The 55749-nt window shown below is 48.0% G+C and overlaps 2 protein-coding genes across 2 annotated transcripts; both read right to left on the minus strand.

Moving 5' to 3' along the window:
* Positions 1 to 15427: 15427 nt before the first annotated feature.
* Positions 15428 to 37069, minus strand: LOC144489692 (afadin- and alpha-actinin-binding protein-like). The gene is made up of 14 exons (XM_078207548.1): positions 37048 to 37069; positions 36085 to 36254; positions 32885 to 33100; positions 31691 to 31801; positions 29778 to 29913; positions 28145 to 28220; positions 25889 to 26063; positions 23474 to 23591; positions 21067 to 21188; positions 19467 to 19628; positions 18754 to 18875; positions 18116 to 18117; positions 16806 to 16983; positions 15428 to 16052 (listed from the first exon to the last, which is right to left on the minus strand). Exons 1-14 carry the CDS (start codon positions 37067 to 37069, stop codon positions 15875 to 15877), a joined length of 1788 nt encoding a protein of 595 aa, XP_078063674.1. The 3' UTR covers positions 15428 to 15874.
* A 9123-nt stretch (positions 37070 to 46192) lies between these two features.
* clpp (caseinolytic mitochondrial matrix peptidase proteolytic subunit) lies at positions 46193 to 51765 on the minus strand (the record flags this gene model as incomplete). The annotated part of the gene is made up of 6 exons (XM_078207547.1): positions 46193 to 46472; positions 47445 to 47550; positions 48789 to 48976; positions 50815 to 50911; positions 51003 to 51074; positions 51664 to 51765. Coding segments are annotated over 6 exons (726 nt in total), but the record flags the coding sequence as incomplete, so codon positions are not given.
* Between the last annotated feature and the right edge of the window lie 3984 nt (positions 51766 to 55749).

Consider the following 55749-nt stretch of genomic DNA (forward strand, 5'->3'; position numbering starts at 1 on the left):
CTCCTGCACATCCCTCATTTCCCCCAGTAGCACCGTGCTGCCCGGTGTAGGAACTCTGCGGTTCCCTCGCTAAAGCCCTCCGCCTCCCTCTCCTGCTTAAAGCCCATTGCTCTGTTCACATCCTCCGATATCTCTCTTTGGGTTCGGTGTTCAATGTGGTCTGTGAAGTGCTTTGTGAGGTTTACTTCGGTAAAAGGGAGGGAGTGGTATTGTGACTGGATGAGTAAATCCAGAGACCCATGGTTAGGGTTAGCTCTGGGGGCCCGGGGTTCAAATCCCACCACAGCAGCTGGTGAAATGTGAATTCAATAAAAAATACCTGGAATTAAGTAAAGTCTCAGGATGACCATGAAACCATGTCGATTGTTGTAAAAACCCAACTGGTTCACTAGTTTAATTTGATTTGTCACATGTATTGGTGTGCAGGTTAGTGGATTGGCCATGCTAAATTGCCCCTTAGTGTGTCCAAAGATGTGTATGTTAGAGGGATTAGCGGGGTAAAATATATGGGGTTTTGGGGATAGGGCCAGGGTGGGATTATTGTCGGTACAGAATCGATGGGCTGAATGGCCTCCTTCTGTACTGTAGGGATTCTATGCTTGGATACAGTGAAAAATATTGTTTCTTGCACGCTATACAGACAAAGCATACAATTCATAGGGTACATAGGGGAGAAGGAACGGAGAGGGTGCAGAATATAGTTTACAGTCTAAAAATCCACTTAATACAAGGTAGGTCCATTCAAAAGTCTGATGGCAGCTGGGGAGAATGTTTTTGGAGCGGTTAAAAGAGTTGGAGTACAGTTTTAAAAGCAAAAGAGAGTAAAAGATAGAATCAGAGGGTCTGTTGGGGACAGCTTGTGCCTCTAGGGGAGGAAATCTGTTGTCCTTGCCCGGTCTGGCCTACATGTGACTCCAGAGCCACAGCAATGGGGTTGACTCTCAACTGCCCTCTGAAATGGAGGGTAATTAGGCTCGTTCCATAAATGAATTTTTAAAAAAAGGCATTTTAGAAAATGCAAGCCTCTCTTTCTTCCTTTATCTCCTGGGACGAGGAGGGGAGGGAAAAAAATAAAATCGGCCAGTGATCACATTCCTGACCACCCCATCTTGCACGTCCTGTTGAAAGACGTACGCGTGGATAGGACAGAGAACATTGCGGCACAGGGACAGGCCATTCGGCCCACGATGAGGTGCTGCGGATGGCGTGAGGGCAGGAATCGAACGAACTGGGGTAGAACCAGAGTAAAACTGCTACAACCTTCCAATCAGCACTGCTCCAACTAAGGTCTAAAACTCTTCGAATACTCAAATATTTCTCAAATGGTCATATCTTTTAATGCAACACATCCAACTCACAACAAAAACAAACGTTAATCTCCTTCACTTCTTTTAATGATTTTAAATCTCGCGTTTTGTCGGCAGCAAGTTGGAAGTTTCTTGAATGTTAAACCCGAGCTCACAGATATTGCCCGAGCAGAATGTACACGGACAAATAAAACACGAGGTAGAGGGAGCAGTCAACGGCTGAAAGGAAGCGACTGGTTAGAGTCAGTGGTTAACAGATCCTGATCAAGGGTTATTTCTGATCAGAGATCTCACACACATTAATCTCCCTCGGGTGTGCACCAGCACTTTTCTGTTTTAATTTATTTTTCCTTTCCTCAGTCTGTAAACATTGAATCCGTTCAGTGCAGGAGGCCATTCGGCCCATCGAGCCTGCACCAACCACAATCCCACCCAGGCCCCATTCCCCCACATATTCACCCTGCTAATCCCCCGACACTAAAGGGGAATTTAGCATGGCCAATCCACCTAACGTATACTGAGCCGCCCCAAACTCAACTGGGAACCATAGAATACTAAAGTGCAGAAGGAGGCCATTCAGCCCATCAAATCTACACTGACTCTCCTTCAACAGAGCATCCTACCCAGGTCCATATCTCGTTAATCCCCCTAACCTGCACATCTTTGGACACTAAGGGGCAATTTAGTATGGCCAATCCACTTAATCCACACCATTTTAAAGTTTATTTATTAGTCACAAGTAGGCTTACATTAACACTGCAATGAAGTTAATGTGAAAATCCCCTTTCTTTGGACAACATCTTTGGACACTAAGGGGCAATTTAGCATGGCCAATCCACTTAATCCCACACCATTTTAAAGTTTATTTATTAGTCACAAATAGGCTTACATTAACACTGCAATGAAGTTAATGTGAAAATCCCCTTTCTTTGGACAACATCTTTGGACACCAAGGGACAATTTAGCATGGCCAATCCACCTAACTTACACATCCTGCAACACTAAGGGACAATTTAGCATGGCCAATTCACCTAATCTGCACATCCGGGACACTAAGGAGAATTTAGCATGGCCAATCCACCTAACCTGCACATCCTGGGACACTAAGGGAGAATTTAGCATGGCCAATCCACCTAACCCGCACATCTTTGGGACTGTGGGAGGAAACCGGAGCACCCGGAGGAAACCCACGCAGACACGGGGAGAACATGCAAACTCCACACAGAGAGTCACCCAATGCTGGAATTGAACCCGGGTCCCCTGGCGCTGTGAGGCAGCAGCGCTAACCACCGTGTCGTCCCTCTGTGATATAAATCTCTGTAAAAAGTTTAGCGAAGCAAAGGGGAGACTTGAATTCCTGAACTGCCCTTTCACAACTTCAGGGCAGCCACAAAACCATTTCTGAACGATAGTAACGGAGGAAAGTGTAACGGCCAGTCTGTGTCCATTCGTCACAACACTCCTGTCACTGTCAGGCATTATGTAAGCAGGGTCCGTTATTTGCAACATTTGCACTTTGGGTTCAGTAGGTAATGAACGCGAGCACTGGCCATGAACTCCGAACAATACTCGTACCAGCCCCACTCTCAGCAAATACACGGCACCTCTCTGGTCTGTACAGTGCTGGGTCACTATCCATACACTTAATCAGGGCCCTGTGTAGCGAGGACCCATGTCAGAACACGCAGGACAAAGTGTGTGGAACTGAATGTCTGGGTGTCAAGGCCATCGATCCTTCACAACATACAGAAGGCCACATGGCCTTGCTGGACACGGCTCCTCCGATCGGCAGCCCTAGAACTGCTGTGTCTCAAACAGGAACAGAGGCAAGAGGAACTATTTTAAATAGTCAGCATTACTGTTAATCCGGGTTACTTCCCCTCAGAAAAACATTTCTATTTCTTTCGCTCTGAGTGTCACAGCCTCCCCCTCCCCCCCCCCCCCCCCCCGGTAGGGTGACAGGGATACAATCCCTACAGTGCAGAAGGAGGCCATTCGGCCCATCGAGTCCACACCGGCCACAATCCCACCCAGGCCCCATCCACATAACCACACACTTTTACCCTGCTAATCCCCTGACACTGAGGGGGAATTTAGCACGGCCAATGCACCCTAACCAGCACGTCTTTCGGACTGTGGGAGGAAACCGGAGCACCCGGAGGAAACCCACGCAGACACGGGGAGAACGTGCAGGACTCCGCACAGACAGTGACCCAAGCCGGGGATCGAACCCGGGTCCCTGGCGCTGTGAGGCAGCAGCACTAACCACAGTGCCACCCAAACCACTTCACAGAATGATGTGTACATATAGAATCATAGAACCCTACAGTGCAGGAGGAGGCCATTCAGCCCATCGAGTCTGCACCGACCACAGTGAGGGGGGGGGGGGGGGGGTGGGGAGGGTGAAGTTGAAATTCACTTGTTGATTGGTCTGGGTGGGGGTTTGGGGGGGGGGGGGGGGGGGGGGGGTGTTATTAGTCCGGCAGTGCTACGGTTCTAGTGTTTCAGGGAAAATAACAATTAGTGCTTCATAATACAGCTCCAGTCTGAAATTGGGAAAACCATTTCGCTGATCCCCAGATCTCTGATCCTCGACAAGCCCCGATCACCAGATCCTGCTGTCTATTGGCCCGAAGCGTTGGCTCTGTTCTCTCTCCACAGAGGCTGCCAGACCTGCTGAGATTTTCCAGCAGTTTTCTGTTTTTATTTCAGATTCCAGCATCCGCAGTATTTTGCATTTAACTTATTGTAATGAGTTCAATTATTCTGTTTGTGGCATGTTCTACATTGATGCATCAGTCTCTGAAACTTTATTTTAAAAGAGGATTTGCAGTTCATTTCACTCCAAACATTCGAAACAGCAGCAAAATTGATCTTTGCCCATAGGGTGGCCCAGTGGGTTAGCACTGCTGCCTCACAGCACCAGGGACCCGGGTTCGATTCCCAGCTCGGGTCACTGTCTGTCAGAGTCTGCATGTTCTACCTGTGCCTGTGTGGGTTTCCTGCTACACCCCAAAAGACATGCTGGTTAGGTGGATTGGCTATGCTAAATTGCCCCTTACTATTTTAAGATGTATAGGTTAGGGGGGGGATTAGTGGGGTAAATAGATGGGGGTTACAGGGAGAGGGCCAGGGTAAGATGCTCTGTCGGAGAGTCAGTGCAGACTCGATGGACTTTTTCTTCTGCACTTTGGAGATTCTATAATTCTGGGGCTGGTCAAACTGGCAGCATGGAAGCAGCAGTGCTAAGCACTGGGCTACACAGCACCAGGGTTCAATTCCCGGCTTGGGTCGCTTTCTGTGCAGAGTCTGCACATTCTCCCCGTGTCTGCGTGGGTTTCCTCCGGGTGCTCCGGTTTCCTCCCACAGTCTGAAAGACGTGCTGGTTAGGGTGCATTGGCCGTGCTAAATTCTCCCTCAGTGTTACCCGAACAGGCGCCGGAGTGTGGCGACTGGGGGATTTTCACAGTAACTTCATTGCAGTGTTAATGTAAGTCTACTTGTGACACTAATAAACTTTAACGAATGGCCTTGGGAACAATTCATGACCACAATTCATGACCACACTCTTAGCTCACAAAATAAAAGTATAATACTTCAAATCATCCCAACAACACTGCTTTAGAACATCGGGGGGTTGGGGGGGGGGGGGGGTGTAGTGTCCCAGCAGATCCACAGAGTCTGAAAGGAGGAATTTCACCTAGTTTAGACGGCAGGTTCAGACTGCTGGAGGGTCAGGATGAGGATCTCAGTAAAGGAATTTAAATCCCGCGGGTCGGGTTACAAGCTGTGCCTCCTGAATGGGTTCTTTGTGCAAAAACATTGAGAGATTTCCGCAGTAATAACCCCCCTTCAGACACTTTCTCCCAGCAGCTCAGGTCTTGTCGCTGGGGACAGTGGGACAGTCACAGACTGACAGCCAGTGAATGGGGCAGACACACACACAGACAGAGGGTCAGTCTCTCTCACACACACACAGACAGAGGGTCAGTCTCTCACACACACACACACACACAGAGGGTCAGTCTCTCTCACACACACACAGACAGAGGGTCAGTCTCTCTCACACACACACAGACAGAGGGTCAGTCTCTCTCACACACACAGACAGAGGGTCAGTCTCTCTCACACACACACAGACAGAGGGTCAGTCTCTCTCACACACACACAGACAGAGGGTCAGTCTCTCTCACACACACACAGACAGAGGGTCAGTCTCTCACACACACACACAGACAGAGGGTCAGTCTCTCACACACACAGACAGAGGGTCAGTCTCACACACACAGACACACACACACACAGAGGGTCAGTCTCACACACACACACACACACACACACAGAGGGTCAGTCTCACACACACACAGACAGAGGGTCAGTCTCACACACACACAGACAGAGGGTCAGTCTCACACACACAGACAGAGGGTCAGTCTCACACACACAGACAGAGGGTCAGTCTCACACACACAGACAGAGGGTCAGTCTCACACACACAGACAGAGGGTCAGTCTCACACACACAGACAGAGGGTCAGTCTCACACACACACAGACAGAGGGCCAGTCTCTCACACACACACAGACAGAGGGCCAGTCTCACACACACACACAGACAGAGGGCCAGTCTCACACACACACACAGACAGAGGGTCAGTCTCACACACACACACAGACAGAGGGTCAGTCTCACACACACACACACAGACAGAGGGTCAGTCTCACACACACACACAGACAGAGGGTCAGTCTCTCTCACACACACACAGACAGAGGGTCAGTCTCTCTCACACACACACACAGACAGAGGGTCAGTCTCTCACACACACACACAGACAGAGGGTCAGTCTCTCTCTCACACACACACACACAGACAGAGGGTCAGTCTCTCTCTCACACACACACACACACACACAGACAGAGGGTCAGTCTCTCTCACACACACACACACACACACACACACACAGAGGGTCAGTCTCACACACACACAGGCAGAGAGGGTCAGTCTCTCCCACACACACAGGCCGAGGGTCAGTCAAACACACAGTGGATCAGTCACTGACAGACTCACACACTCCGAAAGCTTATGGTATTTGCTACCAAATAAACCTGTTGGACTTTAACCTGGTGTTGAGAGACTTCTTACTGTGTTTACCCCAGTCCAACGCCGGCATCTCCACATCGTGACTCACACACGGACAGTGGGACAGTCTCACACACACACACACACACACAGACAGAGGGTCAGTCTCACACACACACAGACAGACAGAGGGTCAGTCTCTCACACACACACACACACACAGACAGAGGGTCAGTCTCACACACACAGACAGACAGAGGGTCAGTCTCTCACACACACACACAGACAGACAGAGGGTCAGTCTCACACACACACACACACAGACAGACAGAGGGTCAGTCTCACACACACACAGACAGACAGAGGGTCAGTCTCACACACACACAGACAGACAGAGGGTCAGTCTCACACACACACACACACACAGACAGAGGGTCAGTCACACACACACACACAGACAGAGGGTCAGTCACACACACACACACACACACAGACAGAGGGTCAGTCTCACACACACACACACACAGACAGAGGGTCAGTCTCACACACACACACACACACAGACAGAGGGTCAGTCTCACACACACACACACACACACAGACAGAGGGTCAGTCTCACACACACACACAGAGGGTCAGTCTCACACACACACACACAGAGGGTCAGTCTCACACACACACACACAGAGGGTCAGTCTCACACACACACACACAGAGGGTCAGTCTCACACACACACACACACAGACAGAGGGTCAGTCTCACACACACACACAGACAGAGGGTCAGTCTCACACACACACACACACACACAGAGGGTCAGTCTCACACACACAGACAGAGGGTCAGTCTCACACACACACACAGCGGAGCAGTCGAACACACAGTGGATCAGTCACTGACAGACTCACTCACACACAGACAGTGGGTCAGCCTCAGAGGACGCACTCACCTGGTACCCGCAGCCCCCGGCCGCCTCTCCATCTCCCCGGGCAGTGAGAATGAAGAGACAGACCGGGAGCAGCAGCCGCACACACTCCGCAACAGCCATCAGCTCGGGTCATGTGATCCACTGCCACGTGACCCGGGATAGATACACTACGGGTCAGCTGACTGGAGGCAGCAACAACCTGGGAGGAGCTGGGAGGCAGAGTATTGGTAACTTCCTACATCACAATGCGCTGCACAGGGTCACTAAGCAGTTCCACAAAGTCAAACCTTCACTTTTCCTATTCATCCCACATGCTACAGAGAAACTACCCATTCAACCCATCTAACCAACATCATACTAGCCACCTCCATCCACACAAACTCTCACCCCAGCACTGCCTCTCTTCCCTTCTGTCTCCCCCCCCAGCCCCCACTCCCTCTATTCCTTGATCCTTCACCTATTTATCCAGCTTCATGCTATTCATCTCCAGCTGCTTCCTGGAGCAGCCTGCTCCATATTCTAACCTTGGACTGAGAGCACAGTTAACCCAAGTTAACTGTGATTGGTAATTGAAAGAAATCACTTTCTGTAATGCCTCTCACAATCTTTGCAGTCAAACTAATGATTTCAGTGGTTTGGTCACGGTTATAATGTACGAAATACAGCAGCCAATTTGCTCTCACGAACAGCAATGAGCAGATAACTTGTTTTTGTGAACATTGGGGTATGGTTAGGACACTGTAAAATGGTCCTGTCCTTCAAATAGTACCGTGGGATCATTTACACTCAAATAATGTTCAATATAAATGATCATTCAACATGATCATGAGAAGGACAGCAGCTCCAACAGTGCAACACCCCCTTAGTACTGCACTTCACTTCAGAAGCGAGGGTGTTACACACTGAGTCGTGGCTGACAGAGCGAAATAAAGAGTGACAGAGTGCATTTTGTTGGTGTAAGTGCACCCAACAAATCAAACACAACTTTCAATAGAGGCTTTCCCCAGCATTCTCCAACTACACAGTTTTAAAACTTTTACAGTGTGTCACCATGCAGCGAAGCTAACTAAATGGCTGGGGTGCAGGCTGTTAAAAGGGCTGTAGCTGTTTTGTATGTATGTGCTGAGTAGACAGTGATAAATCTACATCCATCCCATAATATGGAAGGGTAGAGTGTGGTGGAAATTTTTTTTGAGGTGTGTCTATTTCAATGCCAGGAGTATTGTGGGGAAGGCAGATGAGCTGAAGGCGTGGATAGACACATGGAAATATGACATTATAGCCATTAGTGAAACTTGGCTACAGGAGGGGCAGGACTGGCAGCTCAATGTTCCAGGGTTCCAATGTTTCAGGCGGGATAGAGGCAGAGGGATAAAAGGTGGGGGGGTGGCATTGTTGGTCAGGGAAAATGTTACAGCGGTACTCAGGCAGGATAGATTAGGGAGCTTGTCTACAGAGGCCCTATGGGTGGAGCTGAGAAACAGGAAAGGTATGACCACATTAATGGGCTTGTATTATAGACCACCCAATAGTCAGCGAGAATTGGAGGAGCAAATCAGCGGAGAGATAGCTGACAACTGCAAGAAACACAAAGTTGTGATAGTAGGGGATTTTAATTTTCCACATATAGATTGGGACTCGCATACTGTTAAAGGTTTAGACGGGGTAGAGTTTGTAAAATGTGTTCAGGAGAATTTTCTACATCAGTATATAGAGGTGCCAACTAGAGAGGATGCGATATTGGATCTCCTATTGGGAAATGAGTTAGGGCAGGTGATGGATGTGAGTGTGTGGGAACACTTTGGATCCAGTGATCATAATGCCATTAGTTTCAACCTGATCGTGGATAAGGATAGATCTGGTCCTCGGGTTGAAGTTCTGAACTGGAAAAAGGCCAAATTTGATGAAATGAGAAGGGATCTGGGAAATGTGGATTGGCACAGGCTGTTCTCTGGTAAGGATGTAAATGGAAAGTGGGAGGCCTTCAAAGGAGAAATTTTGAGAGTGCAGAGTTTGTATGTTCCTGTCAGGAGTAAAGGCAAAGTAAATAGGAATAAGGAACCTTGGTTCTCGAGGGAGATTGTAACACTGATTAAGAGGAAGAGAGAGTTGTATGAAATGTACAGGCAGCAAGGAACACATCAGATGCTCGAGGAGTATAAAAAGTGCAAGAAGCTACTTAAGAGGGAAATCAGGAGGGCTAAAAGACATGAGGTTGCTTTGGCAGACAGAGTGAAGGAAAATCCAAAGAGCTTCTATAGGTATGTTAGGAGCAAAAGGATAGTGAGGGATAAAATTGGTCCTCTTGAAGACCAGAGTGGTACACTGTGTATGGAACCAAAAGAGATGGGGGAGATACTAAATGGTTTTTTTGCATCCGTATTTACTGAGGAAACAGGCATGGAGTCTACGGAAATAGGGCAAACTGGTAGGGAGGCCATTGAACCTTTACAGATTAAAGGGGAGGAGGTGCTCACTGTCTTGAGGCAAATCAGAGTGGATAAATCCCCAGGACCGGACAGGGTATTCCCACGGACCTTGAGGGAAGCTAGTGTTGAACTTGCAGGGGCCCTGGCAGACATATTTAAAATGTCAGTATTCACGGGGGATGTGCCGGATGATTGGAGGGTGGCTCATGTTGTTCTGTTGTTTAAAAAAGGTTCCAAAAAAAATCCGGGAAATTATCGGCCAGTAAGTTTGACGTCGGTGGTGGGCAAGTTATTGGAAGGTGTGATAAGGGATAGGATCTACAAATATTTGGATAGACAGGGACTTATTAGGGAGAGTCAACATGGCTTTGTGCGTGGTAGGTCATGTTTGACCAATCTATTAGAGTTTTTCGAGGAGGTTACCAGGAAAGTGGATGAAGGGAAGGCGGTGGATGTTGTCTACCTGGATTTCAGCAAGGCCTTTGACAAGGTCCCTCATGGGAGGTTAGTTAGGAAAGTTCAGTCGCTAGGTATACATGGGGAGGTAGTAAATTGGATAAGACACTGGCTCGATGGAAGAAGCCAGAGAGTGGTTGTGGCGGATTGCTTCTCTGAGTGGAGGCCTGTGACTAGTGGTGTGCCGCAGGGATCAGTGTTGGGTCCATTGTTGTTTGTCATCTATATCAATGATCTGGATGATAATGTGGTAAATTGGATCAGCAAGTTTGCTGATGATACAAAGATTGGAGGTGTAGTGGACAGTGAGGAAGGTTTTCAAAGCTTGCAGAGGGATTTGGACCAACTAGAAAAATGGGCTGAAAAATGGCAAATGGAATTTAACGCAGACAAGTGTGAGATATTGCACTTTGGAAGGACAAACCAAAGAAGAACGTACAGGGTAAATGGTAGGACTCTGAAGAGTGCAGTTGAACAGAGGGATCTGGGAATACAGGTACAGAATTCCCTAAAAGTGACGTCACAGGTGGATAGGGTCGTAAAGAGTGCCTTTGGTACATTGGCCTTTATAAATCGGAGTATCGAGTATAAAAGTTGGAGTGTTATGGTAAGGTTATATAAGGCATTGGTGAGGCCGAATTTGGAGTATTGTGTACAGTTTTGGTCACCTAGTTACAGGAAGGATGTAAGTAAGATTGAAAGAGTGCAGAGAAGGTTCACAAGGATGTTGCCGGGACTTGAGAAGCTGAGTTACAGAGAGAGATTGAATAGGTTGGGACTTTATTCCCTGGAGCGTAGAAGATTGAGGGGAGATTTGATAGAGGTGTATAAGATTTTGATGGGTATAGATAGAGTGAATGCAAGCAGGCTTTTTCCGCTGAGGCTAGGGGAGAAAAAAACCAGAGGGCATGGGTTAAGGGTGAAAGGAGAAAGGTTTAAAAGGAATATTAGGGGGGGCTTCTTCACGCAGAGAGTGGTGGGAGTGTGGAATGAGCTGCCGGATAAAGTGGTAAATGCGGGGTCACTTTTAACATTTAAGAAAAACTTGGACGGGTTCATGGATGAGAGGGGTGTGGAGGGATATGGTCCAAGTGCAGGTCAGTGGGACTAGGCATAAAATGGTTCGGCACAGACAAGAAGGGCCAAAAGGCCTGTTTCTGAGCTGTAATTTTCTATGGTTCTAATAGATAAGGGGTGAAAGGTTGAGTGGAGATGTGTGGGGCAAGGTTTTTTTTTTACACAGAGTGGTGGGGGCCTGGAATGCACGGCCAAGTGAGGTGGTTGAGGTAGATACATTAGCCACATTTAAGACTTATCTTGATAGGCACATGAACAGACAGGGAATAGAGGGATATAAGCGGTTGAAAGGATCGGTAAACATGATCGGTGCAGGCTTGGAGGACCAAAGGGCCTGTTCCTGTGTTGTACTGTTCTTCTTATAAAAAAGGTACTTAAAATGCAAGTGTCCAGTAAGAACATGGATTCACCTCAGAGGAAATTCAGAACTTTAGACTTCAAAAAGAAAAACAGGAACTATTGAGAAAATTAAAGCTCTAGAGAAGACATTAAAAACATGAATCAGCAGCAAACTTGGAAAAAAGTTGCAGAAATTGACAAAATTAAGTTGGAAAATTATAAGGTGAACTCCATGAAGCAACTAGAAAATAACTAGTCCAGTGAAGAACTGAATATGGAGGGGGAGGAGTTTGAAGGAAGCTCGACGATGAGAAATTAACAGAAGGGGTAAAAGCAGTGAAATTGACAGCAAAAATCAGCAATTCAGATAGAGAAAGAAACTGAGATTACACTCCAGGACAAGAATACTGAATTGGCCACAACGGAAAAGCAGCAAGCCTGCATAGAAGAGCTCCATGCAAGATAACATTGGGAACTCTACATAGTTAAAACCAATAAAAAGTGTGTTTGGACTCACACACCTCAGGATCTCAATGAGCCACCACCACAGCTACATAAAGACTCGTTAAATACATAAAACAACATGGTGTCAGGAAGTGGATCAGTTAGATCTTGGGAATTAGTGTCCCTATGACCAGACCCGAAGGATGGATTGTTTGTAAGCACGTGGACCACTTGAGGAAGAGAGAGACACTCACCAGCTGTCAGTGTCGCTGTCAAGAAACATTTTTGAACCTGTAAGCACTGAAGTAGCTGATCAACGCATTGTAGACAGACCTGATAGCCCCTTGGAAGCAAGTAGTAATGAACCGTCTGTTCCAGAAGAGGTGCCCTTTATTGCAGCTCCTGTTAACGTCGATTCTGTGGAGGCATCTCAGACAACAGAATTACATCCCCCCCAACCCCCAGGAAACAGATTCAATTTGTAATTGACTCGTGTATAAAAGGTTTAGTTTGAGTTCAGGACCGAGCAAGTTATTTAGGATTATATAAAGGAGTTAAAGGGGAAGGGATCTGCTGATTGTACTTTTAAAGGGTGCAGAGGGGGGGGGGCTTCCTCTCGAGGCTATGTATAGCTATTAAAGCTAATACAAAGACTCAAAATGCAGTGTACTGATGAGGACGTGACTTTATTTAACCAAACGATCAAATGGGACAATGATACGAGGAAGCCCAGCACTCAAGATATAGAATGTGGGCAGCTGGATACCAGTCTGAAAAACAAAGCCCCAGCGAAAGCAGTTATACATTCCCAAAATCATTTTGTCCACCTTTGTAGCGGACATTATCCAGTAAACATTAATACAAATCAGTCAGTAACCTCCTGTCATTCACTCCAGCCACTAACACACATCCTGACCTAATGGGATTTCATCTGTTATTAAATTACAGACCATAAGACAGAAACAGAATGAGGCCACTCGGCCCATCGAGTCTGCTCCGCCATTCAATCATGGCTGATATTTTTCTCATCCCCATTACCCCGATCCCTTTATCAAGAACCTATCTCGGTCTTAAAGACAATGACCTCAAATGACACTCAATGAAGGGCAGGTCATGTTTGACTAATTTGGTGGAATTCTTTGAGAACATTACATGTGCAGTGGACAATGGGGAACCTGTGGATGTGGTGTATCTAGATTTCCAGAAGGCATTTGACAAGGTGCCACGCCAAAGACTGCTACATAAGATAAAGGTGCTCGGTGTTATGGGTAATGTATTAGCATGGATAGAGGATTGGTTAACTAACAGAAAGCAAAGAGTGGGGGTAAATGGGTGTTTTTCTAGTTGGCGATCAGTAACTAGTGGTGTGCCTCAGGGATCAGTGTTGGGACCGCAATTGTTTACGATTTACATAGATGATTTGGAGTCCAAGTGTAGTGTGCCAAAATTCGCAGATGACACCAAGATGGGTGGAAGAGCAAAGTGTGCAGAGGACGCTGAAAGTCTGCAAAGGGATAGAGATAGTCTGAGTGAGTGGGCGAGGGTCTGGTAGATGGGGTACAATGTTGGTAAATGTGAGGTCATCCATTTTGGTAGGAACAACAGCAAAATGGACTATTATTTAAATGGTAAAAAATTGCAGCATGCTGCTGTGCAGAGGGACCTGGGTGTCCTTGTGCAGGAATCTCAAGGAGTTGGTTTGCAGGTGCAGCAGGTAATTAAGAAGGCAAATGGAATTTTGTCCTTCATTGCTAGAGTTTAAAAACAGCGAGGTTATGTTGCAGCTGTATAAGGTGCTGGTGAGGCCACACCTGGAGTACTGTGTACAGTTTTGGTCTCCATACTTGAGAAAGAATATACTGGCACTGGAGGGGGTGCAGAGGAGATTCACTAGGAGTTGAGGGTTGGCTTATGACGAGAGACTGAGTAGACTGGGACTACACATTGGAATTCAGAAGAATGAGGAGAGATCTTATCTATTCCCTTCATAATCTTGTGTTTCTATAAGATAGCAGGGAAGTCATTTCCACTGGCGGGTGAAACTAAAACTAGGGGGCATAGCCTCAAAATAAGGGGAAGCAGATTTAGGACTGAGTTGAGGAGGAACCTCTTCACACAAAGGGTTGTGAATGTGTGGAATTCCCTGCCCAGTGAAGCAGTTGAGGCTACCTCATTGAATGTTTTTAAGGCAAGGATAGATAAATTTTTGAACAGTAAAGGAATTAAGGGTTATGGTGAGCGGGCGGGCAAGTAGAGCTGAGTCCACCAAAAGATCAGCCATGATCTTATTGAATAGTCAGGTGGCCTATTCCTGCTCCTAGTTCTTATGTTTGGCCTCCACAGCCTTCTGTGGCAAAGAGTTCCACAGATTCACCACTCCGGCTGAAGAAATTCCTCCTCATCTCCGTTTTAAAGGATCATCCCTTTAGCCTGAGGTTGTGCCCTCTGGTTCCAGTTTTTCCTACTAGTGGAAACATCCTCTCCACATCCACTCTATCCAGGCCTCGCAGTATCCTGTAAGTTTCAATAAGATCCCCCCTCATCCTTCTAAACTCCAACGAGTACAGACCCAGAGTCCTCAACAGTTCCTCGTACGACAAGCTCTTCATTCCCGGGATCATTCTTGTGAACCTCCTCTGGACCCTTTCCAAGGGCAGCACATCTCACATCTTTCTTTCTGTTGCCCAGCAATATGGGACGCTGGTCAGTGAAATGGGAGAATGATTTCCACCGAGTTGAACCCTTGCGATTCTCATCCGACCCTGGAGAAATTCTTCATGTCTGCTCGCCACCTGCATTCTCGGAGTTGTGTGACTCTATTCATAAGGCTAGCATTGGTAGCCATCTTGTCCCTGGCTACTGCTTTTAGTGAATCTATTGTTCCTTCCCTCTCCCTGTATTTTGTCACTGACCGAAGTTTCACAAAATGTAACCAAAAGCAAAACACATCCATCTTGTAAATTCAAAATACATGTTTTAAATGAGAATTATTTGTTAATTATGCAGAGCTGTCTATGGCAACAGCCCTGGCTGGCTTACCTTCCCATAGTTCAACATCATTCTAAAGTTAGTGTTCCTAAATCCATGGTTGTGTGTTTGTTAGCCTAATTAGCCACCCTACATCAGAGGGCAACACAGCAGAAGAGGATCACCTGGCTCGAGGGACCAATTGGGACTGAAAGTGGCTAATCACCCCAGGAAGTGGGAGTTCTCTTGGGCAGAAGACACCTAGAAGGCATGTAGTAGACATGTAGGGGCAGCTAGCCTCTTTGCAGCTTTTCCTCATTAGTAAATAATTTGTATTCCTTATGAAGTCTGTGACATTGTGTCATTACAATAAGCAAATAGAGAGTTTTTAAAAGAGTGTATTACAGAAAACGTTTATTATTCAGATACATTAAAATCCACAGCATCAAGACTTACAACTGTCTACAAATCTCCCTCGATACAAAAGTCCGTTACAATGGGGCAATTTGTTAGAAGGACTGGGACAAGATGTCACCGGCCTTTCAAACTCTTTCTTCTGGGACCAAAGTGGCAACATTCAGGTCTCAGGGAATCGTCTCTCTAAAATAGCAGCAATATATAATTTGTAGCACAGTGATAAAATTATATACTTCAGCGATAATACAAAATCTCAGCCAATTTCAGCACGAGGCAACAACAGGGCTTAGGAAACAAACCAGTTTTAATTCTCCTCGCGTTTAATTAATCAATCTACAGCCGTAGGAACAATTTCCTGAGTGAATGCAGAACACACACTACTCAGTTTATAAAAAGGCTCAGGACATCTGCAGCAAGTAACATGGCCGTTAGATTGGAGTGCACAAGTGTCCACAGCACAAAGACTCACTGGAGTCATTCACAAACAGGGCAGTGGGGATCCACTCCAGGCTGTTTCTGGTTTGGGTTGCTGAATCGCGCTGGTTGGATGGACTCTCTCTTGTGCTGCCAGATCTCTTGAGTCGCACAGCGGTGACAGGCCTGAAGCTGGAACAAGCATCAGATGCAGCATCAAATGCAGCTAAATATACCATTCGCCCCAAACGCCACCATCCCACACAACCGTCCCATCCTAACCATCACCCTGTCCCCACCAGCTCCATCCTGGTCACCCTCATCATCCTGCTTTCACCCCCCCCCCCCTCCAGATTAAGAAACCTCACACCACCAGGTTAAAATCCAACAGGCTTACTGAGTGCACTCACCTGATGAAGGGGCAGCGCTCCGAAAGCTCGTGCTACCAAATAATCCTGTTGGATTTTAATCTGGTGTTGAGACACTTCTTACTATGCCCACCCAAGTCCAACACCGGCATCTCCGCCTCAGGTTAAGTAAGAATTGGGCATTGGCTGGGATGGAAAATGCTCGCGCTGTTCTAGAGAATCCTGGCGTCTATAGTCAGCAGCGGCCATTTTAGCTAGCTGACTTTGCAATTAACACAATGGAGCTGTACCTGATCATAGCACCCTAACACGACCATACCCTAACTGTATGAGAGGAGGTTAACGTGGCCCACTCCCATAGAGCAGAGGATTATTTTAAATTGAAATGACTTCTGCAGAGAAAACAAAGATATTTAATGTGTTGTTGGGGTGGGAGAGAGACCCACACGAGCACACACTTCATTTTCACAGCCAGAACCCCCCCCACATCCTCTCTCAACTGACATTTGATAAAAGTCTAATTTTTAAGAAACCCTTTCTGGATCGGTTCAGACAATTAACAAACACCGGCATTTACCTCTGTTCTGGGATAATCCCCAACACCTCATACAGTTCACAGGTCGTGGGCAAAGAGTGTCTCCGGAGGTTGGTGCTTTTGGACAGTGGGCTTGGAGTGCGCTTCAGAGCGCGGTGAGAACATGTGGACAACCTACCCACATTCCGATTGGTTAGACGTGGAGGTGTGTTTTCCTGGTCTAGAGAAGTGAAGCAAAATTTAATGAGTAAATCCTTACAGGGGAACAGAGACACACCAACAGAAGGGAGCTCCCAAAAGGAGGTAGTTAACTCATGTTCCTGCACAACTTCCTCTGGCCTCAATGGAACTTAAGCTTGGAGAATGGCCCGATATACCTGGGATCTTTCTACAAATAAAAATGCTTTGAGATGTTGGAGAAGTGCCGAGACCATTAAAGTCCCTTTCCTCGGGCGACACTGTGGTTCACACTGCTGGATAACAAAACCTGAACCTCTGGACAATCTTGGTGGTGCTCATTAGCACCAGGGACCCGGGTTCGATTCCAGCCTTGGGTGACGGTCTGCATGGAGTTTGCCCATTCTCCGTGTCTGCGTGGGTTTCCTCCGGTTTCCCTCCCTCCAAAGATGTGCAGGTTAGGTGCATTGGCCATGCTAAATTGCCCCTTAGTGTCCCAAGACGTGTAGGTTAGGGGGATTCACAGGATAAATGTGGGATTAACTTTATTTATTCGTCACAAATAGGCTTACATTAACACTGCAATGAAGTTAGTGAAAATCCCCTAGTCGCCACACTCCGGCGCCTGTTCAGGTACACAGAGGGAGAATTTAGCATGGCCAATCACCTAACCAGCACGTCTTTCAGACTGTGGGAGGAAACCCATGCAGACACTCGGGAGAACGTGCAGACTCCACAGTGACCCAAACCAGGAATTGAACCTGGGTCCCCAGTACTGTGTGGGGCGGGGGGAGGGTGAAAATAGGGGCTGGGAGAGAGTCGGTACAGACCCGATGGGCCAAATGGTCTCCTCTGCCCTGTAGGGATTCTATTCCACTAATCCATGCTCAACATTTTCTACTTCACTCAAATCCCTCTCTAGCACATGCACTGTTCAATGACCAAGGAATTGGTGGTAAAGTAGCAGCCCAGTTGCCAATACTGTTAAATATGGTGGACCGAGATAGCATCTCCTGCAATGCTACTGTCCGGAAGAAACCACACACAGCCCTGCTCAGCAGCTGTGATAAAGCTAGCCACCAACGAGCTGCAATAGATACAGAGTGAAATACGAGGTGCAGCTGGACAATGAGGGTTGGAGGCTGACGAGGGGTTCAGATACAAAAAGGAATGACCCCTTTAAAAGACCGCCACCTTTAAGGTGGTGGTAACAGGAGGAAACTATCCTCAGCCAGAGCATTAAGGAGAGAGAACTGAACGATGGAGGTGTGGATTTCAACAGTTATTGAAACTTGTCTCATTTGTAACAGAAAGATTGAGAGATGATAAGACTGCGTAACAGAGGAAACATGTTTTAAATGAAGGGGGGGAGGGGGCTAACTTGTAACCCTTAACAAATAAAGGGGGGGGGTGCTAATTCTAACCCTCTACCTAAAAGGCTGCTGAGACAGGGGTCAATTAAAAATTCCAAAATAGTTTTGGTGTTTGGCAAGGTTACAGAACCGAAGCCTGCATTCAGAGTTAAGCAGCCATGGCCTAACTGAACGGTGGACCCAGAGGGGGTGAACAGCCTATTACTGCTCCTATATTTCCAAAAGCCCATTTGGTCTCGTTCTGCTCACAGTTTCTCCTAAAAGAATCCCCAGGCTGTTCTGTACAAATTGTTACACTGAACACGAGGAACATTCTGTCCAAAAGTCACCCACTTTTCAGAAAGCACATGAGGAATCAGGGAATGCTATCCCCCCCCCCCCCCAAAAAAAAAAATCACAGTTCAAAACTCCCACGGGAACCGGAACTCATTGCGAACCACTTACTGGGAGAGAAGGGAGTCTGCCGTTTCCACATGGGCTTTGTCCTCTGATCACGAAATGGAGTCAGGTTTAAGAACTGCTCCTTCAGGTGGAGCGCACGTTCTTCCTCAAATAATTTTCTCTAAACCAAAACAAGAGAGAGAAAGTAAATTTGCAGCAGGGGATCTTGAGGGGAGCCTTGGCTCCACAATCTAAATTAATTGATTTATTATTGTCACATGTATTAACAGAGTGTAAAGTATTGTTTCCTGCGCGCTATACAGACAAAGCATACCGTTCATAGAGAAGGAAAGGACAGGTTGCAGAATGTAGTGTTACAGTCATAGCTAGGGTGTAGAGAAAGATCAACTTAATGTGAGGTAGGTCCATTCAAAAGTCTGACGGCAGCAGGGAAGAAGCTGTTCTTGAGTCGGTTGGTACGGGACCCCAGACTTTTGTATCTTTCTCCCGACGGAAGAAAATGTGTCCAGGGTGCATGGGGTCCTTAATTATGCTGGCGGCGTTGCCAAGGCAGCAGGAAGTGTAGACAGAGTCAATGGATGGGAGGCTGGTTTGTGTGATTGGATTGGGCTAATTCACAACTCTTTGTAGTTCCTTGCGGTCTTGGGCAGAGCAGGAGCCCATACCGAGCTGTGGTACAACCAGAAAGGATGCTTTCTATGGTTCATCTGTAAAATTAATGTCCAGCCCAGGACACCGTTTCTGTACTCACCTCCTGACCCAGTCGAATTGCTGCCTCCGTGAACTTCTGCCTCTCTGTCGCAAAGTTCTTCCTCTGCTCCTCAAACAGCAGCCGCTCTTTGTGGAACAATTCTTCCTCCTCCAACAAATCAGAACCGCAGGCCAGATCCTCTTTCTGAATGGCCAACTGCTCCTGGAATGTAAAAGTAGAAGGCAGCAGATCTTTAAAAAAACACAAACTGTCCTATTTCATTACACACCTACAGCCTCTGGAAAGGGCCATTAGGCTGCCAAACCCCCTCTGGGGACCTCCATTAGGCTGCCAAACCCTCAGCAGCTGTGAAGTATTTCATCTCAGAATACATGTTCCAGGATGTCAGCGATCTGTCCAAAGATGTGCGGGTTAGGTGGATTGGCCATTGCTAAATTAACCCTAGTGTCAGGGGCATTAGCAGGGCAAATATGTGGGGTTACGGGAATGGGGGGGGGGGGGAATTGTGCTGAGTGCAGACTCAAAGGGCTGAATGGCCTCCTTCTGCACTGTATGGATTCTATCTGGTCAAGATCAGATCTTTTCCCCATCCCTGTAAACGCACAGGAGATCTGCCACTTCCCGCCCCTCACTGCAGTGTCTCCCTTCATTTTGCACAGGACACACGTGGCTACAGTCCATGGAAAATTGGTGCAGGAGAAGGCCGTTTGGCCCTGTCCCACCATTCAATATGATCATGCACTTCCAGTATCCCACTCCTGCTTTCTCTCCGTACCCCTTGATCCCTTTAGCCACAAGGGCCACGTCCAACTCCCTCTTGAACATATCTAACGAACTGGCCCCAACAGCTTTCTGTGGTAGAGAATTCTACAGGTTCACATCTAAGTGAAGAAATTCTTCCTCACCTCAGTCCTGAATGGTTTACCCCTTATTCTTAGACCGTGACCCCGAATTCTGGACTTCCCCAACACCGGGGACATCCTTCCTGCATCCAGCCTGTCCAGTCCCATCAGGATTTTATATGTTTCTATGAGATCCCCTCTCATTCTTCTAAATTCCAGTGAGTACAAGCCCAGTCGATCCAGTCTCTCATCATACGTCAGTCCTGCCATTCCAGGAATCAGTCTGGTGAACCTTCACTGGACTCCTTCAATAGCAAGGATGTCCTTCCTTAGACTAGGAGACCATAACTGCACACAGTACTCAGGGTGTGGCCTCACCAAGGCCTTGTATAACTGCAGCAAGACATCCCTACTCCTATACAGTCTTGCTCTTAATGTTAGAGGTTAACAGGCCTATCTAAAGACATTAAGCCCACCTTCTCCAGAGACAGGAGTGTTCAGAAGTCTGAATGACAACCAAGGCTGCCCTTTGAACTCTGCACCTGGGTGCCAAATGACCTATGGGACCTCGGACTCAAACCTGTCTTGGCCAATGGAGATGCGCCTTACTATAAACATATTGCGGTGTTAGTACATAGAATGGAGAGAGGCAGGAGGGAGGAGAGTGGCAGAGAAAGAATGGCAAGTTATACACCAGAAAAAAAAAAGTGACAAAATTACCCATGATGTTAGTCAAAGGAACAGGAGAGGAGTTTCTGTTGAAGAAATCAATCATCGCTTTGCCCAGTAGCACGTACCTCCAGAAGTTGCTGCTGTGCACTCATGATCTCCTTACTCTGTTCAAGTTCCAGCTTGAGCTTGGCCATTTCCTTATCGTGGTCAGTTACATCCTTCCCAACAACCGGAGACTTCCTCAGAGCTGCGGGGAAATTATTGCACAGGGAGACAGGGGATTTATTTGGCCTCCCAGTCAATACTCTTGATTTGATTTATTATTGTCACATTAACTAACATAGTGAAAAGTATTGTTTCTTGCGCGCTACACAGACAAAGCATACCGTTCATAGAGAAGGAAAGGAGGGAGTGCAGAATGTAGTATTATAGTCATAGCTAGGGTGTAGAGAAAGATCATCTTAGTGTGAGGTAGGTCCATTCAAAAGTCTGACGGCAGCAGGGAAGAAGCTGTTCTTGAGTCGGTTGGTACGTGACCTCAGAGTTTTGTATCTTTTTCCCGATGGAAGAGAGAATGCCCGGGGTGCGTGGGGTCCTTGATTATGCAGGCTGCTTTGCCGAGGCAGTGGGGAGTGTAGACAGAATCAATGGATGGGAGGCTGGTTTGCGTGATGGACTGGGCTACATTCACAACCTTTTGTAGTTCCTTGCGGTCTTGGGCAGAGCAGGAGCCATACCAAGCTGTGATACAACCAGAGAGAATGCTTTCTATGGTGCATCTGTAAAGGTTGGGAGAGTGTCGTAGCTGACATGCCAACAGGGTCACACAAGACAGATCACTGCCGATTGTTCTTTGCTTTTATTCATGATGGGGCCACACAGTTTAAAAATAAGGTGGTCTCCCATTTAAAGCAGAGATAAGGAGCACTTTCCTCGGAGGGTCACTAGTCTGTGGAGTTCTCTTTTGCCAGAGACCATGTCATTGTTCAGACCAGAGTCATCGACAGCTACAGGGAGTCACGGGGTATGGGGAACATGGAGTTAAGGCCAGTCAGAGCAGCCATGATCACATTGTGTGTTCAATGGGCCGAATGCTCTTAATTCTCAACATCTTATGGAATGAAGGAACAACATTCATTGCCCATCCCAGGCGGCACACAGTGGTTAGCACTGCTGTCTCAGCGCCAGGGACCCGGGTTCGATTCCCGGGCTTGGGTCACTGTGTGGAGTTTGCACGTTCTCTCCGTGTCTGCGTGGGTTTCCTCCGGGTGCTCCGGTTTCCTCCCACACTCCAAAGATGTGCAGGTTAGGTGGATTGGCCATGCTAAATTGCCCCTTAATGTCAGGGGGATTAGCAGGGTAAATGCATGGGGTTACAGGGATAGGGCCAGGGTGAGATTGCGGTTGGTGCAGACTCAATGGGCTGAATGGCCTCCTTCTGCATTGTCGGGATTCTATGCCAATCTGCCCCGCAGAAGGTGACAGTGAGCCTATTTAGAAACATAGAACATAGAAAAACTACAGCACAAACAGGCCCTTCGGCCCCCAAGTTGTGCCGAACACATCCCTACCTTCTAGACCTACCTATAACCCTCCATCCTATTACGCTCCATGTACTCATCCAGGAGTCTCTTAAAAGACCCTGTCGAGTTCGCCTCCACCACCACTGACGGCAGCCGATTCCACTCGCCCACGACCCTGTGTGAAAAACTTACCCCTAACATCTCCACTGTACCTACCTCCCAGCACCTTAAACCTGTGTCCTCTCGTAGCAGCCATTTCCACCCTGGGAAAAAGCCTCTGAGAGTCCACCCGATCTATGCCTCTCAACATTTGAAGAAGTTTGATTCAATTAAGTGGCCACTCTCGAGGGAAGAGTTAGTCATGTTGGTGTGTGGGTGGAGGGTCTGGAGTCACTCACAGCAAGTTTCCCCTCTCCGAAAAGGATACTGGTGGATCAGGTGGGTTTTAGGACAACTTCACATGGAGATCAGCTGGATTCAAATTCATGAACAGTTGAACACTGCACTTCTAGCCTAGGTTCTGGGTTACCAGTCCAGGAACATAGCCAACTATACTACAATGCCAGATAGAAAGCAGCCAGAGCCCCATCTTGCAAAGGGAGCGGCAGCTGCTGGAACCCCCTTCCCCAAAAGCTTTTGTTATCCAGCTGTAAGGAAGACTTACGCCAGGAGGTTCTTCTCACAGGCCATCATTAGGGCACTTAAACTTTCAGGACTATGGAGAGAGCAAGGGAAATGGGATCGAATCGCTGGCTGTACAGAGGGCTGGTATGGACTCAATGGGCTGAATGGTCTCCTCCTGTGTCAATGATTCTAGGTTGGTTGATACGTGTGGAAATGGTTTCGGAGTATGGTAGTGAGGGCAAAACTAGGAACCATTTTGAGGAGCCAGTGGTTGCTACGATGTGGGAGGGTGCGAAGGCATTTTAAAAAGGACTTATTACTTTTTAAAAATTCACATCAGATCATTTCCAGCTGCCAGAATGAGATAAGATGCCATTCACTTTACCCGCGGCTTCTAGTTTTGCCATGTGATCCTTCAAGGAGTTCCACTGCTTTTGAACACTGTTGGTCAGATGTCCTCTGGTGGTATCCAGGGACTCATTATTGACATCCATTTCTTCCTCCTATTTCAATAAATCAGCACTTAGATAATGTGTTAAGCCAGTCAGAACATTAGATTTCAACATGGGTGGTGAAGGGGACAACTTATGCTCAATATCATGGACATTTTTACGCGTTTATATCGAATTTATTTTGCCCAGCAATGAATGATGGGAAATGTTGTCAGCAGCTCACAGCAATGCGATGACTCATGGAGAGGTTCCTTGCACCCTCTAATCACTACAGACAGTTTTAATCACTTTAGACTCCAGGCAGGGAAACATAGACAATAGCTCAACTGATTAGATTATGCAAGGAGTTCAAATCACAAAGGGAACTCTCCAGAAAGCGATCGGCCCAGGAGAAATAGGATTACTTCACCATTAGCCACAGATCAACCCCACCCATCTATAAATGGCTTTTCAATACTTCGCTATTGGGTCACCGCTGTGTGTTATTGCTGATTGTTTTAGTAGGTACTGATCACGTAACTTGTAGTAAATGACAATAACCCACGTGGGTCCCATTCATACTATCAACAACCACTTTGAATGAGCCCATTACCATACGTTTGGCGTGAAGTTCAAAACCCTATAAATTGTAAAGCGCACAATGGCCGGGGGAAGCAGTTGGCGAGCAGCTGTCTTCCCCCAGGCCTGTGGTCTGTTATTTTGGACAGGGAATAAAGCTTGTGTTGCCTTTTTGTACTGTACTCATGTCGGCTCGTCTTTTATGCTGGTAGGAAGCAAAAACTTCCTCTTACAGGTGGCACAGTGGTCAGCACTGCTGCCTCAGCGCCAGGGTTCAATTCCCAGCTTGGGTGACTGTCTGCGTGGAGTTTGCACGTTCTCCCCGTCTCTGCGTGGGTTTCCTCCCACAGTCAAAGATGTGCAGGTTAGGTGGATAGGCCATGCTAAATTGTCCCTTAGCGTCAGGGGGACTAGCTAGGGTAAATGCATGGGGTTATGGGGATAGGGCCTGGGTAGGATTGTACAGAATTGATGGGCTGAATGGCCTCCTTCTGTCATGTTGGGATTCTATGATTTAACATACAGCTTACCAGAGGATGTTCACTGTCTAATTGGTTGGAATGTACTGTTGAAGCCAACACTTAAAAATAGCCTCCCGTGATACTGTAAATGGAAATCTAGGGCTGACACTTCAGTGCAGGACTGAGGGAGTGCTGCACTGCCCTAGGTGCCATCTTGAGCTATTAAATCGAGGCCCTGACTGCTGGCTTGCATGGATGTAACAGATTGTCAGGCACTATTTTTAAAATCTGGTTTCCTGGCCAATATCCCTTAGTAAGAAGTCTCACAACACCAGGGGAAACAGCAAAACCCAAATAGAATAACTGGTCAGTTACTGAATTTATTGTTGATGGGACCTTGCTGTGGGGAGATTGGCTGCTATGAAGCTATAGTGATTTTGGCTTCAGGTAGTTCATTGCATCAGAGGTTTACAGCATGGAAACAGGCCCTTCGGCCCAACTTGTCCATGCTGCCCAGTTTAAGCTAGTCCCAATTGCCCGCGTTTGGCCCATATCCCTCAATAGCCACCTTACTCATGTAACTATCTAAACGCTTTTTAAAAGATAAAATTGTACCCCCCTCCACTACTACCTCTGGCAGCTCGTTCCAGACACTCACCACCCTCTGAAAAAATTGCCCCTCTAGACACTTTTGTATCTCTCCCCTTAAACCTATGCCCTCTAGTTTTAGACTCTCCTGCCTTTGGGAAAAGATATTGACTATCTAACTGATCTGTGCCCCTCATTATTTTATAGACCTCTATAAGATCACCCCTCAGCCTCCGACGCTCCAGAGAAAAAAGTCCCAGTCTATCCAGCCTCTCCTTATAACTCAATCCATCAAGTCCCAATAGCATCCTAGTAAATCTTTTCTGCACTCTTCCTAGTTTAAGAATATCCTTTCTATAATAGGGTGCTCCGGTTTCCTCCCACAATCCGAAAGATGCACTGGTTAGGGTGCATTAGCTGTGCTAAATTCTCCCTCCATGCGCCCGGACAAGCACTGGAATGTGGTGACTCGGGGATTTTCACAGTAACTTCATTGTAGTGTTAATGTAAGCCTACTTGTGACACTAATAAATAAACTTAAACTTGATAACTAAACAAGACTAAAATCAAATGGATGATTAATTGAGGATTAAGCATTTCACGGTGTAATTGTTACTCAGTATAAAATAATTCCTGCATTCTGGAATGCCCAGATGGAATTGTGCTTTGTTCAGCTGGGTCGGTTAGAAGTTATTAAAGCTCTTACTGACCATCAGACCATTGTTACTGCCACATACTCACTGCCAGTGACTGAAGAGGATTGACTCTGCAGAGCTTCTGCTGCAGACTCAGAAACCCATTCATTTCATTCTTCAACTGGTTCAAAACCCTGGTCAGTTCTGCATTATCCAACACTAGCTCCTTGATTTGAGCTTCGTAGTTAATGACAAGCACTTTGCACATTTCTTCTTCCCTCCTGCAACACAGAGGGAGACATTGTGTATTTAAAAGCAAGCACTGAGCCTTAAGGCATCCTGAGAACAAACTTTCCTTGTCTATCCTGCCACCAACAACCAGGGAGAAGGGTTGGCATCAACCTGGCCAAATACATGTTTGTAGTCCCCCAACAAGCCACGTCATCACCTGGCACACACAAATACAGCTTCTCAAAAACATTAAAGCAAAGGTCCCTCATGGTCAAAGTGGGCAACACTGGTTAGTCCGAGTTAATGATTATTGGAGGGGAAATTTAGACCTCAACTAATTGCATTGGTTTCAGGAGGTGAGGAATTCATAGAAGAACAGCCAATGTGACTCTACCACACAATACAGCTTATATAAGAAGGGAATAGTGTCAGGAGGTCTTGTGGTACGGTGGGTAACATCCCCATCTCTGGACCAAAAGCTCCAGGTTCAAGTCTCACGTCAGGGTTTGATGGCCAAGGAATGAATATTCATAACACAGCAAAGCAGGTTGATTATCAGGTTGTAAATCCTTCCAATAGGCCTGATGGCAGGCGGTAAGAGTGGGACAGTTTCCTGGTCAGCCATACTGCAGATTTGTTTTTAAAAACACAGTAGTGGGTGCCTGGAACTCATTGCCCGGGAGGGTGGGGGGGGGGGGGGGGGGGGGGTAGTGAAAGCAGATACGATAGTGACTTTTAAAGGGTGTCTTGACAAATACATGAATAGGATGAGAATAGAGGAATATGGTCCCTGGAAGGGTAGGGGGTTTTTGTTCAGTCGGGCACCATGGTCAGCGCAGGCTTGGAGGGCCGAAGGGCCTGTTCCTGTGCTGTAAATATTCTTTGTTCTCTTTGAAAGGATATTAGGAATTTACCCCAGGCATAATCATGGATTAATCCAATGGGAGTCCATGGTTGCCAAGACCCTCTTGGGGCATGGTACCTGGAGGAGTGTAGCTTACAGCAGCAACACTTGGGGAGCAAGACAACAAAAGGTTTAAACCCTGTTCGGTTCAGGTTCAGAAGGGAGTTACAGCAAACAAGAAGAATGCCAAGTGTTCTGGGAGAAGATGGGGAATTGAAAAAGTGGCCAAGCTAAAACAGAATCTCAGGCCTCGGAAACTGACCATGGGGGGAGGGAGGGAGGGGGGCGTTGACACTAGTCACTCTTGTAGAATATAACAGAACATAATAGGCACAATAGACAGCACTGCGGCACAGTGGGTTAGCACTGCTGCCTCACAGCGCCAGGGACCCAGGTTCAAGACCAGGGTGCAAATCCCAGCTTGGGTCACTGTCTGTGCGGAATTTGCACATTCTCCCCGTGTCTGTGTGGGTTTCCTCCGGGTGCTACGGTTTCCTCCCACAGTCCAAAGATGTGCGGGGTTAGGAAGATTGGCCATTCTAAATTGCCCCTTAGTGTCAGGGAACTAGCTAGGGTAAATGCATGGCGTTATAGGGGTAGGGCCTGGGTGGGATTGTGGTCGGTGCAGACTCGATGGGCTGAATGGCCTCCTCCTGCACTGTAGGATTCTCTGAATAGGGACGCAAGCATTATTTATTAAATTAAAATTTTATTTAAACTGTTAGAAATAAAATGCAGTCAGATTCCCGACACATCACTTCACATGCGGCAGCTCAGAGTTGAAATCGGACTAATTTGCAAGTAACTCATGGCAGAGGTAGGGAGGCAGCAGCAAGGTTATTCTGGCCACTTTGAAAGGATGCATTTGCCTTCCTGAGTAACAGAAGAACTCCAACCATCTCCATCACTTCCCGAGCACTGCACTCTACACATCCATCAACAAGTCATAAACCTGTCCTGGCTTCAAATCCACCTCTCCCGCTGTTAAACTAACACAGCAAGCATTTGGTTTGCGGAATCTAAATAAAGTCCTTGATAATACAAACTCCCTTTTTCTTTCCCGTGGCTCCGTTCCTAAATCCCAATGGTGGGATTGTGTTCGTGTAGAAACTGCCTCACAGCACGGCATGTAAATCACTGCCAGTTATTCAAAAATATATTCAGTTCAGAACATAGGGTGGAATTCAGTTTTAGATTGGGCAGAGTACGAGAGACGGCAAATCTTACTTTAACTCAGTCTTGCCCGTTCGCCACAAGGAGCGTTTACCATCAGACCGTCCAATGTGATTCAGGATATCTATAGCTTAAAAACAGAGAGTAAGCGGGATTTAGTTTATTTTTTTATGTGCTGCCAATTGGCAGTTCTCCCAGTCCTGAACAGAGGTGCACCTCGACTTCACAGAAGCCCCCTACAATCTAGTATAGCTTAATCCCCCTCTTTTTGCTCATCCCTTCTAATGATGAGAGGTTACACGTGTCTCCTTCGCGGTCCTCAGTGTACAGGTCCTTCAGAAACGCTAAAACCCAACGCAAGAGGCAGTGATGGGGAAGAAAAGGCAACAGAAGAATTTTGCCAAACTTCTTCCCCTTAAAAAGGGGGTGAGCTTTAGAAGATTTCTTTGCCTTGCCGAGGGGGATGGTATGAGGTGCGTGTACATTATGTATCACTGTTTTGGACAGGCTTCCTTGTTCATGTGTATTTCAGTGGTGCTGTCCAGGCTGGTTCCTCCCCAGATGAGCACAGCTCCACTGTCTACAGCAGACTTGTTGGTTAATATGGTTTCCCCATAATAATTGGGGATGGCAAAAATCAAAGCAGCGACCAACATGTTTTTAAAAAACTAGGCTAACCTTATTGAGAAATTGGCTGAGGTGACGGCACAAAGAGCTGGTTGAAATGACAAAGCCTTCTCAACCTTTCTAGGGTGCAGGTCACCAACAACCTGTCCTGGTCCCCCCATGCCGACACCAGAGTCAAGAAAGCCCACCAACGCCTCTACTTTCTCAGAAGACTAAGGAAATTTGGCATGTCAGCTACGACTCTCACCAACCTTTACAGATGCACCATAGAAAGCATTCTTTCTGGTTGTATCACAGCTTGGTATGGCTCCTGCTCTGCCCAAGAAACTACAAAAGGTCGTGAACGAAGCCCAGTCCATCACTCAAATCAGCCTCCCATCCATTGACTCTGTCTACACTTCCCGCTGCCTCGGCAAAGCAGCCTGCATAATTAAGGACCCTACACACCCCGGACATTCTCTCTTCCACCTTCTTCCGTCGGGAAAAGGATACAAAAGTCTGAGGTCACGTACCGACCGACTCAAGAACAGCTTCTTCCCTGCTGCTGTCAGACTTTTGAATGGATTTACCTTGCATTAAGTTGATCTTTCTCTACACCCTAGCTATGACTGTAACACTACATTCTGCACTCTCGTTTCCTTCTCTATGAACAGTATGCTTTGTCTGTATAGCGCGCAAGAAACAATACTTTTCACTGTATGCTAATACATGTAACAATAATAAAACAAATCAAAATGGCTGAAATACAATGTTAATACTTGTCTAAAGAAATTCTGAATCAACCCGAATTCCTTCCCTCACTCCACGTTCTCTACCGCAGCTGCTGAATGTTCCCAGCCTTTACTGATCTTGCTTTTCCAGCATACACAGGTTCAGCACTTCCATGAACTGCCCATGTTAGCTGGTCAGTTTTCCAAGACCTGTCTTTAACTGGTGCTCACAGCAATGGCACATGTTGCAGGTCGTCCATGCCCACGATAAGCAGGGTCTGCGCTTGTAGGGAGTCTGTATCCACAACTGGGATTCCCCACACCCAACCCTCAAATAGTCAGATAGTTACCAATTCTTTTGTCCTTTTTGTCTGTCAGGTAGTGATGCATCTTCTCCTTTAGTTTATTCAGCTCCTGCTCCTTCCTCTTCAGATCGTGCAGATACTGAGCTGTCCGACTCGCTATAACACCCTGCAACTTCACCACCTGGATAAGAGAGAGCAGCAGTCACTAACTAACCCACATTGGTCACTTCTGGTGGTGCTAAGGCCCCTACCTCCAAATTCTCCTCCATCTCCAGAGGGGGTTCACAAGAATGATCCCAGGAATGAAGGGTTTGTCATACGAGGAGCGGTTGAGGAGTCTGGGTCTATATTCCATGGAGTTTAGAAGGATGAAGGGAAATCTCATTGAAACTTACAGAATACGGAGGGGCCTGGATAGAGTGGACGTGGAGAGGATGTTTCCACTAGTGGGAGAGACTAGAACTCGAGGGCACAACCTCAGAGTGAAGGGACGCTCCTTTAAAACTGAGATGGAGGAATTTCTTTCGCCAGAGAGTGGTGAATCTGTGGAACTCATTGTCACAGAGGGCAGTGGAGGCCAGGTCACCGAGTGGATTTAAGACAGATAGATAGGTTCTTGATTAATAAGGGGAGCAGGCAGGAGAATGGGGATGAGAATCATATCAACCACGATTGAATGGCAGAGCAGACTCGATGGGCCGAATAGCCTAATTCCGCTTCTATATCTTATGGCCCTAAGGTCTAAATTCCCTTCTTAATTTTTTTCATTCAAGTGATGTGGGTGTTGTTGGCTTGGCCATCATTTATTGCCCTTGAGAAGGTGGTGGTGAGCTGCCTTCTTGAACTGCTGCAGTCTATGTGGTGTAGGTACACCCACACTGCTGTTAGGGAGGGTGTTCCAGGATTTTGACCCAAGTGACATATTTCCAAGTCAGGATAGGAGTGGCTTAAATCCGAATTTCCAGGTGGAAATTCTAGGTGATAGTGATTGTGTGTTTGGAAGGTGCTGCCTGAGGAACCTTGGCGAGTTGTCACAGTGCGTCTTGGAGATAGTGACAGCAGTGTGCACTGGTTGTCAGTGGTGGAGGGATTCAATGGCTTGTGGATGTGGTGCCAATTGAGTGGGGCTGCTTTGTCCCGAGTGTTGCTGGAGCTGCACCCATCCAGGCAAATGGGGAGAATTCCATCACACTGCTGACTTGGGCCTTGTAGAAGGTGGACAGGCTTTGGGGAGACAGGGGACGAGTTACACAGGATTCCCAGCCTCTGACCTGCTCTTGTAGGCAGTGTTTGTGTGGCTGGTCAATGGTGACTCCCAACATGTCGATAGTGAGGCATTTAGCGATGGCAATGCCATTTAACGTCAAGAGATGAAGGGTGGATCCTCACTTATTGGAGATGGTCAGTGGCCAATCCCCTGCACTTCAGAAATCTCCATAAAACCTACCTCCTAGACCATGTTTCCTTATACAGCACTGGTTATCCCTCCCAGCCACACTTACTACATCCAGTTGTGTAGATATCCGTTACTCTGCACTCCTGCCAACAAGTCAAACATCAAAACTTCCACCTTCACTCTCACCTCTAATCAGGAGAAGGAAGACTCAGCTCCGAGTAGCAGGAGTTAAGAGACTTGAGCGAATCGCAGAGTCCCTACAGTGCAGAAGGAGGCCATTCGGCCCATCGAGTCTGCACTGACTACAATCCCACCCAGGCCCTATCCCCATAATCCCCTTAACGCTGAGGGGCAATTTAGCCTGGCCAATCAACCTAACCCACACATCTTTGGAGTGTGGGAGGAAACCCACGCAGACACGGGGGAAGAATATGCAGATTCTGCAGTGACCCAAGCCAGGAATCAAACCCGGGTCCCTGGTGCTGAGAGGCAGCAGTGCTAACCACTGTGCCACCGTGCACAGATCACAGATATAGATGAACACCCTGACAGGAGATCTTACCTCCTCCTTGTGGTTCTTTAGCTGACTATTCAAACTCCGGATACTCTTCTGCTGTTGTTCCTCTTTTGTCTGTAACACAGTAACTTCTTGCTCCAGTTCCGTTACCTCCTCCTGTTTGGAGAAGCACAGCAACTGTAAACCTACTCCAGAGTGATTTGATCTTTCCTCCCTTCAAATAAACAGCTTCTGTGTTGTTTGGGACGTGGACTATTGGGGAGGTCAGGATTTTTCCAGAAGGTTACTGTCATAAATCCCCATCCCACCCCTTCCCCACCCACCCTACTCCATCATCATCCATTTTCTCCTCTGTTTCCCCTCTCCATTTGTCTCCTAACTATTCAAAGAATGTAGCCAAATTTTCTCTTTGTTAAGCACTAACTTCCTCTTTTCTCCAACCATTTCCAGCAGCTCTTCATTAATCTGCCTGTGGAACCGGCTGGAACATCCTCCTGCGTGCAGAACCTACGCATCGGAGGACCGGTACCAGCCACTTAATCAGCAGCACAAACCTCACCCTTCAATAAACGAACCGGCCGGCAGTGTTCGATCCTCATTCTGAGAGAAGATTCCTCCTACCTTGGAACTGATTCTGAGGCCTCTGCTAAGTCTGTGAAAACGACCCACTCAATACAAGAGAGTTGAGCTCGATCCCCCATAACACAGCACGAAACAAAGCTATCAGCCCTTGGATAGTGGAACACAGCAGGAGCCAATGCACCCCATATCCTTTTCTGTTGCTCAGATGGGGTGGAAATTTTTAAAATTCTTTTGTGGGATGTGGGTGTCGCTGGCTGGCCCAGCATTTATTGCCCATCCCTAATTGCCCTTGAACCGAGTGGCTTGCTAGGCCATTTCAGAGGGTAGTTAAGCATCAACCACATTGCTGTGGCTCTGGAGTCATAGATAGGCCAGACCAGGTAAGGACGGCAGATTTCCTTCCCTAAAGGACATTAGTATTTACAACAATTGACAATGGTTTCATGGTCATCAGTAGATTTTTTTTATTCAATTCAAACTCCACCATCTGCTGTGGTGGGGTTCGAACCTGGGTCCCCAGGGCATTACCCTGGGTCTCGGGATTACTAGTCCAGTGACAATACCACTGCCCCAGCAGCATCCTCACTTAATAACACCCAGTATTAAGTTTGCCCAAATGTTGATGTTATTACAGGCCTCCGTTCCAGTGCGACTCACCTGCAGTTTCAACTGGCTACTTTTCAAACCATCCTGCTCAGTGAAGGATTTTAGCCGCTCCCTTTCCAGGCCACTCACTTTAGCCGTGTTCCTCCAATAGAGCTGCAGCAGGCCATACACGCAGTTTATTAAGGTTACCGGGTTACAGCTCAAAACTGGATTCTCCTCAAAACTATCGTCGTCAAACAAAGCAGGAAGTCCTAACGTGTTCAGTTCCTGGAATATTAAAATGAGGAATGGTTAGACACCCTGTCCACTTGGGTCACCTCTTGGACAACATGTGGGTCTAGGACAGACTGACAGCTGTCAGAAAGAAGGCGTTGTACAAATAGCCAACATTAGCAGCCTCACTCAAAGCTCAGAGCCTGGACCTAAACCATGTTCCCAAGACTGGAATGTACAAGCACAAAAATGCTAAGGAAATTTGGCCTGTCCACTACACCTCTCACCAACTTCTACAGATGTCCCATAGAAAGCATCCTTCCTGGTTGTATCAGAGCTTGGTATGGCTCCTGCTCTGCCCAAGACCACAAGAAACTACAAAGGGTCATGAACATAGCCCAGTCCATCACTCACTCCCATCCATCAGCTCTGTCTACACTTATTACTGCCTTGGAAAAGCAGCCAGCATAATTAAGGACTCCACGCACCCCAGACATTCTCTCTTCCACCTTCCTCCCGCAAGAAAAAAAGATACAAAAGTCTGAGGTCACGTACCAAGCGACTCAAGAACAGCTTCTTCCTTGCTGCCATCTGACTTTTGAAACAATCTACCTTATATTAAATTAAAAGCAAAATACTGCGGATGCTGGAATCCGAAACAAAAACAGAAAATGCTGGAAAATCTCAGCAGGTCTGACAGCATCTGAGAGGAGAGATTAGAGCCAACGTTTTGAGTCTAGATGACCCTTCGTCAGAGCTGACAAAGAGTCATCTAGACTTGAAACATTGGCCCTTAGCGTCCAAAGATGTGTGGGTTAGTTGGATTGGCCATGCTAAATTGCCCCTTAATGTCCAAAGACAATCCAACATTCTCTGTTTTTGCTACCTTATATTAAGTTGATCTTTCTCTACACCCTAGCTATGACCTTAACACTACATTCTGCACCCTCTCCTTTCCTTCTCCATGTACTCTATGAATGGTATGTTTTCTGTGTAGCACGCACGAAACAATACTTTTCACTGGACACCAAAACATGTGACAATAATAAATCAAACCATTCAGATTAACCAGTATTCCATTCCATATCATTAAAAGATTATAATGTTGAGATTCTAGTACACTCTGCTGCTGGTACACACTAGAGGCAGCGAGTACTGATTTACTGCGGAGATAGTTACTTCAAGCATTTTCAGTGAAATACTACCAATGGCAGAGTGGGTACTTTAGCCTGCCACAACATTAATTAGACATGTTGTGTTGGGATAGCCCACATATTAACTGGAGCAGGGAGATGGTGCACTCAGTGACTGCTTGTGAGAATGAACTGAAAACTCACTCTCGCCCTTTAGCAGAGATAACTGCAGGTCTGGGTTAGCAGAGCGAATTGGAAGGCATTGAAACGGGAGAGGGAGCAAGGGGAAAAAAGTCAAGAGAATGGCACAGAGAAGCATCAGTCTTAACTTTAGCATTCCTCCTTCCCTACCCCTATCACAGGACCATTTATAGAAAATAGGAGGAGGCCATTCGGCCCTTCAAGCCTGCTCCGCCATTCATTATCATGGCTGATCATCCAACTCAATAGCCTGATCCCATCTTCCCCTCCATATCCTTTGATCCCCTTTGCCTCAAGGGCTATATCTAACTGCTTCTTTTATATGAGTATATGTTTACTTTTTATGGAACTTAAGTTGATGGTATTCATTTCCCACTTGCTGAGAAACAGTACCTATCCTCGTAAGGGTGGCACAGTGGTTAGCACTGCTACCTCAGTGCCAGGGACATGGGTTCGATTCCCAGCTTGGGTCACTGTCTGTGTGGAGTCTGCACGTTCTCCCCATGTCTGCGTGGGTTTCCTCCGGGTGCTCTGATTTCCTCCCACAGTCCAAAGATGTGGGGGTTAGGTGGATTGGCCGTGCTAAATTGACCCTTAGTGTCAGGGGGACTAGCAGGTTAATATATGGGGTTACAGGGATAGGGCCTGGGTGGGATTGTTGTCGGTGCAGGCTCGATGGGCCAAATGGCCATCTTCTGCACTGTAGGGATTCTATGATAGAGTGGGCAGCAGTGTAGTAACGCACATTGACTTTTAGTGACAGACACTGGGAGAGAGAGAACTCCTTGCTCTTTAAGATGCTTTCAGTTGGACTGATCGGAGAACCATATCGAATCCCCTGGTGAGGAGTTAGGGAGAGTGGAACACATGTTCTATTTTATTGGCTCAATGGGCAATACATTTACCAAGTGGAGCTGATGCAATAGCTTCCACTCTCAAAGCAGCACAAACTGCAACCAACTGATTACACAATCTGGTCACACCAACGGATTGTTAACCAAGAGAGTGCACATGACATTCTGTACAGAACTGGCAACGATGTCAAATAATAGCAAAATGTTTCAGATTCCAGCATCTGCAGTAACAGAAAATGCTGGGTCGTCCCAACTCGAAACGTCAGCTCTGTTCGCTCTCCACAGATGCTGTCGGACCTGCTGAGATTTTCCAGCATTTTCTGTTTTTGTGGCAATGACGGAGCAGCACAGTGGTTAGCACTGTTGCCTCAACGCCAGGGACCCGGGTTCGATTCTCCACTGGGACGACTGGCTGTGCGGAGTCTGCACGTTCTCCCCGTGTCTGCGTGGGTTTCCTCCCACTGTCCAAAGACGTGTTGATTGGCCATGCTAAATTGCCCCTTAGTGTTGGGGGATTAGGAGGGTAGATATGTGGGGTTTCGGGGATGGGACCTGGGTGGGATTGTTGTCAGTGCAGGCTCAATTGGCTGAATAGCTTCCTTCTACACTGTAGATTCTATGATGTCAAATCAGATTGGGGTGGAGAAAATAATTGAAAGACTTAGGGATGTATTTAATTTCTGGATAGAGTTTAAGGTGCATGTTTTGCTTCAGGTATGTGGTACCCAGGAGTAGGCCAGTGGCTTCTTCCTATTGCTGTAATTAGTAATGTCTCACAAGCCCAGAGCCACAACATCTGTATTTACACATTTGGCCATGAAAACTAGAGCAGTGTTTCACTTCAGCCTACCTTGTTTAGGTACGAGATACACTCCTCCGCATTGTCACCCCGGCAGAACACATTTGGGTTGAAGAGGTTTGGAAGTGGCAACACCGGGGAACAGTGCAGAGTTATGGTGCTGGCGGGGGAGAACGGCGAGGCAGACTGAGAAACACGCCTCACAATGAAACTCTTCGCATCTGTGGAGAAATCAGGGAGAGGTAAACACCAACAGTTAGGGCAAGAGTTTCAGCAGGAGAGCCAAGCAGCGTCAGCTATCCCCACTCCCCCCATAGTGCCCTCCCCTATTGCTGCACTGAATAATACTGAAACAAGGTAGGTCTGCAGACTTGGTGATGCACAAGGTTAACTAGCCGATACAGGTTGTAATATTCCCTCTCTCATTCCGAGGCTAATCTTGCTGCGCTACGTTGAGACTGGCCGATCTTTACCCAGTCTGCCACCCCTATCGATCAGGGGAATGCTGCTAGGAGCTACGCTGGGGGCCTCTGCTGCTTGTCGAATGGAAGCATGATGCACTATCAATTATGACACGAAGACTCCAGTGAGTGAGGGAAACTAATAGGCTTTTATTCACAGAGAACAGGAGCACACCCTTGTAGCTGACCTGGTCTAGACTGAGGCGAGGGGGAGGGACCATCACCTTTATATCCCACTCTGGGTGGAAAGGGAGGGGTTTCAGGTGGAAAGGGAGGAGTCTCAGGCCAGGTGCAGCGTGGGTGTGTCCAGGCACATACATGTAGTAACAGTGGTTCACCACAAAGCACAAACTGAATCATGACTGGCAGATCAACAACCGTTTGTGGGAGCTTGCTGTGCGCCAATTGGCTGCTGTGTTTGCTACATTATAACCGTGACTATGCGTCAAGAGTCATTGGCTGTAAAGCACTTTGCTGAGGTTATGAAAGCCGCTTTATAAATGCAAGCTTTTCTTTTTTTGTTTGACACGCTACGGATTGGACAAAAGCTCACCTGGAGTTTTCCAGTCATCCATCTCCTCAACTGGGAATCCAACTTTCCACATGAAGAATTATTATTATACACAAGTGAGGGCTGGAGGAAGACAAAAGCAAAAAGGAGACAAGGTGATGGTTTAGGAAGACTGCATTAATAAAAAAAACAACATCCTTCACAAAACTAGTTTATCATCCTCGGCATAGTGGTTAGCTGCCTCACAGCGTCAGGGATCTGGGTTCAATTAATAAAAGCAAATTACTGCGGATGCTGGAATCCGAAACCAAAAGAGAAAATGCTGGAAAATCTCAGCGGGTCTGGCAGCATCTGTAAGGAGAGAAAAGAGCTGACGTTTCGAGTCCAGATGTCAAAGCTTCGACAAAGGGTCGCCTGGACTCTAAACGTCAGCTCTTTTCTCTCCTGACAGATGCTGCCAGACCTGAGATTTTCCAGCATTTTCTCTTATGGATCCGGGTTCGATTCCCGGCTTGGGTAACTGTGTGGAGTTTGCACGTTCTCCCCATGTCTGCGTGGGTTTCCTCCAGGTGCTCCGGTTTCCTCCCACACTCTAAAGATGTGCTGGTTAGGATGCATTGGCCGTGCTAAATTCTCCCTCAGGTGTACCCGATCGGGCGCCGGAGTGTGGCGACTAGGGGAGTTTCACAGCAACTTCATTGCAGTGTTAATGTAAGCCTACTTGTATTTCTCCACTTTTCTCTCACATCACCCTCAAGTGATTTACTCTGGAATGGCGTGGTGCCTAGTGTGGGGCATAACTTAAAAGCATAAACAGACCATGTGGCCAAACCGGTCTCTGTGCTGTACACATTGCAGTTGGACTCACCATTAACATGAGGGGAGCAGAAGAAATTCCCCCCTCATTCTCAAAGGCAAACTCAACCACATTAAGAGTTATGGACAGGAGTAGACTGCGACTGCAGTGTTTGCCCGGGTGTCTGGAGAGGTATAATTCAGCCTCAAATCTTCTCACTATGAAGCAAAATAACGATCACACCACCTTTAGCACTCATTACTGTTACTCTGCTGTGTCACACTGCCATCGCCCAGCCCATGAAAATATTGAGCCAGCATTGAACAAGTGTCACATAGAATCCATAGGGGCGGCACGGTAGTACAGTGGTTAGCACTGCTGCTTCACAGCTCCAGGGTCCCAGGTTCGATTCCCGGCTCGGGTCACTGTCTGTGTGGAGTTTGCACATTCTTCTCATGTCTGCGTGGGTTTCCTCCGGGTGCTCCGGTTTCCTCCCACAGTCCAAAGATGTGCGGGTTAGGTTGATTGGCCAGGTTAAAAATTGCCCCTTAGAGTCCTGAGATGCGTTGGTTAGAGGGATTAGCGGGTAAATATGTGGGGGTAGGGCATGGGTGGGATTGTGGTCGGTGCAGACTCGATGGGCCGAATGGCCTCCTTCTGCACTGTAGGGTTTCTATGAGAATCCCTACAGTGCCATTCGGCCCATCGAGTCTGCACCGACCACAATCCCACCCAGGCCCTATCCCCGTAACCCCACATATTTACCCAGCTAATTCCCCCTGACACTAAGGGGCAATTTAACATGGCCAATCAACCTAACCCGCACATCTTTGAACTGTAGGAGGAAACTGGAGCACCCAGGGGAAACCCACGCAGACACGGGGAGAACGTGCAAACTCTGCACAGACAGTGACCCGAGGCCAGAATAGAACCCAGTTCCCTGGTGCTGTGAGGCAGCAGTGCTAACCACTCTGCCACCGTGCCGTCCCGAGTTCCGCACTAAAACCACAATAACAGAAATATAGATGCATTTGAAGCACAGGAAGAGACCATTCAGCCCATCACATTCATGCCATTTGACAAAGATCCATTCTAACCCCACCTTCCAGCTCTTGGGTCAGTAGCACTGAAAGTTACAGCGCCTCAAATACACATCCAAACGATGTTTCTTTAAATAAAGAGGGTTTTTGCTTCCATCGTTGAGGCATTGCATTTTAGAACCCCTCCACGGTGTGAAAAAAATTCAACAAATCATGAATCTTTTCACCAATTCCTTAAAATCGATGCTCCGTAGCAATTAACTTCCCGAACAGAAATAGATCCTCCCCACCCACTCCATCCAGACCCCTCAAAACAAAAAATGCTGGAAAATCTCAGCAAGTCAGGCATCATCGATGGAGAGAAAAACAGAGTTAATGTTCCGAGTCTGTATCAATCTTCTCCAAATAAATCTCTCCTCAAACCCAAAGAGAAAATGCTGGAAAATCTCAGCAGGTCTGGCAGCGTCTGTAATGAGAGAAAAGAGCTGACGTTTCGAGTCCAGATGACCCTTTCTCAAACCCAAATGGAAATGGGCGAGAGAGGGGTAAAATTGAAAAAAAGGGATGCAAAAAAAAAGGGGAGAAAAGGGGATAAAATGGAGGGGGGGGGGGTGGGGAAAAAGAGAAGAAAAATAAGAGAGAAAATAAAAGACAAAGAAATAAAAGGGAAAGAACAATTCTGGCCTCAGGTCACTGATTAAATAAAATGAAAAAATCTCTCCTCAACCTCCTTTGTTCCAAAGTAACCAGCCGATACAATCTTTTCTTATCCTTAAAATGCTTCAATCCAGGCAACATCCTGATGAATCTAAACTCTAACACGAACACATTCTTCCTGTAAGGATACACCATACTCTTAAACTGCAACCAAAGTGGTGCTTTATACAACGTTAAAAATGCCTCAAATGCTCGGCAGCAACTGTGGGGAGAGGAACAAGAGTTAACATTTCAGGTCAATGGCCTTCCACCAGAATTCCAGCATCCACAGTACTGAGCTTCTGTGTTAATAAAAAAAATCATACAATCCTGACAAGGCAGAAGCAGGCCATTCAGCCCATCAGGTCTTCACAGACTCTCTGACAGAGCATCTTACTCAGGCCTACCCTATCCCACATATTTATGCTGCAAGTCTCCCTCACATCTTGGGACACCAAGGAGCAATTTAGCATGGCCAATCCCCCTAACCTACCCATCTTGGGACACTCAGGGGCAATTTAGCATGGCCAATCCACCCAACCTGCACACATACACCAGTTCTAACACAACCTGTATGTTCTTTATGATTCAAAGCAGAAGGGAACTGCTTCTTTATGCCTCAGAGCAGAAGGGAACTGCTTCTGAACAACCTTCTCAACCTGACAAGGGAGCTCCACACTCCCCTAGTCTGGGACCCAGATGCAGCAACTTGGCCTCACTGTCCTGGTTACTCAGGGACATTTAATCCCCAATTATCCTTCAAACTCACCCCTAACCAGCCACTCCCTGAGAGGTTCCTGCAGAGCCTCCCCCCCCACACTTTAAACCGCCCTCCATAACAACCCACCCTCTCCCTATTGGCAGGGTTCATTGGACCACACCCATTGCCATCCCTCCAATCAACAACTCTCAAGGGAACTATCTGACCAATGGGAGGGGTGGCCGCAGGTGTGCATGCGCACCTCTCCATGTGCATCCTGGAATTGTAGTTCCTCTCCACAGCCTCCACTCACACTGCCCCATGTGGCAGGAGGTTCACTGAGCACAGGCAGCCAGAGACCAAGACTGCAAGTTTCTACCTGACACACTGTGAGCAAACACCAATTTGCATTTATGTTGCCCACTTCAAGGCATCCCAAAGCAAATTAGCTACCAATGAAGCATCGAGTAAGATGGGGAGTATTTTTATTTAATTCTTACTTTTCTTTTCTGTATGTTTTCCTCTCTCTCTCAATCCATTTTCCTTCTGTTCCTGTGCCCAATCTTACTTTAATTCACTCTCACTCCTTCAGTTCTGAACTTACCCTTCCCTGTCAATGTCTGAATGAATCTTAAACACCTTAATTGCATCACCCATTAGTCTTCTACGAGGGAGGCGATGCACAAATCTCCAGAGAATGGAGGGAAAAACGTTCCCAACGCTGCCCTCATCCTGATGGCCACCTTTGTGTGCGGCTGCATCAAGCTGTGTGTAGATCCTCGGTACACGGACAAGTGCCACTATTTTTTGAGGTTCTACTTGTCCCAAGTGTTGCGGAGGATGGGTCTGGCCACATTGCCGCGGAACGCTCCAAGTAGTTGGACCGTACCGCAGCACCTGTCCTTTGTGGAGAAATTTTTCCGGAAACACACCTTTGACCACATGGCGATCAAGCAGTGGTCAGCACGGAATGTCCTTGAGGCCCTGAGGGAAAAGGAGACGGTGGATCCTGTCGGATGGTTCCCTGAGCGGACTGTCAATGTCATTTGGCAGAATGCCTCATCACCAGAACTCACAAACAAGCACCAAGACCTGGCTTGGCTGGTGGTGAGAAGGGCACTCCCCGTCAGATCCTTTATGCACGCCCGAGGTCTCAACCTCACCGCACGCTGCCCTCGAAGCGGCTGCGGGGGTGATGAGACGGTCACACACCTCCTTGTGGAATGTGCCTTTGCAAAGAAGGTCTGGAACGAGATGCAGTGGTATTTGTCGCGGTTCGTCCCGAGCAGCTCGGTGACGCAGGACTCTGTGCTCTACGGGCTGTTTCCGGGAACGCACACCGAGACAAATATCAACTGCTGCTGGAGGGTCATCAACTCGGTGAAGGACGCGCTTTGGTCCACCCGAAACTTGCTGATCTTCCAGCTAAAAGAATTGTCCTCGACCGAGTGTTGCAGACTGGCACATTCCAAGGTCCAAGACTACGTGCTCAGGGACGCGCTCAAGCTTGGGGCAGCCGCCGCAAAGGCACAATGGGGAAAGGCCACCGTGTAAAGCGTCTCAACCGAGGCAGACCGAGGGCGGGGTAACTGCAGAATACCCTCGGCCTACGGAACTGTGTGCCAATCTGAAAAATAACGGCACACAGTAAACTCTGATGTATGTACATAGTTTTAAGTAATGAAATGTAATGTTTTGTAAATAAGCACTATTGTACTGTAAAAATGAATCTTTTTTTGCACTGTTTGTAACTTTTGGATCAGTCGTTTTGCAATGTTTTATTTGAGAGGTTTTTTTATGAATAAAGTATATTTTTTGAAATAAAAAAAAAATTAGTCTTCTATACACAAGATAATACAAGACTAATCTAGGCAACCTGGCCTTACAAATTAAACACAGTAAGAAGTCTCACAACACCAGATTAAAGTCCAACAGGTTTATTTGGTAGCACAAGCCACTAGCTTTCGGAGCGCTGCTCCTTCGTCAGGTGAGTGCGAGATCTGTTCACAAACAGGGCATGTAAAGACACAAACTCAATTTACAGAATAATGATTAAACCATTTCATAGAATCCCTACAGTGCAGAAGGAGGCTGTTCGGCCCATCGAGTCTACCCCAACATCTTAACCAGGTCCACCCCGCGCCCCGTAACCCCAAGCATTGCAGGTAATGTGTTGAGATGGATAGAAAGCTGGTTAGCAGATAGGAAGAAAAGAGTTGGCATAAATGGGTCTTTTTCAGATTGGCAGTCAGTGACCAGTGGGGTACCGCAGGGATCTGTGCTGGGACCCCAACTGTTCCACATTATATATTAATGATTTGGAAGAGGGAACTGAATGTATTCTCTCCAAATTTGTAGACGATACAAAGTTGGGTGGGAGGGTGAGCTGTGAGGAGGATACAGAGATGCTTCAGCGTGATTTGGACAGGTTGAGTGTGTGGGCATCTGCATGGCAGATACAAAGAACAGTACAGCACAGGAAACAGGCCCTCCGGCTCTCCAAGCCTGTGCCGCTCCTTGGTCCAACTAGACCAATCGTTTGTATCCCTCCATTCCCAGGCTGCTCATGTGACTATCCAGGTAAGTCTTAAACGATGTCAGCGTGCCTGCCTCCACCACCCAACTTGGCAGCGCATTCCAGGCCCCCACCACCCTCTGTGTAAAAAACATCCCTCTGATATCTGAGTTATACTTCGCCCCTCTCACCTTGAGCCCGTGACCCCTCGTGATCGTCACCTCCGACCTGGGAAAAAGCTTCCCACTGTTCACCCTATCTATCCCCTTCATAATCTTGTACACCTCTATTAGATCTCCCCTCATTCTCCGTCTTTCCAGGGAGAACAACCCCAGTTTACCCAATCTCTCCTCATAGCTAAGACCCTCCATACCAGGCAACATCCTGGTAAACCTTCTCTGCACTCTCTCTAACGCCTCCACGTCCTTCTGGTAGTGCGGCGACCAGAACTGGACGCAGTACTCCAAATGTGGCCTAACCAGCGTTCTATACAGCTGCATCATCAGACTCCAGCTTTTATACTCGACACCCCGTCCTATAAAGGCAAGCATACCATATGCCTTCTTCACCACCTTCTCCACCTGTGTTGCCACCTTCAAGGATTTGTGGACTTGCACACCTAGGTCCCTCTGTTTCTATACTCCTGATGACTCCGCCATTTATTGTATAACTCCTCCCTACATTATTTCTTCCAAAATGCATCACTTCGCATTTATCCGGATTAAACTCCATCTGCCACCTCTCCGCCCAATTTTCCAGCCTATCTATATCCTGCTGTATTGCCCGACAATGCTCTTCGCCATCCGCAAGTACAGTATAATGTGGGTAAATGTGAGGTTATCCACTTTGGTAGCAATAATAGGAAGACAGATTATTATTTGAACGGGTGTAAATTGAGACAGGTGGAAACTCAGCGAGATCTTGGAGTCCTCGTGCATCAGTCACTGAAAGTAAGTGCGCAGGTATAACAGGCAGTAAAGAAGGCAAATGGTATGTTGGCCTTCATAGCGAGAGGATTTGAGTATAGGGATAGGGATGTTTTGCTGCAATTGTATAGGGCGTTGGTGAGGCCACACCTGGAGTATTGTGTGCAGTTTTGGTCTCCTTATCTGAGGAAGAATGTCCTTGCTATAAAGGGAGTGCAGCAAAGGTTTACCAGGCTGATTCCTGGGATGGCAGATGTGTCATATGAGAAGAGACTAAGTCCGTTAGGATTATATTCACTGGAGTTTAGAAGAGTGAGAGGGGATCCCATAGAAACTTATAAAATTTTAACAGGGTTGATTCAGAAAGAATGTTCCCAACGGTGGGGGAGTCCAAGACTCAGGAGTCACCCAGAGGGTGGTGAATGTGTGGAATTCACTACCACAGAAAGTAGTTGAGGCCAAAACATTGCATGATTTTGAGGAGAAATTAGAGATAGCTCTTGGGGTTAAAGGGATCAAGGGATATGGGGAGGAAGGGGGAATCAGGATATTGAATTTGATGATCAGCCATGATCAAAATGAATGGCGGAGCAGGTTTGAAGGGCTGAATGGCCTACTCCTGCTTCTAATTTCTATTTTACTCTGCTAATCCTCTAATCTACACACTAAGGGGCAATTTAGCTTGGCCAGTCACCAAACCTGCACATCTTTGGAGTGTGGGAAACCCGGAGGAAACCCACGTAGACACAGGGAGAATGTACAAACTCCACACAGACAGTGACCCGAGGCTGGAAATGAACCCGGGTCCCTAAAGCTGAGAGGCAGCAGTGCCAACCACTGTGCCACACCTAGTATCTGTGCTGCATCCCTTCCTGAGGTGCAGTGCCCAGAATAATTGAACATCATGGCCCCAAGATCTGGTCCAACACAATATCTCTTTTTGTGGTCTTTGAAGTCAAATCTAGAATCATAGAAACCCTTCAGTGTGGAAGAGGCCATTCAGCCCATTGAGTCTGTACCGACTCTCTGACACAGTATCTTACCCAGGCCCTCTCCTTCATCCTATCCCCATAACCCCACACATTTCCATGCTTAATCCATCTAATCACGGTGGCACAGTGGTTAGCACTGCTGTCTCACAGCACCAGGGACCCGGGTTCGATTCCCAGCTTGGGTCACTCTCTGAGTGGAGTCTGCACGTTCTCCCCGTGTCTGCGTGGGTTTCCTCCCACACGCCAAAGATATGCGGGTTAGGTGCATTGGCTATGCTAAATTCTCCCTCAGTGTACCCGAACAGGCACCAGAGTGTGGCGATTAGAGGATTTTCACAGTAACTTCATTGCAGTGTTAATATAAGCCTACTCGTGGCACCAATAAATAAACTTTAACTCTAAAACTTTACCAACACTAAGGGGCAATTTATCACAGCCAATCCACCTAACTTGCACATCTTTGGAGTGTGGGAGGAAACCGGAGCACCCGGAGGGAACCCATGCAGACACGGGGAGAATGTGCAAACTCCACACAGTGACCCAAGCCAGGAATTGAACCCAGGTCCCTGGCGCTGTGAGGCAGCAGTGCTAACCACTGTGCCACCGTGCGCTAGTTTGACTAGTGCCGATGAGTGCTTCTGTGCAGCATCTTGAGTTGTTTAACTATGTAAAAGATACTATAAAAATGGAGGTTGTTATGTGCTGCACACTCCATGGTGTAAGGGCACAGAGCTCAATTGTACTTTCCCTTCAGTACTGACAGCAGACAGGAACCCTGGCCTGTGAGCTGTGGCTCATCCTCACCGTCCTGTGAAGGGAGAATTTAGCATGGCCAACGCACCTAATCAGCATGTCTTTCAGACTGTGGGAAGAAACCGGAGCACCCGGAGGAAACCCGCGCAGACACGGGGAGAAGGTGCAAACTCCACACACACAGTGACCCAAGGCCGGGAATCGAACCTGGGTCCCTGGCGCTGTGAGGCAGCAGTGCTAACCCACTGCGCCACCATGGTTAGATGGATTAAGCGTGGGAAACGTGTGGGGTTATGGGGATAGAGAGTGGGGGAAAGAGGGGCCTGGGTAAGTTAATCAGTCGGAGAGTCGGTGCAGACTCAATGGGCCGAATGGCCTCTTCTGCACTGTTGGGATTCCTTGTGCTCAATAGACAGTAGAACAGGACATTCTGAAAAGGTATGAAGCGTAATCAAAGAAAGTCTTGCATTTATATAGTGCCTTCCATGATGTCCGAAAGCACCTTACAGCCAGTGAAGTACTTGTTCAAAGTGCGGTCGCTGTAATGTAGGAAAAGTGGCAGCCAATTTGTACACAGCAAGATCCCAAAAACAGCAATGTGGCAACAGGTAATCTGTTTTTGTGGATGTTGTTTGAGGGATGAATGTTGGCTAAGACACTGGGAGAACTCCACTCAGATAGCAGCTGTGGAAACGTCTACAGTCGTCTGAGAGAGTCAACAACTTCTGTTAATACCTTAACCTAAAAGGAAAACAGCACAAAATTCGACAAGTTCGTTACAAATGTTTTATACAAATATTTTATTGGGCAAATAGATGACTCTGGAACTAGAGGCTGAGAAAGCGTGGAGAGATTGGACTAATGTTCAGTCAGACGGCCCCGTACAGTTCAGGGTTCAGGGGAACCCGGTGACTTTGCGTTGTTGTCTTTATGAACGAGTTGTGGCTCGTCCTCCCCGTCCTGCGGGGGGTGAACGAGGACCTTGTCAATGATTCCGAATTCCTGTGCTTCCACTGGGCTCATGTACCGATCCCGCTCCATCGCTCCTTCTGTAAAACACCACAGCGGTGACGGGATTGGACCAGCGACCTGGTGACTTGCGGCATTCAGTCATGCACAGTTCCCAAACACACACAATCTGCTCAGCCAGACATATCGTACTCACCATTTACCATCACCGTGCCAGCAATTACAAAGATGCCAAATAAACTGTGTCAATAGCATCGGCTCTCTTGGGCAGTTTGATGCTTGACAACATTTGAAAAGACTTTAATTCACCCTCATTCCCTTACTGAACCGTACACTGTAGCAACTTGCCTTCCAAACCACTTTCCAAACCCACAACCTCCACCACCCAGAAGGACAAGGGCAGCAGACACATGGGAACACCACCAGCTGCAAGTTCCCCATCAAGCCTCACACCATCCGGACTTTGCCTTGGAAAGGGTCCAGAGGAGGTTCACAAGAATGATCCCTGGAATGAAGAGCTTGTCGTATGAGGAACGGTTGAGGACTCTGGGTCTGTACTCGTTGGAGTTTAGAAGGATGAGGGGGGAATCTTATTGAAACTTACAGGATACTGCAAGGCCTGGATTGAGTGGACATGGAGAGGATGTTTCCACTAGTAGGAAAAACTAGAACCAGAGGGCACAACCTCAGGCTAAAGGGACGAGCCTTTAAAACAGGGATGAGGAGGAATTTCTTCAGCCAGAGAGTGGTGAATCTGTGGAACTCTTTGCCAGAGAAGGCTGTGGAGGCCAGGTCATTGAGTGTCTTTAAGACAGAGATAGATAGGTTCTTGATTAATAACGGGATCAGGGGTTATGGGGAAAAGGCAGGAGAATGAGGATGAGAAAAATATCAGCCATGAGTGAATGGCGGAGCAGACTCGATGGGCCGAGTGGCCTCATTCTGCTCCTATGCCTTATGGAACAGCATTGCTGGAGAGACTCAGATTGTTCTATTCCACTAACTACTGATCTTGCTGTACAAACACTTACCAATATATATCAAGCACTTACCAATCACTGACAGAATCTGCTTTGTGTGCTTGGCATAAATATGATTGATCTGCCTTTTGATTTTGAGAATCTCCTCCGCCTGTATAGCGATGTCAGTCGCCTGACCCTGTGAAGGAGGCATCAAAACCAGCCATCAGATTTATTACTGAAAGTTAGTGCTCCCTCGATACTCAGTCCCTCAAAATTTGTCTCCTTCCTCTCCATACTTCCGGTGTAATGGGAGCGTGCCACAATTTCCAGCCATTAATACAGTCAGTCAGAGAATCCCTACAGTGCAAGAGGCCACCTTTCCACCCATTGAGTCTGCACCGACTCTCCCACACAGCCCCAACTCCATAACCCTCAGGCGGCACGGCGGCACAATGGTTAGCACTGCTGCCTCACAGCGCCAGGGACAAGGGTTCGATTCCCGGCTCGGGGTCACTGTCTGTGTGGAATCTGCACGTTCTTCCCATGTCTGCGTGGGTTTTCCTCCGGGTGCTCCAGTTTCCTCCCACAGTCCAAAGATGTGCGGGGTTAGGTGAATTGGCCGTGCTAAATTGCCCCTTAGTGTCAGGGAGACTAGCTAGGGTAAATGCATGGGGTTACGGGGATAGGGCCTGGGTGGGATTGTGGTTGGTGCAGGCTCGATGGACCGAATGGCCTCCTTCTCCATTGTAGGATTCTATAACTCCACATATTTACCCTGCTAATTCCCCTAACCGACACATCTTGGGACATTAAGGAGCAATTTAGCACGGCCAATCTACCTAACCTGCACATCTTTTGGACTGTGGGAAGAAACTGGAGCACCCGGAGGAAATCCATGCAGACACAGGGAGAACGTGCAGACTCCACACAGACAGCGACCCGAGCCGGGAATCGAACCCGGGTCCCTGACGCTGTGAGGCAGCAGTGCTAACCACTGTAATGTGCATTTGTTCTGGATAAATCCGGAGTAAACGATTCACGGAAATCTAGAACTCTCTCTCCACTGAGGCTGGGGTCAATTGAAAATATCAAAGTTGACACCAATCGGTTTTTGACGGTTAAGGGTATTAACGTAAATAGGAACAAAGCAGGTAAATGGAGTTAGATGCAGATTGGCCAAGATCTCATTCAGTGATGGAACAGGATGGAAGGGCTGATTGGCCGTCCCCTGTTCCTCTGTTGACATCGCTGAATCTGGACACAGAGGGTTTGAACCTCACTCCGAGGCCTAAGGACTGATGGAGCTGGCATCTTCTAGAGACATTAAACCAAAATAACTCATTCCTTTCATCGAAGAACCGTACTTCCAAAGAAAAGGGTGTAATAGGAATAGATCAAACACCACAGAGCTGGGGAACAGAGTCCAGTACTTACAGATGCCCCTCCGGAGGGCTGGTGAATCATGATCCGTGCGTTAGGCAGGGAGTGCCTCATGCCCGGGCAGCCTGCAGCCAGGAGCAGGGAGCCCATGCTGGCAGCCTGACCGACGCACCATGTGGAGATGGGGTTCAGGATGTACTGCATGGTATCGTAGATAGCCAGGCCAGCAGTTACCACGCCACCTACACAGGGGAGACAGGAGACAAACACAATCACTGAACAGCAATCACAGAACAATCGAGAGGGGTGGGGGCAGTACCCCAGCGGGAGTGACACCGGGAGGGGGGGGTGAGGGCTGGTACAGCCTGGTGTCCAATCCGCTCAGACCCATTCAACACTCTGCTTTCCCCGCCATCCCCAGTATATCGACATCAAGATAGTTTCTTTCTCTCCCCCCTAGTGGGATGGAGCCTTTCCGTTCTACTCTGCATCCGCCTGGTGTTATTCCTTGGCTCACTTTAACCCTTCATCCCCTCCCCTCCCGTGGCGGCACAGTGGTTAGCGCTGCTGCCTCACAGCGCCAGGGACCCCGGTTCGATTCCCGGCTTGGGTCACTGTCTGTGTGGAGTCTGCACGTTCTCCCCGTGTCTGCGTGGGTTTCCTCCGGGTGCTCCGGTCTCCTCCCACAGTCCGAAAGATGTGCTGTTTAGGTGGATTGGCCGTGTTAAATTGCCCCTTAGTGTCAGGGGGACTAGCCACGGTAAATGCCTAGGGTTATGGGGATAAGGCCTGGGTGGGATTGTGGTCGGTGCAGACTCGATGGGCCGAATGGCCTCCTTCTGCACTGTAGGGATTCTATGATTCTCTCCCTTCCTCAATAACGCAGGAGCGACAACACCTGAGGATAAGGAGAAAGACTGGCATCGATTTCAGATTGGCCCAAAGTGCTTTATAGCCAATGAAACACTCCTGCAGTGTAGTGACCGTTACAGTGTAGGACATTAGCACACAGCAAGCCCCCACGAACTGCAGTGTGATAATGAGCTGATAGTCTGTTTCATCGATGTTAATCCTCGAATCCTGACAGTGCAGAAGGAGGCCATTCGATCCATCGAGCCTGCACCAACAACGATCCCACCCAGGCCCTATCCCCATAACCCCACCCTATTGATTGAGGCCGTGCTAAAATTGCCCCTTAGTGTCAGGGGGACTAGCTAGGGTAAACGTATGGGATTACAGGGATAAGGCCTGGGTGGCATTGTGGTCGGTGCAGACTCGATGGGCCGAATGGCCTCCTTCTGCGCTGTAGGATTCTATGATCCCCCTGATACTAAGTGGCAATTTAGCACGGCCAATCCACCTAACCTGCACGTCTTTCAAACTGTGGGAGGAAAGCGGAGGAAACCCACACAGACATGGGGAGAATGTGCAGACCACACAGACAGTGACCCAAGCCGGGAATTGAACCCAGGCCCCTGCCGCTGTGAGGCAGCAGTGCTAACCACTGTGCCACCGTGTCTTGGTTGAATGATGAAAATATTGGCCTCGGGGATAACTGTGCTTTCCTCCGAAATTGCACCAGGGGATCTTTGACATCCACCAGAGAGAGCAGACAGTGTTTCATGTTGCGTCCAAAATGGCGGGACCTCTGACAGATCCACGTTCGCCCAGCCTTGGCTTGGTGTTCAAAGTCTCTGCAGTGAAATTTAAACCTGCTGATACAGCTGTGCCATGCTACCCACTCAGTCGCAACCAACGCCAAACCTGGCTCTGAGAATCCCGTATGTTGTTTTGAAGCGCAGGGAGCAGCACCTGTAGCTGTGATAGGGATATACAGCACGGAAACACGCAAAATAAAAACTCATCCAGCATCAGCAGATACCGATCTATCATAGACCTTGTGAAACGCGGTTAGAATCACTGGCTCCGCTTCTCCCCGGCTGGTGACGGGTAGTTGTGAACATAAAAGAAGGCAGGTGGTGACGGGAGTGAGGTCCTCGCGAAAGTGCCCCCAGGAATCTTCTAAAAGGACCTACACAAGCTGACACAGAGACAGGGGGGCACAGGAAGCCGAGCTCACCTGGGCTGTTGATGTACATGTGGATTGGCTTCTTGTTACTCTCTGACTGGAGGAACAGGAGCTGTGCGATCACCAGACTGGCGACGGTATCGTCTATCTGAGCGAAAGGCAGAATTATTCAACTCAAGCAAGACACTCGCAGGGGGAAAAAAAAAACACTGGAGCGTTAAAAAGAAAACTCTACTCACAGGTCCCATGACGCAAATAATTCTTTCCCTTAACAATCTGGAATAGATATCGTAAGCTCTCTCTCCGCGGCCCTGTGAAGGCAAGAAAAGGATTAAAAACTCTGAAAGTACACAAGTTGGACAGTCCGTTTGATCGAAGCGAGGGAAGCCCAGGATGATTCCAATACAGGAGACTATGGGGGGAGTTTTTCTGTAGCGGGCAGGGGTGTGGACCACGCAAAGGTCCGTTGACCTTGGGTGGGGTTTTCCGGTTTTGGGACGAGCGCGGCTGGGAAAATCCCACCTTGTGTTGTTATGTAACGAACAAGAAACCAGTGCCCGATCGAAACACTGGGGCAGCACGGTGGCACAGTGGTTAGCACTGCTGCCTCACAGCGCCAGGGACGCAGGTTCGATTCCCGGCTTGGGTCACTGTGCAAACTCCGCACAGACATTCTCCCCGTGTCTGCGTGGGTTTCCTCCGGGGGCTCCGGTTTCCTCCCACAGTCCGAAGATGTGCTGGTTAGGTGGATTGGCCGTGCTAAATTGCCCTTTAGTGTCGGGGGACTAACCAGGGTAAATGCATGGGGTTACGGGGATAGGGCCTGGATGGGATTGTGGTCAGTGTAGATTCGATGGGCCGAATGACCTCCTCCTGCACTGTAGGGATTCTCTGACTCACTGTCTGTTCGATGACGATGGGAATTAATGGGTGGCTACAGCTTGACGTCTGGTGAATCTTCCTGCATCCTGTTATCAGCTGTCCGGAATGCTGTACTAGCGTCTAAATAATAAATAGATATAAAGAAACGGTGATAAATATTACAATACATTTAACAAGGAGTTACACACCGAGCACTTACTGATTCAGAACCCCTGCACTTTCCCCTCAGTGCTTATTCCTTCTTCTCACCCAAAGTTACGACTATAAGAGTCACCAGACCATACCCGAGGAGTTTACTATATTACCTGACCCCAGCAAACATCAATATCACCGCTAAATTCACTCAATCTTTCAGCACAGAAGGAGGCCATTCAGCCCATTGTATCTGTGCCTGCTCTTTGACAGAGTTATCCAACTGGTCCCTTTCGCCACAGTCATGTTGGTCTCACTGGATAGTCATTCGAGGCGCCTATCTCGACATCCCAGCCTCTGCTCCAGTTCAAACTCAAACTGTGACCTTCCTGGTCTCTAGATCAGTGCCGCACCAGGCTCTGTTTAATTTGTGAACTGTGGCTGCGTGTTTTCGATTCACCAGCCCGGGGGAAACATCCTCAGTATCTACCCTGTCAGGATTGTGTACGTTTCAATGAGATCATCTCTCGTTCTTCTAAAACGCCAGAGAATATCGACCCAATTTACTCATCATAGGACAACCCTCTCAACCCAGTGGCCCACCGCAGCACAGTGGTACAGCGGTTACCACTGCTGCCTCACAGCGCCAGAGACCCGGGTTCGATTCCCAGCTTGGGTCACTGTGTGGAGTTTGCACGTTCTCCCCGTATCTGCGTGGGTTTCCTCCGGTTTCCTCCCACATTCTGAAAGACGTGCTGGTTAGGGTGCATTGACCCAAACAGGCGCCGGAGTGTGGCGACTAGGGGAATTTCACAGTAACTTCATTGCAGTGTTAATGTAAGCCTTACTTGTGACTAATAAATAAACTTTACTTTTTCAGTTAACAGTCTAATTCCCTCTCCAGCACTTCAATTGAACCCGTCTCTGCCACACTTTGCGAATCTGCATTCCAGATCCGAACGAATCGCTGTGTGAAAACCTGTTAAGAAGTCTCACAACACCAGGTTAAAGTCCAACAGGTTTATTTGGTAGCAAAATCCACTAGCTTTCGGAGCAGTCGCTGCCCCATCGTCAGGTGAGTGGGAGTCGTGTTCACAAACAGGGCATATAAAGACACAAACTCAATTTACAAAATAATGGTTGGAATGCGAGTCTTTACAGGTATTCAAGTCTTAACGGTACAGACAATGTGAGTGGAGAGAGGGTTAAGCACAGGTTAAAGAGATGTGTATTATCTCCAGACAGGACAGTTAGTGAGATTTTGCAAGCCCAGGCAAGTCGTGGGGGTTACAGATAGTGTGACATGAACCCAAGATCCCGGTTGAGGCCGTCATCGTGTTTGCGGAACTTGGCTATCAGTTTGTGCTCAGCGATTCTGCGCTGTCGTGTGTCGTGAAGGCCGCCTTGGAGAACGCTTACCCGAAGATCAGAGGCCGAGTGCCCGTGACCGCTGAAGTGATCCCCAACACGAAGAGAACACTCTTGCCTGGTGATTGTCGAGTGGTGTTCATTCATCCGTTGTCGTAGCATCTGCATGGTCTCCCCAATGTACCATGCCTCGGGACATCCTTTCTTGCAGCGTATCAGATGGACAACGTTGGCCAAGTTGCAAGTGTATGTACCGTGTACCTGGTGGATGGTATTCTCACGAGAGATGATGGCATCCATGTCGGTGATCCGGTATGTCTTGCAGAGGTTGCTGTGGCAGGGTTATGTGGTGTCGTGGTCACTGTTCTCCTGAAGGCTGGGTAGTTTGCTGCGGACAGTGGTCTGTTTGAGGTTGCGCGGTTGTTTGAAGGCAAGAAGTAGGGGTGTGGTGATGGCCTTGGCGAGATGTTCGTCTTCATCAATGACATGTTGAAGGCTCCGGAGAAGATGTCGTAGCTTCTCTGCTCTGGGGAAGTACTGGACGACGGAGGGTACTCTGTCCGCCGTGTCTCGTGTTTGTCTTCTGAGGAGGTCGGTGCGGTTTTTCGCTGTGGTGCGTCGGAACTGTTGATCGATGAATCGCACATGAGGACGACCTCAACCAGGATCTTGGGTTCATGTCACACTATCTGTAACCCCCACGACTTGTCTGGACTTGCAAAATCTCACTAACTGTCCTGTCTGGAGACAATACACATCTCTTTAACCTGTGCTTAACCCTCTCTCCACTCACATTGTCTGTACCTTTAAGACATGATTACCTGTAAAGACTCGCATTCCAATCATTATCCTGTAAATTGAGTTTGTGTCTTTATATGCCCTGTTTGTGAACAGAACTCTCACTCACCTGATGAAGGGGCAGCGCTCCGAAAGCTAGTGGCTTGTGCGACCAAATAAACCTGTTGGACTTTAACCTGGTGTTGTGAGACTTCTTACTGTGTTTATCCCAGTCCAACGCCAGCATCTCCACATCATGAAAACATGTTTCCACATATCACTTTTACTTCCCTTGCTTTAAATCAGTGCGCTCACTCTCCATCCCTTTGCCAGTATGAACAGTTTCTCCCTATCTATTCTGTCCAGAGCTCTCGTGATTTTGAACACCTCAGTCAAATCTCCTCTCAGCCTTCTCTTCTTCAGGGTGGCACAGTGGTTGGCACTGCTGCCTCACAGCGCCAGGGACCCGGGTTCAATTCCTGGCTTTGGGTCATTGTCTGTGCGGAGTCTGCACATTCTCCCTGTGTCTGCATGGGTTTCCTCCCAAAGATGTGCGGGTTAGGTGGATTGGCCATGCTAAATTGCCCTATAATATCAGGGGGACTTGCTTGAGTAAATGCGTGGGGTTATGGGAATAGGACCTGGGTGGGATTGTGGTCGGTGCAGACTCGATGGGCCAAATGGCCTCCTTCTGCACTGTAGGATTCTATGATTGTCCAAGGAGAACAGTCCCAATTTTTCTGATCCACCTTTGTAACTGAAGTTCCTCATCCCAGGAACCGTCTCATGAATCCTTTCTGCACTCTCTCCAATGCACAGACCTCCTATAGTGTGGCACCAGAACTGGACCCAACACTCCAGCTGAAGTCTAACTAGTTCCTTGTTAAAGTTCAGCCTAACCTCCTTGTTCTTGTACTCGGTGCCCCTAGAACGGAGTGAGTTTATTTGAAACTTTGGGATTTTTGTAAGGTTTGCATTTGGTGTAAGTCTGTTCCCCCTCCCCCCTTTTACCCCCGGACTTCCCCATTGCCTTCCCTACATTCCCTTTGCCCCCCCATTCCCCTCTGCCCCCCCATTCCCCTCTGTGGCCCCCCATTTCCCTTTACCCCCACATTCCCCTTTACCCCCACCCCCCCACGTTCAACTTTACCCCCAACCCCCCCACATTCCCCTTTACCCCCACCCCCCACATTCCCCTTTACCCCCACCCCCCCCAACATTCCCCTTTACCCCCCCACATTCCCCTTTACCCCCACCTCCCCCACATTCCCCTATACTCCCACCAGCCCCCCCCACATTCCCCTTTATCCCCACTCCCCCCACATTCCCCTTTACCCCCCCCACCACATTCCCCTTTACCCCCACGCCCCCACATTCCCCTTTACTCCCCACCCCGCCCCCACATTCCCCTTTACACCCCCCCCCACATTCCCCTTTACCCCCACATTCCCGTTTACCCCCACCCCCCCACACTCCCCTTTACCCCCACCCCCCCCCACACTCCCCTTTACCCCCCCCACATTCCCCTTTACCCCCACCCCCCACATTCCCCTTTACCCCCAGTCCCCACATTCCCCTTTACCCCCACCCCCCCACATTCCCCTTTACCCCCACCCCCCCCACATTCCCCTTTACCCCCACCCCCCACACATTCCCCTTTACCCCCACATTCCCCTTTACCCCCACACACTCCCATTCCCCTTTACCCCCACCCCCCCATTCCCCTTTACCCCCACCCCCCCATTCCCCTTTACCCCCACCCCCCCATTCCCCTTTACCCACACCCCCCACATTCCCCTTTACCCCCCCATTCCCCTTTACCCCCCA

The sequence above is a fragment of the Mustelus asterias genome, unplaced genomic scaffold, assembly GCF_964213995.1.
Source record: "Mustelus asterias unplaced genomic scaffold, sMusAst1.hap1.1 HAP1_SCAFFOLD_2441, whole genome shotgun sequence".
Lineage (NCBI taxonomy): Eukaryota > Metazoa > Chordata > Chondrichthyes > Carcharhiniformes > Triakidae > Mustelus > Mustelus asterias.

Bases quoted from the DNA above. Each gene is read 5' to 3' on its own strand.
- LOC144489692 (XM_078207548.1), bottom strand. From the start codon at position 37,069: ATGGATGACTGGAAAACTCCAG. The intron at 23,592-25,888 runs GTGAGTATGTGG...TTATTGAAATAG, and splicing joins ATCCTCTTCAGTCACTGGCA to GAGGAAGAAATGGATGTCAA. The intron at 16,053-16,805 runs GTAAATGCCGGT...TGCTTGTTCCAG, and splicing joins GGGATTATCCCAGAACAGAG to CTTCAGGCCTGTCACCGCTG.